At 30.1% G+C, this 72089-nt stretch overlaps 6 protein-coding genes across 6 annotated transcripts in view; 4 read left to right on the top strand and 2 right to left on the bottom strand.

Moving 5' to 3' along the window:
* The window catches only part of LOC108777057 (proteasome assembly chaperone 4), a 1533-nt gene extending 1179 nt beyond the window's left edge, over window positions 1-354 (top strand). Inside the window, exon 2 of the mRNA XM_018543850.1 lies at window positions 1-354. This exon is cut by the window's left edge and continues 556 nt beyond it. The gene's annotated coding sequence lies outside the window, so the exon portion shown is untranslated.
* A 1187-nt stretch (window positions 355-1541) lies between these two features.
* On the top strand, window positions 1542-4883 carry LOC108777053 (MKI67 FHA domain-interacting nucleolar phosphoprotein-like). The gene is made up of 5 exons (XM_018543845.1): window positions 1542-1713; window positions 2259-2465; window positions 3919-4027; window positions 4115-4379; window positions 4585-4883. Exons 1-4 carry the CDS (start codon window positions 1651-1653, stop codon window positions 4357-4359), a joined length of 624 nt encoding a protein of 207 aa, XP_018399347.1. The 5' UTR covers window positions 1542-1650; the 3' UTR covers window positions 4360-4379; window positions 4585-4883.
* Window positions 4868-12267, bottom strand: btn (buttonless). Its single transcript, XM_018543844.1, has 4 exons — window positions 11984-12267; window positions 11238-11542; window positions 6321-6478; window positions 4868-4981 (listed from the first exon to the last, which is right to left on the bottom strand). The coding sequence occupies exons 1-4, from the start codon at window positions 12265-12267 to the stop codon at window positions 4892-4894; spliced, it is 837 nt and encodes a 278-aa protein (XP_018399346.1). The 3' UTR covers window positions 4868-4891.
* A 4112-nt stretch (window positions 12268-16379) lies between these two features.
* Window positions 16380-25386, top strand: LOC108777054 (thyrotropin-releasing hormone-degrading ectoenzyme). Its single transcript, XM_018543846.1, has 15 exons — window positions 16380-16453; window positions 17059-17275; window positions 17841-18182; window positions 18589-18744; window positions 18891-19199; window positions 19454-19640; window positions 20234-20662; window positions 21438-21642; window positions 22014-22267; window positions 23482-23672; window positions 23907-24071; window positions 24356-24520; window positions 24690-24762; window positions 24913-25017; window positions 25324-25386. The coding sequence occupies exons 1-15, from the start codon at window positions 16432-16434 to the stop codon at window positions 25384-25386; spliced, it is 2883 nt and encodes a 960-aa protein (XP_018399348.1). The 5' UTR covers window positions 16380-16431.
* Window positions 25387-27961: 2575 nt separating this feature from the next.
* Window positions 27962-46154, top strand: Kal1 (anosmin-1 Kallmann syndrome 1). Its single transcript, XM_018543843.1, has 9 exons — window positions 27962-28082; window positions 28368-28496; window positions 32250-32374; window positions 41556-41748; window positions 42153-42488; window positions 44060-44256; window positions 44693-44837; window positions 44957-45171; window positions 45918-46154. Exons 1-9 carry the CDS (start codon window positions 27962-27964, stop codon window positions 46152-46154), a joined length of 1698 nt encoding a protein of 565 aa, XP_018399345.1.
* Window positions 46155-67081: 20927 nt separating this feature from the next.
* On the bottom strand, window positions 67082-69173 carry LOC108777049 (putative odorant receptor 92a). Its single transcript, XM_018543842.1, has 5 exons — window positions 68392-69173; window positions 68087-68189; window positions 67893-68000; window positions 67276-67431; window positions 67082-67132 (listed from the first exon to the last, which is right to left on the bottom strand). Exons 1-5 carry the CDS (start codon window positions 69171-69173, stop codon window positions 67082-67084), a joined length of 1200 nt encoding a protein of 399 aa, XP_018399344.1.
* Window positions 69174-72089: the final 2916 nt, after the last annotated feature.

The raw sequence follows: 72089 nt of genomic DNA, 5'->3' as shown, positions 1-72089 counted from the left end.
TGATACGCTCGTACAAAAATAATCCGATAGCATTTACATCGTGCGTACTAAATGTTTAGTACGAATTTGATACGAATATAGTACCTGATACGCGTATCAAGTGCACTATGTAAACCAGGCCTATGTTTAAATGATAGTAAATGTAACAAAAAAATATCCGGAGTAGAGTTGCTACTATACAGCTTCAAGTTTCATAATTTTGTTGTCAAAGTCAGTGATACTATAATTTTAATTGCTAAGTAATAGAGATGAAAAAGATTCTTTGTATCTGTGGATTGGAGATTCCGTTAATGGTATCATAGGAGACATTTTTATGTATCAAGGTGATCAAAATTGATGTTTAATATTTGTCAATTTTAATTATGTAATCGTTTTTATTGCTGAAATAATCGGTTGTAGTAGTTTATGAAATTGTATCTTATACACGTACTTTTAATTTAAATATGTGAGCAGGGTTTTATATTGCATGTACACACACATTTAAATATAATGCATACTTTTCTTTCTTTTCTAACAAGACTAAAATTTATATCATATACTGTATGCATATAAAGTAGTTACAATGTTATTTTGCATACTTTACTGCCGATTTGCAACAATGTTTCGGTTTTTTAGGCACCATTCTTTTAGAAAAGTTTTTAATAAAATTTTGTCATGATAAAATTGTTTCGATTAATTCATTTGAGTATTTTGGCCTTCAAAAACGTTTGTAAAATAATCGATTTTAATAAGAATTCTAAGATATACATATTTGTTGTTAAAAGATTAATCAAATTAAATATGTAAAGTAAAATTAGCATAAAGATTTTTTTAAGTAGACAATTTCAAAATGTATATTGACAATCAGTTGAGAAATAAAATAAATAGTAATTGCAGGCTAAATTGAAATACTATTGTAAAAAATACACGGTTTAATATATTTTCTCGCCTGAAGGCCGCAGCACACACTTTTGCATAACGCATAAAGCATGTGCATAAGGAATTTCATTGGCCCAGCCAGAAACACATAGAAAAACGTAAGGCCATAAGATGTATCAGTAAGGAAATCGTAAAGCGGGGAGCACAGACTTTTGCATAACGCATAAACCATATACATAAAGAATTTGATTGGTCCAATGACTCATGCATAAGAAAATGGACCAATGAAATTCCTTATGCACATGCTTTATGCGTTATGCAAAAGTCTATGCTCCCCGCTTAATATTGGATTCGCTACCGGCTTTGGTCTCTACTGTGATTGACCAAAACGCTTACTTATTACATTTACGGCCTTACGTTTTTGTATGTGCCATGGGCTTAACTCGTGACGCGACGGACGACGCGTGACATGCTCAGTGGAAACGTACCATTAGTTTCAGTGCGAAACTAAGGGCAAGACCAATCATATTAAAGTATTTTACAACAGTACAAAGCTATTTTTTCTGATAACACAGGCAATCATCATAATGGCGCTGTTTCATGCTGACATCCTATTAGCTGCCGGTTTTGTCCACTAGACAGTGTTACCACAATAGAGACTCTAGAGGATTTCTATAGTCCCTCAAAATGATAGTCCTGCGTCCTGTCCTTTTTTGGCTTCTCTCACTTCAGCGTCTTTCTGTGGGAATCGTGCAGCGTGCACGTGTTTAATGTTGTTTTAATGTTGAAAATATGAAGCCGAAAGCAAGTGCCAGTCTCGAGAAAGCTGTGAAAAATGTGAAGCAAGTTTTTAAGGTTCGACATAATTTTCAATAAAATAACTTATTTATTTTATGTTGCTTTATTTGAAAAATATTGAAAGTCTAATGAGCCTTAATCGTTGAGCTTTTTTTCTACTTATTAGAATTAGAATTCTAATAATCAGATGTCATATATGTATATATATACACACACACACACACACGCATATATATATAATATAATAAAAAAAATATTGTATTCACTCGTTTTTTTATATAATATATTATATTTATATATATATATATATAAATCTCAAGAAATGATTGAAAGTACAAAGTCCAATTAGAGGAAACAATCTCAACTCTTTCCTATTTATTTCTTTAATTCCTATTGATGATATTTTGTATTTATATGTTTTATAAGATTTAAATAACCTACATAAAATTATAATAGAGAGAGAGAGAGAGAGAGAGAGAGAGAGAGAGAGAGAGAGATTTATATTACTTGAATAGTACATATACTTACAGTACATATATACTCTTATAGTACATATTACATGAATAGTTTATTATATTTAGCAACAAATGTTCTTTTTGTAGAAACAGAAAGCCGAAACTAAAGCAGCCACGAAAAAGAAAGAAAGTTTAATAAAACTTAAACCTAAACGATTCAAACCAGAGAAGTTCAAAAATAGAGGAATAGTTTATGTCGGACATATTCCTCATGGATTTTATGAAGAACAAATGAAAGACTATTTCAAACAGTTTGGGAATGTAACACGAGTACGAGTAGTAAGATCTAAAAGAGTATGTATATGTCTACAAAATAAATCGTAAATTAGAACAATAAAATGCTAATAATAGGATTGTAGAAGTTAGAACTAGAGTAATACACAAAATACAAAGTCTATTTAACCGACATGAATATTGTATCATAACAATATTAAAATTTTTATTAAGTAACTAAGTGTATTTTGGCTATATATTTTGAGCCATTTTTAGCGAATCTATTAAAATATAATAGTTTATAAATACTGCATATGTTAATAATATATATATTCTTGTAAATATCATGAAAGAAGCAATTAACAATTCATCATAAAATTTCCTCAATATATTTACACAGTCGATTGGTAGAACTGCATGAAGCACACTAACGCATTTCCACTGATCACGAAAAAAACCAAAAGACTTTAACGTCAAGATAATACGCAAGTCGTCTATTAATAATGCAAAAAAAGATTTTCAAGTAGAAACAATATTAACCTTTACAGGGCCGGTATTTTTGCCTTAAAAATTTGAATTTTTTTAATGTAAAATTCATGTATAGGTACATTGAAAGTTTATGTCACGATGAGTCGACCACTACAGTGGCCAGTCCGGTTCGCAACGGGACGGTCAATGTGGAAAATTTTATTTTTTCTTTTTAGTATTCCTAAAGCCCGATCTACAATGTGCTTTTTGTTTCCTGTTTCTTACTGTTTGTCTCTTGTCTTCTTGATTAAAAAGGTAGGAGACAAAAGCCTGATCTACAATGTACTTTTTGTTTTCTGTTTCTTGATCAAAAAAAGGTAAGAGACAAACAGCAAGAAACAGGAAACAAAAAGCACATTATAGAATTAGCGTAAGTGTTTTTGATGTTGCAGAACGCATTTCTGAAATTATATTATCGAAATTTTATGTAGAAATATTTACCTAGATAAATCTAGACACGTCTAGATAAGTCGAATTGAATAACACAGTATTTACACACACACACACACACACACACACACACACACACACATATGAAACGAATAAATAAAATCGGTATGCCTCCTATTGGCGAAAAATGAAATTACTATCAAATTTTTCTTGACAACACATTTTCAATTATATGAAATAATAACTGAATATTTGATAGGCTGCGGTGATTCAAGTTATAGATACTTCTGTTACTGGCCATACTATCTGGTCCTCTAAAGGTTAATAAATGGCTCTCAAATGTTACAATAAAACAATATATATTTTAAATAAAGGCTTCGAGCCATAAATAAACAAGTAATGTTAAAATGTCTAAAATCAATTTATTTTCAAGTAAATTAAATTAAAGATTAGTGATACAAGTATGTTACTGCTGAACAACATCCAAAGTTAAAAAAGACTTTACTTCTATGATCCTATCATTTGCGTTTTATTGTTTCAATTGATAAGAGTTATTATTGTTAATTTTTTAATTATAAACTGCATTATTATAAGTTTTAAAAAAATATATTTTTAGACTGGAAAAAGTTGTGGTTATGGTTATATTGAATTCCTCCACTCACAAGTTGCCGAAATTGCAGCAGATACTATGAACAATTATCTCATGTGCGGCCGATTATTAAAAGGTATTTATTTAAAATTGTATTACTATTAATTAATTGTGTTACTATTAATTAATTGTTTTTCATTATATATAAATATATATTTTCCAGCTACATACATTCCATCTGAGAAGCAACACTCTGGATTTTTCTCAGGCGTAAATTGGTCAGAAGATAAATATCCTAAACTAAAAAATAGAAGACAGACAACTCTAAGTAAAAATCGTCTTCAAAGTGCCAAGGACCATGAGAAATATGTTCAAAGATCACTCAATAATCTTTCAGCATTAGAAAGTAAATTGCAAGTTAAGGGGATTAGCATAAAATTTGAACCCGTCGATGTACCAAAAATGTAACAAACTAAACTGTTAAAAATGTAATTTAGCTCTGGTTTATTTATAATTAAGATTTAATTTGTAATTTGTATTAAAGAAACTTAATGAACAATAGGAATTTATTTTGTGATATAAGGTTCTACAATATCTATAACATTATTATATTAAAATTTTTAATCTTCTGTGAGTAATTTGTATCTATAAAATTATTTTTTCTTTAAAAAAAGAATAATAGTTTCTTAATAGTTTCAGAAACATGATAACTTCTGCATATATCTGCAGATGTATGAGACCTATAGTTTTATGCGTTGATTCCAAATGGTTTATCAGAAGTGATTGGTATGGCAAAGATACTATCGATAATTTATTATTACTTTTTAAGAGATATTGGCTCAAATAAAATTTAATATGTTTTCTGAATAAATATGAATCCTCGGATTTTTGGTACAGAGAGCAAACGCGCAAATTCTTTACGCTACAATTGTCTAAAATATTGTATAAATTATGTACAATTAAACTCTAAATATACTGAATAACGAACTTAAGAAATATGTCACGATACAGTAGTTGCTTCCTGTACGTTCACTGTGCTTCCTTTTGTTCGTTTCCATTTCATACGTCTATTCTGAAACCACACTTTCACCTGTAAATTATATTTAATGTTGAAAAGACAAAAATTGTATTTTCTATTCAATTGTTTATAATCTAATGAAATTAAGTGAAAAAAGGACAAATAAGGAGTCAAGCGCGGTAATCTCGTTACGTGAAAGGAAATACAATTATAACACAAATCTCTTCATTAAATTAAGATACTTATTTTAGCTCATTCTTAAGCCCTCTTCAGAGATACAATAGAAGACAAATTATTACGTAGAAAAAAAAAATAAAAACACTTTTATTATACAATCCAAATGTGGCTATCGGTTGAGCGTATATAGAACTTGGTCAGTTCAAACTGTTATTGAGATCTGATAAACTCAATCTTCCGCAACTCGCCGCCTCGCGTAAAGTAGCCACGGCAGTCTCACGCCATGACGCTACGCTTGGCTTATCACTATACTGTGTCTCCAGAATAAATACATGAAGACTAATTAGTCATAGTGAGCCACCTCGACTTTATTAAAAGAACCTCGATATTGGAAAATTACAGAAGAAAGTTAACAAATTATGACTAAAAATTATCAGATCTGTTTCAATGAAAATTAATGTCGTTTTTTCATTGAAACAGTCTTTCTATCTTTTGACTTTTAATTATTTTTCCAAATCCTTTTTGATTATATACGATATAATTAAAACATTTTTTAAATCAGAATTAAATTTAAAGAAGTATTCTATGTTTTAAGATAAATTCGGCACTGACTGGTCGATAAGTTAAAAACTATAGTTTTTGATTAAATAATTTGTTGCTTAAGTTTGTGATATGGTTGATGGTTGTCGTAGTGAGCTTCCTTTCTTTAATGTGATTTAAATTCTCTCTTTACAATGTTTCTCCATAATTTATCTCTGATAATTTTTAATCATAATTTGTTAATTTTCTTCTATGATTTTCCAATATTGAGGTTTTTTTTTAATAAAGTGGAGATAATTTACTATGACTAATTAGTCCATGAATATATTGTATTTATAATAGTAATTTATATCTCTGAAAAGAACTCAAAAAAGGAACTGAAACAGTTCTCAGATCTCAATAACAGCTGAACTGACCAAGTTCTATATACGCTCAATCGATAGCCACCATTTGGATTGTATAATAAAAGTGCTTTTATTTTTTTTTTACGTAGTAATTTGAGGAGGATTAAAAAATAAGCCGAAAGAAGTAAGCGTCTTAATTTAATAAAGAGATTTGTGTTACAAAAAAATTGTATTTTATTTCGCATAACGATTATACCGCGTTTAACTCCTATTTGTCCTTTTTTTCACTTAATTTTATTTGAACAGTAAGGAGTCCCTGTGAATCAATCTATATTTTGTTTGTAATCTACCTGGCGTTCCGTTAAATCCAATGCTACAGCAATTTCATAGCGGCGCAAACGTGTCAAATAATTACTATGTGCGAACTCGCATTCAAGATGTCGGACCTGTTGCTTTGTAAACGCGGTTCTCTCTTTCCGCGGTTTATCGCTTGTTCTCTTTGTTGTTTCTACAATCACACAATAAAACAAGTAAGCAATGCATTTTTTAGATTTGCAAATTCTTTTAATTCTACACTTGATTATATTGGTAGTTTAATACTTTCTACTGAAGGAAAAAATATATTTTCAATTTTAGTTTCGTTATATACATCTATTACATATCTCTCTATTATATTTTATTGTTCAGAAAATATACTCACCTACAAGAAAATTGATATACTAAAAATATAGGAAAAATTTAGCAAAATTTAAATAATCATAGCTTGGTAAATAATGAAGATAAAAATACAAATTAAGTTCGAAGTGTCTACTTTAAGAATATTTAAACAAAAATTGAACTGGGCCGTTATTTTCGAAATACAATGATAGAGTGAGAAGATTAAAAAAATTGATAATTACATGCAGGTTCGAAATTGCGACGATATATAGTATGAATCAAACATCGCATCTTACTAATAGGACAAAATGCACATGAAAGTACGAAATTTTATCTTTAAAATGCTTCCTTGCGGAGTTATTGATAAAATCATTTTTTGTAAAATTATTCCAAATTCAAAATATCGCTATTATTAGCATAGAATTTGACTGATTGGAATTTAATTTTATTTGTGCGTGCGTACGTGCATGCGTCTAGCTACGTTTATGTATTAATGGGTATGACCTCCTCTCGTGCACGTATTACCGCATTCATGCGATTAGGCACGTGTGCGCGCGTATACACATTTATACACATGCGCGGAATCAGATTCCTGTTACGTCATGCTATTGATTCTGTATAACGCCAAAAACCGGACACACATGAATATAATATATACATACACGCGCGTAAACACACATGTGCGCACGCACTAACATACACACAAATGAGGTTCAATTTCGATCAGTCAAATTCTATACAGTTTATATTGGAATGAATTACAAACAACTTGATCTAATGATAGTGATGCCTTAAGTTTTAGAATAACTCTGTAAAAAAATGATCATATAAAATTTCGCAAAAAAATCATTTTAAAAATAAAATTCCATACATTTATGTACACTTTGTCCCATTAGGCTGCGACGCGCGACGTCTGGTTCACGCCATATATCATCGCAATTTCGGACCTATAATTATTCATTTTTGCATCTTCTCACTTTATCATCTTTGAAAATTATGGCCCAGTACAATTCTCTTTCAAATATTCTTAAATATCCTTTAAGCTTTATTTTGCATTTTAAAACTTATTTTTTTAAATAAAGTTTAAAAACTTTAAAATTGAAAGTTAAAAACCCCTTTAAATTTTTTTTTAAATTAAAAACTTTAATTTAAATATTAAATATTATATCCATATATGTCGAATAAGAAATTGCCTTTAACGGTCGAGCTGGATCTTAGATGCTATTATAATTCCGTATGAATTTATATACTACGTATATGTAGCCGTTTAAACTGCGCGCCGAACAATTTTTCGGTCTTGAAACGCAACTCTACGAAACTACTGCAATAATATCACGAATTAAATTGTTTTAGTAATTTAACAATTTTTGATGTTCTTTACGCATCTTAAATCGATCTTAATAATGTGAGTGATAAATTATTGCTGCTATTTTTCTTTGAAAAATGGATGGACATGCCAACTTTAGTCTTAAGTCAGCACAGCCACACTGTGGATCGAATCCTTCGACGTAAACGATGAGCAAAAAAAAATCGGATTCTGGATATTCTTAGAGCAAATAATTCTAGAAACATTTTGAGACCAAAATGATCCCGGCAATTGATTGCTTTAATGTACTTTACTCTTGTACGCGATCCAGCACAGCCACACTGTGGGTCGAATTTTTCGACGTAAACGATGAGCAAAATATCGGATTCTGGATATTCTTAGAGCAAATAATTCTAGAAACATTTTGAGACCAAAATGATCCCGGCAATTGATTGCTTTAATGTACTTTACTCTTGTACGCGATCCAGCACAGCCACACTGTGGGTCGAATTTTTCGACGTAAACGATGAGCAAAATATCGGATTCTGGATATTCTTAGAGCAAATAATTCTAGAAACATTTTGAGACCAAAATAATCCCGGCAATTGATTGCTTTAATGTACTTTACTCTTGTACGCGACCCAGCACAGCCACATTGCGGGTCGAATTTCTCTACGTAAACGATGAGCAAAAAATTCGGATTGTGAACATTCTTAGAGCAAATAATTCTAGAAACATTTTGAGATCAAAATGATCCCGTCAATTAATTGCTTTAATGTACTTTACTCTTGTACGCGAATCAGCACAACTACACTGTGGGTCGAATTTTTCGACATAAACATTGAATAAAAAAATAAGCTAAATATAAAAATGGTAGAATTAATGTGGCGATCGAAAACAATAATGAAATTCTAAAGGTTTTCAAATTTCAGGGAAATTTTGTATTAGTAGGAATTAGAGGAGTTGTTGATTTCAAAACAAGTTTCAAAGAAACATAATTCATAATATTTAAAAAGAGCATAAAATGGACCATCGCGCGCGTAGCGCGCGCAAGGAATGTGCTAGTAAATTAAAAAAGCCAATTTAAAAGACTACATACGTAGTATATAAATTTACACGGAATTATAATAATAGCACCTAAAATCCAGCTTGACCGTTAAATTTTAAGTTTAAAGTTTTTAACGGTCAAGCTGGATTTTAGGTGCTATTTCATTTTGGTAAATTTTTTCTAAAAATTTTCAGTGTGCTGTTTCGTGTGTGCGTGCATGCGCGTGTGCACGCATGTCGGTGTATCAATTTGACAAAAAGTCTATATAGTAATATATTATAGATATATAATTTTGAAGAAAAATAAGAGTTTGTATAATAGTCACACATAGGATAATAATAAAAATTTTTACGATTCTTATATCATATAAAGCCACTGATAAGATAAATGTACCGATTAGTGAATAGTTAGTGGATCAAATTCATTGGATAAAATGATACAAAATTTTAAATATTTAGTTTTTAATATATATATATATATATATTATTATTAAAAAGCTTCATATTTGAACTGTTTTATCAGTTTATCTAACAATTAATTTATGTCCGCACTAACTGTAGATAATTTTATCTTATATTTGCTTGATTTTCAGTATCATATTTTCAACATATATGTACGATCAAGTGAAATTAAAAAGAAACGAAACTCCAGACAACATCTCTTTTAGATGCTATCGATGCGAGCTCTTCTTCTTCTACCTCTTCTGCCCGCATTAGAAGAGAACGGTCCAGTTTCATCCCAAGTGGTGACATAACGCGCTCATCATCCGGCTCGATCTTTTTGCCGCATGGTTTTCCGCAGCAAGATTTCGCGGCTCGTCGGCGACTTTTTGTCGTCGGCGTCTGATGAAAATAGCCGCGTGCACGATGCATCAGTACGCGTTGCACCGATGCACGTTCCCGCTTGCGAAATCCGCTTTTGCTAGAAGTGCGTGGTTTCTACCGCAATGCAACACGTGATCGCCGAGAGAGCAGGAAACTTTCCTTCTCTCTTTCGCTCTCTTGAAACCCTTAACTTTGCTTCCGTGCCGCTATCTCGACTCTAATTGCTAGCTGACGTCAAACGTGAAATCTCTCATAGTTCATAGCTCGCATCGATGGCCACACTATCAGAGTAATACGAGAGTAACACCGAACAAAGTAGCAGAAGCTAATATTTTGATGCTACTAATTTGTAAATTCGAAACAAGTTATAATGTATATTGATATTCATATAATGAAAGCAAGATTTACTATAATATGAACTGTATACTGTATTTATATAGTAATATGTAAATTAAAATGACCGTTTTCTTTTGTATTAAACATTTTAATTATTTTATTATACATAAAAGTAATTGTTAGAGAAATCTCTAAATAAATAAATATTGTATTGTAAATTTAGGCGGTATGTGAAGTAAAACCGTTTAAAGTAATGAATTTGATTGCTAAATCTTTATTTTATTAGGATTCTGTATCGATTTTGAGTTTTATTTATTTAGAAGTATTTACAATACTTCTATTAATTTTTATTATTTAGTAATGTTAATGCAGTATAGATGTTAGATTTCTTATAGAAAAAGGAATACACTGATTTTAATTTTAATTAATTTTAGTTTTATTGTTGATTTCTCTCTCGTATTTGTTATATTCACAATTTATATTAAAATCCAACGAACAAATTTATTTGCTATTCAAATTTAGAATACTATATCAGTGTAACAGCGAGAGTGATACATGACATTTATTATTCAAGATGTATACCAGCAGTTAGACATTCGATAAACATTTAGATTATACTGGGCCTGTTATAGCCGCATTGGCGACACAGAAGACATAAAACTTCTAACTGTATTGTCAATGATTTACGTTGGAAATCTGTCGAAGCTATATGATTCGAAAGATTTCAATCTAATGTATTACACACAGCTGTGCACAGCTATTAATATTCGTATAACAATTAATTATTCCTTAATTATTGCTTCAAAATAATTTAAATTGAATTAAAACTGACAAGTTACAATCAACAAGTTATTTTCCAACAATTTATAACTGATTTTTACTTGAATATAGTAGGATTTTTTTACAGAATTTTAAAAATATAATAATTTTATAATCTAGTGTACCTTACGTATATGTACTATACGTATATACATATATGTACACGTGTGTGTGTGTGTGTGTGTGTGTGTCAGAGTGAATGAGTGTGTGTGTGCATAATACAGATTTTATTTTACAAAATACAATTTTTCGGATATATAAGGAAATAACACATTACCTCGTTCTCGTTGGTGCGAGCGTGTATTTCCTCCAAATAACGAATTCGCATGATCCTCATTACGTTGCGAATTCTGCCAAGATTGGAACTTGTTCTCATACTCGTGGTCTATATTTTGCAAATGAGGCATTTCCCAAGTACGAAACATTGTTCCCGTGTTTGTCGTAGTCGTGACATTTCGATCTTGATTATTCTCGTATAACAAATTTTCAGATTTGCTCAAAAGCTTCTCGTCTTCCTTTCCATTTAACTGTTCGATTATCAGATGACAATCTGTTGTGTCTTGCTGAGAATATTGCTCCCATCTTATAAAAATTAAATTATATAATATACATTTATATAAGATATATATATTGCAATAGTAATTACACGATCTTACGATACAAGAAATCATAAATTTTATTGTTTGAATTATTATTCAAAATTATTATTATTTGAGAAAAAATAATAAATTATAATAGAAAAATTTATTAATTACAGTAATTAATTATTACAAGATATATATGATTTTAGATACCTATTAGCTATATTTGTTTTTTATGAATATTTGTCTTAATGCAAAATATAACATTTTCATAAATGTGATAATAGATGAATATTGCAGTTTAAACACTGTTTTAATAAAGCAACTAAAGTATACTGTGCTTCTTAAAGAATTATCTTTAAAGTATTTTAAAATATCACTTTGAAAATAAATAAAGTTCTTAAATATTAAATAAATAAGGTATCAAGTGTGCAAGTTTTACCTGCACGTGCGATAATTTTGATTGCTGTCGGTGCTTTGAAGAAAATTGACGACGTAAGGCGGCGAGATCAAACAAGTGGTTTCGTCGGTTGCAATATCGAATCCACCGCAAGGATTCGACGGGTTGCTCCAAGACCACCTGTGATACCATTGGGTCTCACAACCTGTTGCTCTCGCGTTCTGTCCTTCTATATGAAGAGACGATGGTGTGGGCGGTGTTGGTGGAAATTCGAAATTATCGGATGTCCGATGGCTGTACGCAATCGTGTTTTTTGACCACGACATAGTAACGAATAAAGATTTTGACAGTTTTAACGTGTCAGTATACGAATTCTTTGCGTACAAATATCTTTACAAAGAATTGACAAAGAAAAGTTAGCGAGAATATAACAATTATAGAATTTTAAAATAATCAACAATCAATCCGCAATAAATCCGCAATAATTTTTCGATTATATTATTTATTTAACGATTATGTTATTCATTTAACGTTTGTTTTGTTCTCTTATTTGATTTCTAAAAGTATATATTCGAAAAAACAGTGAAAGGATATACAAGATCCTAATTGCAACACACACTTATATCTGTTTAGAGAAAAAAAGTCTTTTCATCGAACACTGTAAATTCTATAAAGAAATAAAACATTTAATTACAATAACTTTTTATATCTTTTTGCATGTATTTTCTCGCTACGGCCTTATATTTATTTTCTTGATTACGTATAATGTGTTCAGAAGTTGGGTTAAAATATTGTACCAGGTAGTAACGTTAAATTAAATCAGTGAACAGATATATATTGTATAATATCGATTAACATCACTAATTTTGTTAATAGGCAAGCACACGTTCACCGTAGAATCACTTCGCGCGTGGATGGATGCGAATTGCGTTGGTGCCTACTCGGAAATGTCATACGAGCACATGTGACGGCGCCGTCATAGGGCAGCGAGAATGTCATAGAGAACATCGAGAACGTTGGAGAAGAGTCGTAGGAGTAGGGCCACGGAAGCTCTGTAATGTTCTTCTATGTTTCCCTCAGCTTTATGGCCAATCCCTGAGCGTGAATCGTTTCTCGCAGCCAAAGTGATTGGTCAGTGCTCGCGAAAGAATTCGAAATGATGACACACGAAGCGGTAGCTGAGTTTTTGCTCTGAACTTTACATTTGTCGGGAATTAAGAGTATTTTTATAAGACGCACGCGAAGTGCTGTTTTTGCCAATTGTTTTATCCGCGTATCGATAAATATTCAGTTCCGTGTTTCCATAAACTTTAGACGAAACAAGTAATAGCCACAATTAAAAATATATTTTAGATAATTGGAATGGAGTCTAAAATTTATTTTAATCATGTAAATCTACTTCAAAAATTAAAATATATATTTCAAAGTATGTTTTGGTATCTTTTATCAACAAGGCTTAGAACGCTTGCACGGAATGCAATAGATTCGGGTTCAATTCCTAGCCGAGGTAATATTTTTTGCAATAGAAATTAATTATTTACAGATTTTAATATGTCATTCAACATATTATTAAGATTGATTTACGATGCGCAAAGAGCATCAAAAATTGTTTAATTGTTAGTCAATTTAACTTGTGATATTACTGCGGTAATTTAGTAGAATTTGCGTTTCAAGTCTAAAAAAAATTCGACGCGTAATTAAAAAAATACTACATACTAGTATATAAATTCATATGCAATTTATATATTAGAAGCACTCAAGATCCAACCGTCACGGCCTGTTCTTATCGGTTTTTCATTGGTATATATATTAATTTGCATTTTTATCAAAGTTTAAATGTTCTTCATTATTTTAATAAATATATACATTTGTGTTTTCATATGTTTCATCTAGTACGATCGTCCAAAAGTAGTCCAGGTTTTTCCCTCATTTTGTAATACGATACTAACTTCCGACTATATGAGACAAGTGTGTTATTAGAAAGGAAGAAATCATTCGTTTCGGTTGTCACGGATGTCAAAAATGTTTAAATTAAAAAAAATTTAATAAAAAGAAGGAAATTAAATATTGTAAAATAAACTAAATATAAATCGATTAGCATAAACATTTTTATTGATTAATTGTATGAGATTTCAAGAAAATTTAATTGCAAATTTAATTCTTTCAAAATATTTTGAAAGTAAATACGAATCTCTCTCTCAAATTTATATTACAATTTATTAATTTATTATATTGTATATAAAATACTACTTTTTATTTTTACTTTTCTAATATTCTTATTTAAATTTGAATAATTTTTTGTTAACTTATAAAATAACTTGCAAATATTAGTTTGTTAATATATATTTTTAGTTTTTTAACAAGAAAAAAACAATATTGATAAAATTATATATGTTAAAATAATATACAAATAAAATAAACTATTCTATATTTAACTTAAATATTATAATTGCAATAATCACACGTGCGCGCGCGCACACACACACACACACACACACACACACACACACATATGTATATTTAAGAGAAAAATGCAGAGAAAAGAAATGAAGTTGTTTTCTTTATCGAGCCGATTCATTCACGAATTCGTTGTTGGTGTTTCATTGAGTATGACTATTACTCCGTCAACGAGGAGTCAATCTCGGTAGAGACCCACCTAAGAAAATATAAGAGTGGAGAAAGGAAAGAGGGAAGGAGCGAAAAGAGACGGTCGTGTAAGAGTGAGAAAATGGGTGTACAGGGCACCGGCCGGATTCTCTATCCGGTGTGTTTCGAAGGGTCGACTCCTTCTTGAGGGTCACGCGTTTCCATTAGTCATCGGCATTGTTTGGCTTCCTTTCTCGGATGCTTGCACTCTCTCTTTCTGAATGCGGCTCACACACGTACGATGCCGACAGAGATGCGACAAGAGGCCTGCACCACGTACCTCGTCGAAGTACTCGGCTATCGCCACAGGAACCGAGATTCCCTGAAACATGAGATACTCCTAACCGAGAAGCGGTGCCAAGCGGTCTGCGAGAATGGGAACGCCCGCTTGGAAATGCATTTCCTGAATTTCGTCTTGCAGCTAGTCTCTCCAAAGTCTTCCGTATCAGATAAAAATTGACACATGTTCAATTTAATTTGCAAAGTCCGCATAACGTTAAAGATCAATAAGTATTGTTTTTAGATTAATTTTGGTTTCTTTGAATTAACGATATAAAACTTTAATTTTATTTAATGACTCTTTAATTTAAAAATAGAAATTAAAAGATATAAGTTCTATTTTCTCACGAGTATTATTTTTCAAGAAAGATGCTTAAAAATAGACAATATCTCATAAATTAAAGCCTTTTTTTTTCGTGAAATCAAGTTCTCCAAGTTTGGTGGGACGTAACAAGAAAAAAAGTAAAATCTCATAATGAACACTTGTTGCTGGTTCTCAGTCGAGTCTTCACTTCAAATATAAATCCATGAATGTATGTGTCTGGCTTTCTCATCAGCAGCCAAACGGGGATTCTCATGCAACTAATTCAAAAGTTAGCGACACTAATGCCGACGCATTTACGGGCTATAGTCGCAGCACATTAAGTATACATTAGACACCCACGTGTCTGTCGCAATTATCCAATCAGTCTACTGAACGAATTAACTGCCTGTTAACGATATATATAAATTATATCATCAATAATTATAATATTAAATAATTCATGAAAAACACAAAGCCGTTTTATAAATTGCGAAGAATCACAAGGTACGATAATTTAAGGAAGCTTACATTTCGTTTAGTCAAAATTTTTGTCAATCCACGGGGCTAAATCTGATATAAATAACAAAAAACTTAAAATGTGTATACTTGAGATGATATAGTAATTGTTGTATGTTTTTTGAACTTTGAGAGTAAATATCATTCTAGAATCTAGAAGATTGAAAATTGAGTCACGCCTTTTCAAGATTGCGGCTTAAGTTTCACTGTTTAAAGAGTGAGATTTCTCTCCAAAGAATTTTAGAGAGATAATTAAACGTTCACATTACCTTTAAATTTATGATAGTCTGCTCGTATTTTAGAACCAGCAAATTATTTTCTAATACCAGCCAATTCTGTTTTGTTGTGTCTGTAATGATTAATGGGCGAAACGTCCCTGAACCTCTTTTTTGACTATTTACTGGAAGTCTATAAATTATAAACGCTAAATGACGGCGCTGCTAGTATACATATATTTTTGAAGACGCGTTGCATAACGAGACGCGCACTCGTCAAGTCGTCACGACGGTCTGCGAAAAAATTCCAGGCAAATAGCGATCAACAGTAAATGTCGGAGTAAAGTACAGAGGAGGGAAATGACGTACAAGTGGCTCTCGGTGTATTTTTGGCGGGCGTGTCTGGCCGAACCACAAACCCTTGACGTGTTTTCTGCTTTTCGGACGCAGTAGCAGCTAGTTATCCGTCGGTGGCGATGTTCGTTCGATTGCTAGATCCTGCGGGAGTTTAGTATCCCTTGCCGACAAGTATGGAGGACAATCCAACGCAAGGTAAAAGCAACATTTCATCGAAAGAAAAATTTATTAAAAATTGTATTTGAAATTTATAGACGTGCAATACAAAAAAATGAATCTTTTGAAAGTTTCTCAAAACGGTATTTTCATAAAAATCGCAGCATATTATCTTTTTTTTTTGCAAAAATAAAATCAGTTCTCTGGTGAAAAAATTTATCCAAATGTGTCGGAAATTCTCCGAAATGTAGTCAAAATGTATCCTGAATCTTTTCGAAAATTGTCGAAATGTATTACAATACAAATTATTCGAATAAAGTTACAGACAAAATGAGACTTCTCCCGTTAAATTTTAGTAATGCTATCTGAATTTGCCATTTATTATATATTTTTTAGATGAACTCTGACAAATTTTCCTACCAAACACAGACTAATTAAAAAAATACTGTGTATCATTAATTTTAATCAATGTATGGCAACAAACGTACATCATGTACGAGATATTATAGAATTAAAATTTGATAGCTACGACATTTATTTTTACTTTACTTATATATACTTATTTTGTTGAACAATTATAAACAAAATAAATAATTAGATAAATAAACAAAATTTTATAAACTATATATGGAAACATGCTGCAGAAATTCCGGCTTACGTTAGACATCGTGGATGGCAAGTGAGAACTCGAATCGTGGTGGTGATACTCATCTTCGTCGGGTCAATGATCATTTATTGGTTCGTTAGTTCGAGCATGGAAAATCGGCGGGATGGTAGACATAGGGGGTCGACCGGTGGGAAGTCTCGTAAAGTGGCCTATTTGGAGAGGTTGTCTGATCAAGTCTTACCATTAGAATACACGTAAGCACAGCGATCAACATATCTCCGATATTCTTTTCAATTATTGATTACTCAAACGTTAGAAGTAATGGAAAAGATGTTTTATTCGCTACAATCTTTGACTTCTTTCTCAAATTTTAAAAGATTTTTTTAAAGACTTATCTAATATTAAAGTTATTATAACAGAGGAAGGAAGTTATTTTAATGTTGTATACATGATATTTAGATAAAAGCGCGTTTTTTTTTTAATTTAAAGTTGAGATAATATATTATATAGATTTACTAATACAAATTAGCTATTTAATACAGATTTTCACTGTGTTAGTTATAATTGATGTTGACTTTTCTGTTAGCATTGCATATCTATCATTAGTGATTGACATTACAGATTTGAACTAAAATATAATATTTGCAGCGCACTTAATCTTACTTCCTTCACTTGGCAAACAACGACTAAAATTAATATTAGTAATAGAATACGAGATATTTGTATTTAAAGTAAATAAAATAATGCAAATAGACATTGATATTTATTACGCTTTTTTTTTTTAATGTTATGTTATAATTTTTTCTCTCTTCACTGCAGTTTGAAAATACTGCCCATATTAGAAGAAAATAATTTCACGATGATCGGTGATGCACAGATCCAGTTTTATTCCAAAGTACCGACTAAACATATACGACTTCACGCCCGTAAGCTCTTTATACAAGACATTAGCGTGAAGGAATATCGTTCGCCGAACGCATCAAAGTTAACGAGCACGTACGTTGTAATGGATGAGGAGGATTTTATCGACGTGTTTCTTCTACATGTATTGATAGCGGAAGAAATTTACATTTTACATATAAAATATACGATCCCGTTACATCAAAAACCAAAAGGATTTTTCAGGAGCGCGCACATTGACTATGATACAAACGAAACCAGGTATTGCGATTTGATACAAAAGTGTGATGTCTACTTTAATTTATTAATTAAATTCACACTAAATTATTTAAGCATTAAAGATCTAGTTTGACAGTTTAAGGTTTCCATTTCCTAGTTGCTGAATATTCACATTAAATTTTAAAAGATACTTTGTTTAGGGCCGCGATTGATCTATCTTCAGGTAAACTATGTATGTGATGATTTTTCTAATAAATAAATAAAAGAGTAAAAGAATAAGAAATTTAGAGAGTAAAAGAGTAACAGAATGAACACCAAAGTTCATTGAAAAGAACAATCTAGCTTTAATACTATTAATTTATTAGTTTCCAAAATTTTTATTTTATAATATTTTATATATTTAACGTATATATCTACATGTTTTGCGAAAGCAGACATTTCTTTCCAGATGGATAGCGGTATCAAACTTCTCCCCAGATTACGCTCGAACAGCTTACCCATGCTTCGACGAGCCGTGGATCAAGGCGCCATTTCGCATCTCGATTGGCAGAAAATCTAACATGCGATCGCATTCGAACTCAATGCGCAATTTCACCGAGGAAATGTAAAAGAGAACGATTCAGTTACAATTGTAACATACATACGCATCGTTTATTGTATCCCCTGATCGCCGCAAAGTTTTATTCGTGTAATCGCAACGTTTAATTAAAGAATAATCCGAATTTTTAATTCAGTCTCCCTTTTCTTCAGATATGGCATGCCAGGATATGTTTGGGACCATTACGAGAAAACTTTTCAGATGCCCACTTACGTGGTTGCTTTTATGGTCACCGATTTTTCAAGTTACAACGTTGCCGTCACCGATCGACCATCGCATACGATCTTTTTCAGGAAAGAGGTCGCGAACGATACAAGATACATAGGCGATCTGATATCAAAAGTTCTTCGTGTAATGCAGAATCTTACTGGATTTTATTACGAATTAAATAAACTAGATGTGATCGTAGTTCCTGAATTAGAATATGCCGCGATGGAAAACTGGGGTCTCTTAACGTTTCGGTAAACAAATTATTTTTCTGTAATATTCAACTTTATTTAAATTTTTTGTAAAAAGTTTTAAAGTGTAAAAATATCATACACATATATTCTCTTCAAGTATAATTTACATTTGCAGAATTTTCCTAAAGAAGAATTTGTGATTTTGATTGCTTTGGAATGTTAAATTTTTTTCGTACAAACTAATTAACAGAATTTTTTTTATTACAATTCAGATTAGAAGTTATAGTACTAATGAGTTATACTGATACTTTTAGAGAAGACATTATCCTTATAAAGAAAGATGACAGTATTACTGAGTCTAAAAAGATAATGGCTTATAGTATCGCGGCACACGAAGTCGCTCATCAATGGTTCGGTAATTTGGTAACGCCAAAATGGTGGGATGAAGTGTGGTTAAAAGAAGGATTCGCCTCATTTTTCGGATTCCTAGCATTAAACGCAGTAAAGTGGATGTCAATTTTCTAAATAGTGTGTTAATTAAAAATTACCTGAAAAAGTATTATATATATACATATGAATATATTTTATATATTATATATAATTATATATATCATTTTTATATACATATAATTATATGTATATAATTATGTATACAACTGAAACATTTTGTACATATGAAATATTTTTCCTGAGCAATTATAATATAATAAATTTAGTATTTAAATATTATAATATAATCACTTTATGTAATAATATTCAGACTTTTATTATTTTCGAGCAATCTTTTAAATAAAATAATTTTTTTCTTAAAACAATTGAATTTTAGACAATATTTTAATATTATAATGCAAATATTAATTTTTAAGTAAACGTTATGTTGAATTTTGTAAAGTTATAAAAAATTAAACAAAAAATCGATAATTGATATTTTGATTTTCAATTATTTTTTAATAATTAATTAATAGTATTTTTCTATTTCATTTTTTAATCATGTTTTAATAATTTTATGAGAATTAATGTTATTGTTACCTATACATAGTTATAGTGTTATAATGTTTAACCGATGGCAATGATTAACTCGCTTGATCTTCCAGCTCGAGCCTGCATTTTGGGACCTGCAGGTCCATTTCCTGATCGAGTGTCACGTTGTGTTTGACAGCGACGCTGACGAAGCGGCACACCCGTTACATATTGATCTGAAGAAAGTGAGCAGGCTCACCGGCGTCTTCGATTTGACATCATACGTCAAGGGTAATTGCGTGACGCGCATGATCTATCATTTTCTGGGCGAGCGAATCTTCCTCTCGTCTGTGCGTCACTACATGCACACATATCACTATCGCAACGCCGATCAGGAGGATCTCTGGAGCGCTTTTCAAATGGAGATCGATGGAGCGAACGGGCTACCGGCTTCCCCAGAGCTCCGCATGAAGGACGTAATGCGAACTTGGACATATCAGGCTGGTCTCCCTGTCCTGCACGTCCAACAGAATCGAGAAACCGGTGCGATCGAGCTTACGCAGGTGCGCCTCTCTTTATCGCAGATCGATCTCCAGGCGCATTTCTTCATCTTGTTTCGTCGACGACAAATTATTTATCGATGGAATGCATTTACGACGATATTAATAATCGTTATTCTCTTAACGTAACGAGAAAAAAGGAAGTTGTGTGGTTAAATTATACACGACGATTAAATTATACAGAATGCCTCAATTTCCTCTGATTAATCTGGAATCAATTTTTTTTTGTCAAAAATTTGATGGGTTCCATATTTAACCGTGACTTCTCAATTTTTCAAATTACTGAAACTTTATATTTAAAAAACGTATGTTAATTCAAATATTATTTTATACATCAAATTCGGCATACATATATATTACAAATTTTTTTATTGCCAATTTATTTTAAATATAAGTTGCTGACACATTAATCATTTTTATAATAATTTGTCTGCATATAATCAATATTTTCTTCCACCTTTACTTTACTATATATACTTTATATGTTATGCGTATTACATTGTAAAATTATAATACTTTATAAAAATTAATGAGAGAGAGAGAGAGAGAGAGAGAGAGGGAGAGAGGGAGAGAGAGAGAGGGAGAGAATATAACATTATATTCTCTAAATAGATATCTTTTACGAATAAAACTACAATTTATATAATCCTCATTATGATACTATAATAAAGCTATTACATTACAAAGATAAATTAAATAAAGAAGTAAAATATAATTATGAAATATCTATAATGGACATCGATAAAAATTGCTTGATTATGCGATGTTTGTGTTTCAGGATCGATTTTATCATTATGGCCTAAATAGTACGAACGAAGAGTTATGGCACGTCCCGTTGACGTGGACAACCGAAAATGAACAGCAATTTGGTAATACCCTGCCGAAGGCATGGATGGTCAAGAAACGCATGAAAATTAACGACACTGCTTTGAGCCGGGCGACTTCCAACAACCAGTGGATTCTGTTCAATATCAATCAAACGGGTAATATTACTGTCGAAACATACGCCGATCAATTAAGAAGATAACAAAGTAATATTTTTACCGTCAATAACTGGTGTCGATCAATTTGGAAATAAACTTGAGCCACTTCATAAATTCATAAAGAATGCGTTTCACATATAGGGTGTCCAAAAATCGCCACATAACTATACCGCAAATCGTGGATAATAAAAGTTTTGTAGTTATCAAGAATAGTGTCGTTTATCGTAACGTTAAGCGAGAAAGACTAATAATTTATAAATTATATCACATATTTTTTCGAAGACTGTTGCGTGTGTCTCTGAACTCTGACCTCTAAACTTATATATGAAACTATTATTAATAATTTATCTCTATTATCCTGTTATTTACAGCGTTATATCGTGTCAACTACGATGTAGAAAACTGGAAACTGTTGACAAAATCTTTCCAAATTCTACCGGAAATAACTAAAGTTCAAGTGCTAACCGATTTATCTGCGATGACTAATGCCGGATTGCTTGATAAAAAGATTATGTGGAACATTTTTGAGAAAATGGAAGCAGAAAGTGGAACAATATTATGGACATCCGCGTTGCGTTTATTAACTACCATTCAAAATCGTCTTTGGGACTCAAATTTGTTCAAGGTAATATTCGAAGTTATCAAGATGATATTTGAAGCTATACGTCTACGCACAATATTCAAGCAATAAAGTATAATTGTTTTAATTATCAACATCGACCATTTCTTCGCGATAGCATAAAGAGATGATCGTACACAAATAAAGCGGTGAAATGTTAACGGTATATTTGCTACATTCTAGTTGCGACTTTGTCAAGTTCACTCGTCTTTCTAAGTAGATTTGCACGAGATTGCAAAGGCGAGCACATTTCTTTTTATTATTAATTTATACGGTCGCGGCGTGATAAGATATGCGAGATATAATCGACGCCGCCTCGCGCGATCTAAATCGTCCGCTATGCAGTTCTGGCTTATGTCGTTATTACGCGCAGTTAAGGCTTAAGTATGGCATTATAAAGCGTATGATTATCCCTGGGACAGATATATAAGTGATCATCGGCCCATCGGCCGTCGTTACGATTCGACGTTCTCAATTAGGTCGGAGGACTCAATCATTATTTGCACCGAAATACGAGGCACGTAACATTTAATTAAGCACTCGCGCCGACCAATGTTGCCGTAACAGTTCCCTTTTCACAGAAGCCATTATTGTAAAAATATACGAGAGAAGAGGCCTCACCGTGAGTTGAGAGGCGGGCCCCATGGTTTCTTCAGGCACTCCACGTCCGTAAACCTAACGTGCCAAATTAAATAAATACGTTGCGGCATATCTCTGCGTTTTAATCCACCCGGTTTATTGCTCGTAAATTCTGGATAAATGGAATTACTTACTCTTATTTCTTGCGCGAATCAACCGCAGATCTCTATAATGTTACGATAAATATCGTTGCCGGTTACTTTACCTTCTTCTTCGCAACTTCTCAAGAACACTTTGATGTTTTTAAAGATGAAACAGAATCTTGAAACGGGAGAGTGAGATATTGGCTTGATACGGTATAGATAGTTTTTTTTTTTTAAGAAAACGAGATACAATGTAAAAAGAAAATTAAAAAAGAAAAACAGTTTTTAATTATACCATTTTAGTTTTACAATTTCTTTGAAAAATTGAATTATCAGAGCTTTTTTTTACATTATAAATATTTTTAATGTATATTAAAAAGAAACGTGTAGCCATAAATAATTTTACATTTAAAAATCTTGAACTTAATATAAACATTCTTTATTCTTTCTCTTTTTATCTAAACAAAAAACCAATTAAATTAAATTAATTTCTTTTAGTTTGTTATGTGCAAGTTTATAAATAAAGTGTACAGCAAGATCGCACCGACGGTGATTTATAAGGATCCCACGCTGTGGACAGAATTCGAAATTAACTTAATGAAATCGGCATGTTCTGTAGACTATCAAGCATGTTTAATGGCGGTCCTTGACTTTGATCGAAAAATGTTACAAAACGAATCATCGAACTCGTACGTATTCAGCAAAGTAAAAATTGCAAATATTTGTACATTTAGGCAAATACAAAATGTATTTACCTATTTTTGAGATTTGTTAATCATAAGAATATGAAACATATTAATATTAATTAAAAATTATAAAATTACATTTAATATTAATTGAGATATGAATAATTGCCTTTACTGTTTAAATTAATCATTGTACTAACACTGTTATGATAGCAGTAAAACTATCTGTTGAACTAGTTTACCGCAAGAATTTCGTAGCTGGGCGTATTGCACACTCATGAAAGTCACCACGGAGGAACAATGGCTGGCATTCCTGAAAAGATACAACGAATCAACGGTACATGATAAGAAAAGCCTCGCCTTTGCATTGGGATGTCATGCTAACGTGAGTCTGTTGCAAAGGTACTCGATACATTCTAAATCTCATGATAGAATAAAGTTACTTACATTGAAATTCTTAACAGACAAATGCGAGATAAAAAGTCTAAGTATTCATTTAAATATTATTTTGAATTATAATTATTTAAAATATGTTTGTGATAAGGCTCAATAAATTTAAAAATAATGAAAAAGAAAAAGGGCCATGAGCCAAAAAATTTTTGGCTCGTGGCTCTTTTTCTTTTTTATTATAATTATTTAAATGTATATTACAATTTTTTACTGCATATTATAATAATTACTTCCAGATATTTGTCCACAATATATTCACAAAAGAATGTAACGTCTGAATATGTAGAAATAGCTCTACGGTCCATTGCATCAAATCCATACGGATATCACGTTGCAATACAATTCATAACTCAACATTGGAATGAATTTAACACGAACACAATAGAAGGAAATAATGATTAGTAAGTTAAATAAAGTTTATAACTGGCAAGAAAATAACTCTTTTAACAATTTATAAATTGTTAAAAAAGTAATTATAAAAAAATTTAATAAATTATTTATTTACTTTTTTGTATTGTACGATCGTCTGATTATTATTATCTGACTACATTTTCATTGCTGTACTTCCAGTGGAAATATTACTTTGATTAGTGTATTATATGCCTTTTCGAAAAATATTCGTCAAAAAGAAGACATGGAATGGGTAAGAAAATTATACAAATATGAAACTTAACAAGGATCGGAAAGAGAACGATACCTTTCTCTGAAAACCTATATACGTATATGTATACACTTTATAGCTGTGAAGTGTCGAATCATTATATAATGATCGCGTTTCTTTTTTTCTCTGTAGCTACTACAACTGAAAGGCAAGAGCGAGAAGTATGACACCGTGGTCGCGAAGGTTATTAATGAAGTTGAGACCAATGTCGCGTGGTATAAAAACGAGAAAAACGAGGTAATTACCAAGCTTACTTCCTCAAAAAGTGAAATGGATTTTGCACTTGGAAAATGTTTAACTATAAAATTATTTTCGTATTAAAATTTGCACATTTTTGCATAATTGTACTTTTCTTGATTAATAATTATAACTTAATAGCATCCAACATATAATTTGTATTAATTTTATCTAATTAAAGAAAAAGAATAAGATACTATAAAATGTATCCATTCGTTTTGTAGCTTTTAATGTTGTCAGTTTAAAAAAAAATATATATATATTTGCAGTTTGTTAAGATTTAATTTTCCAATCTTTTATCTACAGACGTTGAAGATATTACAAGAAATTTCTGTGAAACATGCCGAAACAATAGATTGTAAAAAATAAAGTTGAATGATGAATAAATACTGTTAAAGATTTATTCAAATCAATGCAACAGTGCGATTATTCAACATAAACTAAACAATTACAAATAATTGTAGTACAATTAGTTTGTACAGATTTTGATGTCGTGACACTGCAATCAAAATTTAATATTTTACTACATTAGTTTCTATTTATTGATAAAAAATAATTTTACAAAAAATGTATATTTTTTATAGTGTGTCAGATAAAGAAAATTTCTAAAGAAATATATGCTGCTAATTTGCTCTCTTCCCTCTCCAGTGCAAAATAAAGTATTATATACATCGATTCTCTACTAAAATTTTTGTAATATTAGTCCAATTTAAAAAAAAAAATATTTTAAATTTAAAGTTGTGAAAAATAAAGTCATGAAAAACAGAAAATTATTCCAAATCATTACTACTTAAAAATTGGGAAAAGTCTCAAGATTATCAGAGCCTATATGTTCTAATTAATGGTTAAGAAAAACTTTCATTTTAACTTTCTCTATTCGAAAAATTATTTATTGAATATGGAGCTAAGATTAATGATAATTTTTTGATTGAAAAAGTCAGCATTTGAAGATATCGCATCATCATCGATACTAACAATAAGTTATATTAACGCGAACGCTGCGATGACATCAAAGTATTGTCAGCATCCCTCGAGGGGTACGAGGGAGCTGCAAGAAGTTCTTGCCGCGAAAGTAACGGTGGTACCTTGGTTTTAACCGGACAGTAACGAGCCGGGTTTTCATGTGGTCGGAGAATGTTGCTAAGTAAGGGATTGATTCACGGGCAGTTATAATACCGCCAAACCGAAGAGCCCTAATAGATTCAGGTCAATGCTACTACCGTTCTTCGAAGTCGTTTATTATGTAGGAAGAGCGGGCCCCGTTCTCATGCCACACAGGTCGCCAGTAACCTGTAGGTGCAGCGGACTTCGTGTCGAGAGGATTCGTTGCAACACCCGAAACCCAAAGTCAAGATAGAAGGACCCTCTAAGAGGACCTTTTCCTTTGCATGGTACCTTCTTTTATTCTGCATACGTTGCGATGCAGTTTGAAATAAAATAAACTTTAATTAGATTTCGCTCGTTTTTTGCAATGCAAAATATAAAGAAAAAACGGTCTAAATTGAGCGTATAATAAGATTTTTTTATAAAATGAATTTCTAGTTTACAATGTTGATACTACATAAAAATAAAAAGTATATTTAAAAAAATGTAAAATAATATAAACAAATATAAAAAAATATCGAACGTTTCGGAACTCACACGGATTCTTCTTCAGCGATTCTTATAGATGTTACAAAGTCATAGAGATGAAAGCATAATCTTATGGTCTAAGCGACATGGCGTGGTACAATTTGTTCGAAGAAATTGATTCTCCTGTTTTTATGTGAATATGAAAATTATGTGATAAAATGTATGAAAATAGGAGCATCTTTACGTATTCGTCTGATTCTGTTGCAAAATAAACTTTATTCATGTTTACACACACACATGCGCGCGCGTGTATGTGTGTGTATATCCTATACGTGTACTTAATGATATGTTATAATTAGGAAAGTACATATACTTAGAATCATTAAACTAACGATTAGACTAATGTGGCTAAATCACAGATACTGTTGTTTTTTTTAATAAAAAATAATAAATCTTGTTATTTTTTGTTATCGTAATAAATTTAATTTTTTATATATAATATAATTATTGATGACTTTATAATGACTGTTTAAAAATTACTTTACGAGTTGGAAATGCCAATAGTTATATATTAATAATTAAAATTATAGCAATTTGCTAAGGGAAGTTGATTGGTAACTTTCTCACGCCTGAATAGTTACCCTTTGGGTAAAAGAATCTCACGCTAAGTTGTTTTGACCGGCACAGTTATGAGTGGTGTTCAACTCCATTTTTGAAGAATGTTTCTAGTATAGGTCACGTAAGATGTTAAACATCGATCAGGTTATGGATTAACGTGAACGTACAGTGCGTTTGTATGTATACAAACAATAAAAAAAATGTCGACATCATTTTTGCACGTATAAAATATAAAATATAAGTAAAATTAATATATATATATTTAATACACATTAAAATTCGTTTGCGGTAATAAGAGAATGCTCAAAAAATACAATTCAACTCTCTTTCAAATATTTTTTTTAATTTTTAATATACATATAATATGTAGATTACACATACTGCGAAAAATTATTGTACACAATATTAAAATAAATGATATAAATAAATATATTCCTATACATTTTTATTAAATAAGAAATATATTTAAAATAAAAAAGACCATATATAAAGTCCTTTTTCACAGTTAACACGTAAAGCTAGAAGAAAGCATGGTTAGAAGATTAAAGAAGAAACCCTCTTCTCTTGAAAAAGGGAGGTCAAAGAGCGCTACTGTGTCTTTAAATGCGTTAGGGACTCGTAAAAGAAAGAAAGAAAGGAATAGGAAGGAAGTTCTCGCCGCCGCGTCGATTCGGCGAACGGATTCCCTGCGCGTGTGCTCCTTGCTTGAGCGCGAGCCAGGACCCTTCCTGAAGTTAATGATTCGGTCATTGCGATGGGTGGCGGTGGTGGTGGAGAGTGGTGGAAACGAAGTAGTGTGGGCCCGGCGTATAGAGTAGGAGAAGACTGCATCAGGAGGGCAAGAGCAGGAGAGGAGGATCGGACTGCACAGGAAAGTAAGCCTGATCCCAGTTCGAACGGTTCGGTTCGGTCTTACGGGTTTAGTCTTGAACGGTGGATTGTTACCGTAGCTGATCGGGAGGATCGGGATAGATACTTGAGGGTTAGATATCCAACACACCGCAGCTATTATCCTAACAAGCGAGCGGATTGGCACCATGCACCACCATTCACGTCTCCTCTAAGAAAGGCGACGTCGCGTTACACGGTCACTAAAAAGCGCACTGATTATTCCTTCCGGTCTTCCGAGGACCATTGATTGTTTATATATTCGAGAGAAGGAATAGGAGTTGAGGGTAGACTACTCCCGGAAGAGACCATCAGCAATTCGATGCCGCACGCTGGCAATCCGATGTCAGCTATAACCGCAAAGAGAAGGCGGACGCAACAACTACCAGTCACCCTCAAAAGTACGTATGGGGGGATGTGGGGTTGTAAATTGAAGAGTATGCCAGGCATATTTACAGCAGCGTTCGACCAAGGATAGAAATAGAAATCATTTTGTATACATTATTGTTTGCGATGATTTTGCATCAATATGTTATTAATTTGAATTACATACTTTGCTCTAATTTTATTAAAAGATATTTATAATCAAACGTTTAAATATTAACCAATAATACTTGATCCTTTGGATTGAATCTTTTATTTTATAATTGAAATGTTATTTTTATTGTTGTATTATCAATTAAATGTAACGTTAAAACACTACGTACAAATATCTTGCAAATTATGAGCAATTGAAGACAGGCGAATAAAGGCCTTATAAAAATTTTTGTTCTGATATGTAACATTTTTTAATTAGGAATATATATTATAATATAAAACATAATATACATAAGATATTTTGCACAAGATTAAAGTGGATTGACAAGAATCATTTGAACGCTTAATCTTGTCGAAGTACCGTTTTAATTGAAAGATTCTCGATAGTATAATATTTTGAGTATTCCATTTATTATGTAAAAATTAGAAATTAGTAATTAAAAAGCAAAATTGTAAATTAAAATTGTTATTAAAAAGTACTTTTTATCGAAAATAAAACTATTAATTTAATTAAATCTAACTTCTCGAATTTAAAAAATTTATATAGAAAAATATATAGTGTAGTAATACAATCAGTGATTCAAGATCGTAGTCAGCAGTTCTTTGAAAGAAATCGAGTATATTGGAAGTTAAAGTTATATTTTACAAATATGTCACTTATTCACTAAAATGCATTTACTTAATTATGTTATTCAATTACCATTATCATTATAACTCGTAATCATGCTTTCCATGCGAGACATTTTTCAAAGAAACTTTTGTAAATGTAAAAATAACATCGATCGATGGATTAGTCTCTTCATGTGAAAAATGCCCTCAAATCAAATCCAATTTTAAGTACGTCACATTGTTGAGTTCGATAAAAGATCATTTTACATCAAATTTTAACCTCCTAAACATGTAGTAGTAATGATAAAAAACATCAATTTCAATTTTTTATTTTCATTTTTCCACCGTCTGAATTAAAAATTCTGAACAAAATTTGACCAATAATTTATAAATAAGTATGCAAATATTAAAACTTTTTTCTAGATAAATATATATTCTTATAATGCGTTTTCTTTTCAATATATAAAAATATGTTCAATAATTAAATACAAATATTTCTTTCAAATAAATATAATAAAAATAATATAAAACTCGTTTTATTAACTCATTTACCGTGTTGACATTTACAAAAGACAGTAAGACTAATATTTCTTTTTCTTCTCCGAGTATCAAATGATATGTGAATTCCGAAATGATGCACTTTCGCGAAAAACATCGAGATAAGCATAAAGAGTAAGCAGGAAATCTTGATTGAATCATTATACTGAAAAATATTATAAATTCAGATGATATTAAGAATACATGAGTTTCTGTACAAGTTTCTTTTTTAATTATTCGTACGATGCATACATCTAAAAGTAAATTAAAAAAAAATTTAATCAAATTAATAATAAAAATAAGTTACTATATCGATCAACGAAATATCAATTTAACAAATGTGTATTGTTTGTCATGCTGAAGTGTATCTCTAGTTCGATTGATGTTCTAAAAAAGTATGAATAAACAAAAAAATTGTGAAAAAAGCAGGTGTATTTTCTTTTACTTTTTTCTATATTCTTCTGTATCTATTTTCTCATCTTTGGAATTAAATATAACAGTTTATAATAATTATTAACTTAAAAGAAGAGAATGTATGCGTTCCATATGTATATGTATAAGAGGAACGCATAAAATATGAATATTTAGTATTAAATAAATTGATATATTTATTTAACTTATTTAATTTCTTCTCTTATGATTAAAATATTAACGTTAAATCAATTTTAGCTCGAATTTAAGATTTTTAGCTTTTGTAGATTATATTATGATAATAAATTTTTCTTTTATCAAGTAAGACAGTCTATAATGGTAATTAATTATGAAAAGTGGGAGTATATACATTCACACTGGAATGAAGCATAAGCGCTCGAGCACCTTCGAAAGATCCGCGTTAATTAACGGGCCAGGATCAGGCCATTAAACGTGTGAATTGACAGCGGGCAAAAAATTAAGAAGTCGTTATGTTTCCGTTCAACTGTCGTTAGTAATTGTTTCTCTGCTCGTATTCCTCTTACAATTAGAAAGACGAACACGTCTTTTTCGTTAAAACTGTTGTGAGCGGATATTGAAGTCACCGACAGGCGCGATTTTTTTTTAATGATGGATGTCATAACATGAGTCCAACGTATATTAAGATCATAGTGTTAATTGAGGCAAACTAGAAAAATTACTGAAATAAGAGATGAAATATTATAAATTACAATCGCAAATGTACAAATATTAAGCTTTTTTTGTAATTCTTCCATTATAACAGTGTAATAGTAACGATAATAATAAAATAATATATAAAATAATTCAAAAACAATATAATATATAAAATAATATGAAAATAATAATAATGAGGCAATAAAATATAATTAATATATCATTCTTAAAATTAATTTTAATTAGTAATAGCAATAAGAAGGGCTACGAGCCAAAACAATTTAGTTCAATAAGACAATGGATTATTTATATACAAACGTTTCGACCTATTGGGTCATTATCAATGTTAAATAAAAACTTAAAAAACATAATGATTCAATCGGTGTCAAAACGTTTGTATTGTTTTATTAACTTGTTTTAGTTCATATAATCCTCCTTATTGTCATTACTAATTTTATTATTGTTGAGCCATAATTATTTTTTACTAATTTTAATAGTAAAATTATTTATAATAAGAATAAAAAATTGTTTAATGTTTCTCTTATCTCTTTTCATAGATTCTCAAATGTCTAATGATATTCGTGCAAAAGTCCCAACTTTACAGTCTTTATTTCTCATCCGTACAAGCGTGATCGATCACGATGCCCGTGCATCTTCACTTTATCCCCATGACTCTCGCAATCTCCGTCGTATCATTCCGGTCTTACGCGAACGGCGAAAAAGCGGATTGCGATTGCCTGCTACCTTCTTGTTGACAAGCCCCAATCGGAATTCTGAGGAAGCGCGTGGGATCAGACGCAGGTAGCGTATGTCTTGTGATCGTAATCGAACCGAGTGAACGAACGAACGAGTACTCGACCGCATGAATCGTACTTTTGTTACAATGAAGAAACAATCTCTCGGGGAGCGGGCGACAGCAGTCAGCTCGTTCGCCCGGTCCGAAGTAAAAAAAGGATGAATTCCTAAGATGGACTAAATGGTGCTCGGAGAGCTATCCCAGCGGGTAGCATACTAAGCGTACATACGTATCGCGCTTCCTCGGAATTACCGTCGTGGGAGGTAATTTTTGCCAATAGTAAGACGGGATGCGAACGCGCGGCGTGAGTAAAGGGCAAAGTGCCGTTAAGTATCCAATTCTTTGAGATTTATTTGGTTTTACTGAAAAAATTGTGTGTCGTGAAATGTTCATTATTATTACATAACGTTGATTTGATGGGAGCATTTTCGTATCCTTTTATTCTGCCTAAAGTCACTTGGACGCGTACCACCCAGAGTATATCGACTTCAAAGTCACACATTTGCGTATTATAGATAAAGGAAAAAATAAGTCTCATAAAATTCCGCCCGCTGGATGCGGAAGAGTTAATAAAACGATATCTGCGCAGAATGGTGGCCGTGGTGGTTGCTGCTACCAGGATGTTTGGCATCATGGACGCGATATGTCGAGGAGTACGACTCCATTAGAGTGGCCAGGTGCGACGCTCGGTGCGGGGAGAATTATCCCGACGAGGTACGTAGAATGAGGATACGTTATGTACAAGCGAGATTATCTTAACTGTATCGCCATTAATATCTGTAATATTATTATCAACGATATGGTAATCTTATGTGTATGGTAGTATTTCATTTCAACTAACACTGTTATGTAATTCTATATACTGTATTATATTGTATTGGGTTGGAACAAAATTTTGTAGCGCTACTTCATTTGTCTACATGTTTTTTTTTTAATTGACAAATACTGTTTGAAGTTTCGGCTTTAAAAATCTGTTTCTCTAATTATTGTATTATACGACAATTTTTAACAAAATTATGAGCAATTAAAATCAAATTGCTTGTTTTTTACTTAATTTGTGATAACGCAGTAACTATAAATCTTAGGAACATTTTTAAAAACTTATATTGTAGAAAAAATTTCAAGCTTGCAAGCCAGAAAGTCGAAAGTTTTTCCAAGTTTTTTAAAGCGCGTAACAGGTCCATAAAGTGTGAAGAATTTTGTGTCTTCTAGTTTTTTCTATATATAAAAACAATGGAACTCATAGAAACTCAAAAGACAATGATTTTAAGCTTTAAAACACACACTCTTATTAAATTTAAATTTGATTTATTTTTAACAAAGTTACAGCTTGAATTTTGAAGTTTGTATAGCATTATCAACTTTTGTTCCAATCCAATTACTGTGGAGATTTCAATATAAATTATTAACATATATGCAAAGTGTAATCGAGGTTTTTTTTCTATGTTGGATTATATTGAACGTTAAAATACGTTATTTGATAAACATTTGGAAAACATAAAAATTAATATTTCAGTTTGGTAGCATTAATGACAGGGTAAAATATTAGCACATTGCACAAACACAATCATTATTCTCAACAAGTCCGATCGTTGTTGGCGCTTATGGCATCGACCTGCGCGTTGCAATCAGGCGGAATAATCGCTTCGATTAATCAACGCGCTACATTGTACGCCGCTGTCCGAGTGGAGATCGATTTTAATTTCGATGGCCGATTCGACACTCGATAGCGTCGCTAAATAAACTGGTTCCCGCAACGCTTTGTCGCCTTCTTAAGAATCGCAGACGCGGTCGTCGATGATTCATCCAGGGCTTGTCCAGGTTTTGCGGGTTCTCGCTTGCGTGTAATTAGTTATGCGAGTCCGAGCGTCCCTGAGTCCGCGCCCACTTGAATCTCATCGTCACGCTCGACGATTTATGAGGCACGCCGTGCCACCGGCCTCGGAAGATGCTAATTCGGCAGTCAACAACGGCCAATCGATAACATTGTATTTGGGTCATCTGCCCAAAGAAACTTGCCATACCGTATAAAACGGACGTTTCTCGACAAGTTCTTTATCAGTATAGAAAATATAATTTCATTGGCCTTACAACCGTCTTGAGGCTCGAATCTCATTAAAAGCTTCTATAATAGTTAATATTAAAATTATCTTCATTTATAGAGGAAGATGTGTCTTGATTGCTGCATTAAACTCAATCTACAATTACATAAGGATAGTTGTTATAGTTGTAAGAATTGACCACAATCAAATATTTTTCTCTAAAGATAAACGACCAAGTGACTGGATATGTATTTTATATGTCCGAACGTTTACACAAAACTTTATTTGTTTATATTATTATTAATTTCAAATGCTTTTTTAAATATAATATTATGTTACAATTTTTAATTGTAATCTTTAAATAACAATTAAATTTTTATGATATCGTGTGTATTAAAAAAACATGATGAGATTAATAATAATTGTCTAAGTATCTGGACACAAGTATATATTCCGTCAGAAGAGCGTATACCTTATTATTTCACTGTGATTGATAAATTCTTACAACTACGCTACGCAATTGTAGGTTCGAACTTGAATTGACGCTTTGATATCTCTAACAGCACCTTACGAGTTTAAAATTATATATTTGTGTATCACAAATGAAGATAAAGTATATTCACGGGTAGCGAAAGTGAAAGATTTTTAATTAAAGTTAAGTGTGAAAGGTCACGCGATAACGTTACGACAAGAGGCAGCATCCATCGACTTGGCAGTATAATTCCACAGTCCGAACTCGGGCTTTATTGCTAATATTTTTTGCCGACGTGTATACACGTGTCATTACAGCAAACGGCCCCGAAATGATTCCGGAGAGTTGTTGATGGGGTGGAGGCGGTTGCGAGAGGACAAGGTGAGATAGTGGACGAGGAGGAATGACGAAGAGACAGCTCCCAAGCTCTGACTGGCGGTTAGCAATAAAGTTCCGAAGTAATGGCCTATAAAAGAGTTGCGCCGCGCGCAACTCACTATAAGTCCAGATGCGCACCTATGGCGTACTAGAAATGTATCTTCCGACATTATCGAAAACAGGTTCTTATCCTGAAGCACCGACGATCAATCTTCCTGATGGCACTCACGCGCTCTCGCGCGGTGCGTCAATCTTCGGGAACTTCGCGAAGTGTAAGCGATCGACGAAGCTTCCCGTTTCCGGCATCAATAGCGCAAATAAGGCGGCAATCCTTGGCGGCGAAATTAATTTCTATTGATGCTGCGTGGATATACCTGGTGCTAAAAATTAAATGGAAATAGTGAAACGTAATAATAAAAAAAGATTTAATTAAAGAACTAGGTAAGTCCATAATTCGTATGTTATTAGATCAGTACAAAAATTTGTGCCCGATTTATTATTCAAAATTAATACATAATAAATCAGGCAAACTTTTGCGCTGATCTAATACATTGACTTTATGTACATCTACGAATTATGGATTCACTTTTTACTTTTGTACTCGTCTCTTCAATTAAAATATAATTTATCTCAACATACAATTATATTATGTATTGAGATAAAGATTAATAAATTATTTTTGTGATTCCAATTCGTTTGGAAAAAGTAAAGAGTGCAATATTCAAAATATAAATAGAAACCGTGTTTATAGTCATTACTTTTTTCTAGTTATTTATGAAATTCTATACTTTCTATTCTATTTAATTAGTATTTTTAATTTAATTTAAAGATAGTTCCCTAATTATAATGTTAATTTGCACTCTCGTTTCCGTGAAATGTCACCCATTAGTTTACGTGTTGTTTATAATTATTTATAGTGTGTGAAATGCAAAGCATTCATGAAGTATTTACAACGCATTATTTTGGTCAAGATATTTTATGCACGTTCCATTGGAATTTATAACGTTATTTTTTATACAATTCCATTATGTAATTTCCACATTCTTTTAATAGATATTTATTATTGCTTTAACTAACTGGCGTAATTGCGGTTCGATCAAGAACCCATTGTCTTACTGAATGCTAATAACTTATTATTTAACAGTAAATATATAGAAGAATACAAAAATAAACATTTAGTAATTATCATTAATTAAACTTAGTCAATACAGTCAAATTGGAATTCCGCTGGTGACTTTTTATGCTCGTGTTATAAAAATATAGAAAAGATCATGAAAAAATGTAATTGTCTACTATTATAATTAACTTCATTAGCATATTTAACTGTCACTGCGAAACTTCATTTTGAAAATAACGTTTAATGAGCAGAATTGAATTTTTCAATATCAAAGAGGCGGCGTCCTTTATAATGTTGATGCAAAAAAGATAAACCTGCGCTATGACAATCGACTTCGTTAGCGCGATCGTTATATCGCGCGGGGAACTCTACTGGAAATTCGCCGATCAAATGCAAGTTCCACGCGCGGCGTCGTTTTGATTGTTAATTATTGGTGTCATTGCGGGGGAAAGAATAAGTGCGAAGAAACGAAGTACAAGAGAAAGAAGATGAAGCGAAAAGAAAACGACGCTGGTGAATCGCCAATGGGCAATATAATTTTCTTAACGACGGCGATCGGCGGCCGGCCAATTCTCGCGATGAACTTCGATGGAAGCCTCGGCTATATCGATCTTAATGAATACTTCAAACTGCGATCTTCGCGAAGTCTTTAATTGGGATAGTCCACCGATGCGAGAAAGATCGGGAGGAAGAGAGAAGAAAAGAAAGCGGGTCCGCGGGGGAGGTGGAGGAAGATGGAGCAAGGATCGGCGTGCATGATTTTTCAGTATTGCCGATCGACACTATCGGCGATCTTCGCGGCGGACTACATTAGTCTCCTGCCATACCCTAATCTTCGCGATCACTTCACGACGGCCGCGCGCTCCAATCTTCGTGAAGAAACTCTCGACTGGAACAGATCGGCCCCTGCGCGCCTTCGGCACGATCGACAAAGAAGGCGATGCAAAGAGGGACAGAAGAGCGAGATCTGGTGAACTTCGTTAGCCTTCTTGTACATCTTTGATCCGCGTGATCGCTTCGGATATCATTCTACAATCTCGACGCGCATCGGCAAAGTTAATTCTTCGACCGTGACGACGCTTCATCAGATCGCGCACCTTGGATCGCTCTTTTCACCCTTTTACGTCCCGAGGGCGTTTGCATCACTCGCGATGCAAGTACCGCGAAAGCGACAATCGTTCATTTATGTCTCATGATGCACGTCGAAAAAACTGTATCAGAGAAAATTAGATCAGAATATTCTAAAAATCGATGAAAACAGGCCGCAAAATATTCTAATCTTTTCAATCAAATATTTTTTTCTACATTATTACAAACATTTCGTGATATCTTTTGTTAATAAACTTTTTACAACTTTATTATTATTAAAATTATTTATTTCATAAATGTAGATATGTTTATTAAAACTTTTGTCACATGAAAGTATACGTGTCTATAAATAGTATGAAATCTATTATAGTAAAATTAAAAATCTGTTTTTAAAACAATCTTCACGCTCTCAGCTGTTAATTAATAATAATAGATTTAACGATTTAAGTTACTTTTATTACAATTAAATTATTATATGAAGTTTACATATAACTACACGTATCTCTCTCTATAATTTAAAAATATTAAATTATAAAATAAAACTTTATTGTGGATCTCTTGAATTATTGAGTCAGTAAATAACAAAACATTGATTAATAACAATATTATTGTAACTGAACAAAGTTGAAATAATATTGTAAAATAATATTGATTTTATTTTATTAATTTAGCTAGAAATTATGTAAAATAAAATATCCTTGTAATAAGCAATGTCTTATTTTATAACAACGGTATTTATTGCGTAACAGTCTAGAAGTAATAATAGTACTCCTTTCCTATACTCTTGATAATATCTCATATTGCTAAGTCATACAGTTGCTACTCTGCTATCTGTAGAGAATAGAATTCCAGCCAATGACAAATAGTGCCTGTAAGTTGAATCTTTATGAAATGTTATATAGATTCGTATCTCTTATATATCTTTTTTCAGATTACTTATTAATTTATAATACACGTGTATTTTTCGTATTTCTATTTTCGTATTTCTAATTTTAGATATTATATACTATTAATTTATATAATTAAAAAATGAAATTCTGCAGAAACACAAGAATTTTAGGTTAAAAAATTATTAATTTATATAATTAAAAAATGAAATTCTGCAGAAACACAAGAATTTTAGATTAAAAAATTATTATGTACTATATCCACAGAGATGATGTCAGAATATAAGAAAAATATAATAAAATTATACAATTATGTAATTATATATGTATACTATTACATACGTCTAATAACACATCAAAAAATAACTTGATAATAAATAGAAATCAACTCCGATAATCTTACATACCGAGATTCGATATATAATATTCCCGTTTGACTTGCAACAAATCTTAACTGACAACGGAACGCGGAAGTCAAGCCACCAATCGTTTTTGTATTTTTGTGGAAAATGTAGTCAGGAGAGAAATAGAGAGAGAGAAGGAGATAGGGAGAGGAATCAGAAAGAAATGTTACGTGCATATTGAATATATAAGTATAGGGTGGGGGATCCACTTTTAACTTGAAAACCTTCAATATTTTATTTATTTTTGACCATACGAAAAAATGTTTTAGATAAAATCGAAAAAATCTGTTTTATGGGAAACGTGTTTTGATTATGTTTTTTATCCTAGATCGAGAAGTACCGATAATCACTCTCACCGTTTTAGATGTAATTATATGATTTTTTTATAAATAATATTATTCCTCTATATCTAATTATTCTATATATAAAAGTGTTGGAATATATCGAGAAAAATCTATAATTTCTCGTAAATTATTATTCATTTTTTAATAATTCTATTTTAATGCATTATTATGCATTTTACAATTAATGCACTTACATAATTTTTTTAACAAGCAACAGTTTCTTCTGTAGAAAATAAAAAGATACTATGTCGTAATCTGATTGTTTTTGAATATACGGTTCTGCTCTGTGGAGTAACAATACGGATCATATCGGGCGGTGTCCGAAAAATCTCTGAATTCCCTAAGAAAGGGAGCTGGCATAATAAAGGAGTAATGCGATACGTATGATTTCGCTAACAATATATATTGATCGTGGCGCTACTGACGATGCAACTCTCGCATTGCAAACTTCATTAGCTGCATGGTCAACGGCCCCCGGGCAATCACCGTCGACGACTTCGTTCGGTGCCGTGCCACGGGTTTGCTTCGCTCGACGTATTCGCTTCCCTCTGTAAAAAGTAGGCCAATAAGTAAGCGAACCAGTTTCCCCGACCATTCGAATGACATATGTCGCGGTCGTAACAGCGCGACAACAAGTAAACGTTCCCAAGAATGTTCCTGGATCTCCTCCGGGAAGAATCCGCGATTTGTCATTTCGTAAATCTTATCAGAATTCATCGCAAAGGTTGCCAGCTATATCCACGTATTAGGTTGATTTCTAGAATATTTCTGATATTAACATCGATTTAATATTTTCTATAATTATATTTTTATAAGAAAGTAGTTTTTTCCCGTTTTTTTTATTAAGTAATTACGCAATCTTTTATAAATTTTAAATAGCACTTTATAAATGTTAAACACATTTTCATATAGCCTTTCTATCTTTGAACCTTTTCTTTATTTTTTCATTCATAATATTTCTCATATATGATTCCTCATTTTATCTTGAAAATCTTTGAGACATCAATACAAAGGAAATTATTAATGTACGCAATTTATTTTGCGATTTACACATCACACATTCTTGATAATTATTAAAAATTAATATTTAATACGTCCATCTTGTCATATATATTAAAATATTGAATTTCTAAAAGAATATTTAAATATTAAATCTTATAAAAGAACACACTTTTAAAAGAATCTTTGTAAAGTAAAAGCTTATAACGACGAATTATGTCGTTGCTGATAACATTGTGCGTTCAATGTATCTAAATATATATGATATTTTAAGCGTTTATCTAATATATTTACGCTATTGTTTTGTATAATTTTTGTATAAATCAGCTGGATAAAAAAATAGGTTATTTGTATTTATACAATACTACTTTTTAGAAAAAGTCTTTTACGTGCTATTAACGTTTACTCTTTTTATAGTGTTTATTATAAAAATATACATATATACTCGTGATTTAGAGTAAGAAATATGATGTAAAAAGTCACACATGATTTTTATAATTATTTAAAATAATTATCTATAAAAATGTTTTAGTTATATGTCATACTTGATATGCAACAAAAATCGTACTACCATAAGTAGCAGCTTCATCAAGACCGTTTGTTTGTAGCGAGAATAACCGTATTTTCTTCCAGTGATTCTTTATGGCCTATCTAGTCACACGCACGTGTCACTATAGGAGACTATAAACCAACCAACATCCGGCATAGATCTATGAAGGAAACATACCGCGTTACAATTATAAACGGACGACTCGCGATTCTTCCTTTTACGCGGCACATTTATTTTAATGCAGACATTGGTGAAACACCTCATCTCGAAATTTGATACATAAGATACAATATACTTATTTTAATGAGACTTTGAAAATTTCTCTTCAGTTGCTATTAAGCTTAACGACACATACTTTGTAAACATCATGTTACGCTTGTAATCATATGTCTTACAACGTCGCCGACGTTTATCTTAAATGTTGCATTTTTCGGTCGATTTCGCCGGACCTGCTTTCTCGCGTCTACATTGTACGAAAATGATGACGGCATAAACACAGCAACGCGCGTTACTCGAATGCGTATTGGGTTGAAATATATACACATATGAAGGGGTATCTTCGTCCTGATGATCAGCAATACACCCCAAGGCTCGTTTAAAGGATCTGGACTCGCATTTTGTATTTGAACGAAATCGAGGAGCTGCATAACTATGCAGCGAGAATTGGCTTCCACGAAAATGGCAGGGAAGTTCTCAATCGCGGTAGAACTTAACATCGGCAGCGATTTGTTATATTTTTATTTGTTCTTTTTACGTGACGATTGACCGTATTTTTTTTCGGTACCGACGGGATTGGATGGAGAACAGATCGAAAGCATTTCAATTAAGATGAAGTTCGAACCGGCCTTGATAAACCCGCCTCGTTGAAAGAATGGTAAAGAAATAACTTCGTATATGAGACGCTGGACGAAAAAGCAATATAAGTCAACAAAAATAAAATATAATAAACTTTACAGTTATATATAAGGAACTTTTTACGAAATCTTACAAAACCTTAATTAATGTATTTAAGTTCGTGATCTATTTTTAATGCATTTATTTCGTGATAGAATTATAATAATATCAATATACGGATTTTATTAACAGTCTCAGATATTAGAGTAGTAATAATTATAATAAATTTTTCAATCACGTTTGATTAGTAATTCTTTGAAAGAAGTCTTTGTTAAATTGTATGAAGATGCTTGCATGATACTGCATACAGTGTTCAGTCATGTCAAAACATTAAGATAGAAATCGCAGCAGTGATTTTTTTCTTACATTGTAAATGTTTTTGCATCATGCTATCAATTTTCGATACACGCAAATTATATTTTTATTAATGGATGATGATGACGATAAAAACGCCATCATGTAGCGCAAAACTTGGACTATATTAAACTATTTCGAAACGAATACTAATTATATAGATGTGTGTGAGAGAGAGAGAGTGTGTATCCTTAAATAGATAGTTTTTTTAATGAAATTTTTATAATTTATGTGTATTACATATGCATTGATACATTTCTTAGTGATAAGATGTCAAGAAAAAAAAGTCAGATGTAGGAGAAAGTTAGAAATTAATATGTTTATAGCTGAATCCTTTCTCATCATATTTTGTCATGATGCTGTAGTGCGTGGAAAATTGCTTGGCGTCGAATTACACAAAACCTGGTTATTGTCCCGAAAGAATGTCCATGACGCCCTTCGAAGCCGCTTGCTTGATCGCCTGCATTGATGACTCCCGCTGTCCGGATTTGGCGAAGTGTTGCTCCCACGATTGCGGCATCACATGCATGCATCCCATCGGTTTGGACAGTCGAAACGGTGAGTGTGGCAGTTGTTATTTTGTGAGCCATACATTTATTTCATTTGTGTCTATATCATGCAGACTAGCAATTTTGTTAATTGTAAAAGCGAGTTATAAAGATAAAGACTTCGAAAACCAAGTTTTAGAAATGTAAGCAGATATTAGGACCTGATTCCTTATTCAATTTTTAAAAGAACTTTGTTCTGTTCGATTTGTAATTTAAAAATAAATTACAATGATATTTAACGTTATAAATATGTAGAAAATGAAATGTGATGCTTCGTTGTTCTAATTATATAAAAATCGATTCTTGAGAGAGAATCGATTCTTAAAGAGAAAATCCGCAAATGTATAAAGAGCTTGCTAATCCTATTGTAAGACTACTTACTTATTGTGAATAACGATTTCTAATTTAAATTAGATTTGCCAGCTATACCCGAGAATCTACAGATACAACAGCAAAAGAGAAATCTAGTACTTCTGACGTGGCGCAATAGCAGATCAGGTATCAGTAACATGTCCGCCAACTTCAGTGACAGGGATGTGCGGTATCTAGTCGAAGAGCGTCATTTGGTCGGCCCTAGGTACATAGAATCCAGATTGAGCTCCTGGACTGTATGTCATGTGTCGATGAAACCACACGCGACCCTTCGAGGTAGGCTGAAAACAGGACACTGGTATCAGTTTCGTGTTGCGGCTGTCAATGGAAATGGATCACGGGGATATTCACAACTTTCCAGACCTTTTAAAACGAAAGGTGAGTATATGTATATACAAATAACATAAAAGCAAATCTTAGTAGTTTATTAATGATTATTGTTCCGATTGAGAGTCATTAAAGTTAAAAAAAAAAAGAAAAACATTATGTTTTATATATAGGACACATATATACTATATGTATACATTGTGAAAACTTACCAGTGAAAATAAAATATGTAGTGTCAGATTAAAACTTGCAAGTGTAGCAAGTTTTATATTCTTACATTCAGTGGATATTATCATCGACAAAAAAGTACATTTCCATCATCGATGGTCCAAACCAATGTCAGTCTTCGTAAAACATTTAAGTCCGTCATTCCTGCATTCTAAATTGACACGAGAAAACAACAATTTAAGGTTGTTGTAGAAGGCTAAAATGAGAGTGAAAGAGAGCGAGAGAGAAAGAGAGTCATTATCGTTAATTGTCCGAACTTGTGGAACAACTCGTCTCACGCGAGGTCGAACGTACGTAATGTTCCACAGAAGAAAATTTACCTGCGTGTTCGTGTTTGAGAACTGTTTGTTTGTTGACTCGGAATTCGGGCTATTAACCTGCAGTGAAAAGTTTCAGAGTCGCGTTAATCTCTTGCGCAAATCGCTACGGTAAGTATTGCTTAATGTTGACCTTTCGCACGCAAATTAAGCTTCACCAGAGTGAAGGCCAATGGCTAACACGAAAATAAACATATCTCCCACCGAAAGATCGCGAGTATGACAAAAGTGGTCAGTTATGAATACAAATATTATAATATAAGCAGCAAAAACTAAATTATAATGTCAAGTATTGAGACGTTATATTAAAAATAAATAAATCATAATGTCAAGTATTATCTTAAATGAGTCTCAAATGAGTCTGGATCGTTAATATATTTTTATATAAACTTTCTACCTTCATCACGATCATGCCAAACGGGTTTAGTTAAAAAAAAAAGAATAATTAATATAATGAACGGTTCACGCATCAACGGATCATGTAAAACCGGATTAAGTATTCCAGTCGTTCCTAAGCAGATAAAAAATCAGCTAGAAATCACATCTGTGCACGGTTATCATTTTGAATCACCCGAAACGAGATGATTCATTTTACTACTTCATTTAACTTCGATACCTTCATTTACAAAAAAGTACACCATTTTGTATTCGTGTGAATAGAAGAATAGTTTTTATATAGTATACTTATGATCTGATTATTCTATAATTTATGAAACAAATTTATTAAATACATATTGCTTATAAATTCTACAATTTGATAAAAAAAATATTTTTAATATTATTAAAAAATTGATAAAAAATCACGTGTTAATTCAGGAAAATTTCTGCATATTGTATGTATGGTATATATATTGTATATTGTATATATGTATAAAATATGTTTTATATAATATATTTAAAACATATAAACAACAAATATGTTTATCGATCAAATTACAACAATCGTTCATTACAGCGTGAAATTATTTTCTTCATTATATTCAATATAGAACATATACGCGAAGCATGTAGTTTCATTATATAATTAGCATTGCATTGTGAAGAAGCAATGATCTTACGGCGTCTCCTCGGTTGCAGAACCACGGAACCCAAAGGAACCTCAGAACTTGACTTTGTCTAACGCTCGGCTCGTCGGTGGAAAGCTGCGTATTAATTTACGATGGATTAAACCAGCATCGGACGTGCCGATATCGTTTTACAAAGTGTTTTGGAGCAGATTTATTCACGGACCAACAAATGATTCTATTCTCGTCTATCATAAGACGATTCTTAAAGTAAGTTCACTTCATTATCGTTGGCAGATTTCTCAAAATTTAATTTTCATTTGCACAACAAAATGGAAAAGAAATTAAATTAATTCTATTTTAAATAATTAAATGTAAACGTATAATTTTAAAACAGGTGTTATTCGGATATGTACTCGGATTATTTGGAATTACAAAAAATAAAATTAGGACATATATCTACATAAATTGAGATTTATTGTACTTTAAATATTAATTTTAAATTGGTCAATTTTTATATTCATAAATAACATAAAATTTAAATACGATAATTAATTATGATTAATCTATTATTAATTATTAATTAATATTATTCATTAAGAATAATTTTTAGTCTAATTCTGAATACTCAGAATTTTTTGCCGATAATTTTTCTATCCGAATGGACGTTTTTAGCGTAATCGAGTTTCCTGTGCTTACTTTCCAGGATAAGACCTGTTATGAATTGAAGAATTTGGAACTCAAGTGCCAGTACTTCCTTCAGGTGCAGGCAGTGGCGATGTACGGCGGTCGGCGTCTTACTTCGCGCAAAGCGTCCAAGGTCTTCAATAGCACCGATTATATGGCGTACGGTAAGGTACCAAACTGGCTCGATCCTCGATAGTGATAGCTCATCAATCCTTCCCTCAGTCTCCCTTCCAAGTCCAGTGTAATCGGGATAACCAACGAAAGCAGTGACCTTTCATTGAAGCCGACGTCGGGAGACGTTCTCGCAGGTGCGAGCGAACGCAGGCTGGTCTTCATGTGCGTCGCATGAATTGCCATTGTGGAGAAGTCAAGGCGCGTCTAGTTTGGCCGACAAGCAGCGACACTAGCATGTATAATGTCACTTGGCAAGAAGAGTCCTGTTCACGAAAGAAAAGCCCGGAACATCGCCGAAAATCCACTTCTTGGAAAGTGATTCAGGTATGCTGATTTCGAATTCCTTTGTCGTTGTGCTTTCTCAAATAACAATCATTACTGTGATTGATAAATTTTCGTAAATTAAAAATATATATCTATATATAGAATATATATATCTTGATGTAAAAAAAAGTATCGAATTTAATTGTATAATTACATAACAACAATTACTTATAATAGGAAAATGTGATGAGATAATTTATACATAAAAATGTCGTTTTAAAAGAAATATTTAAAAATTTCAGTTTCTAATATTGCATCTGTTTTAATTGTTAATAGAATTATCATTGTAACACTGTGTAAAAAATAAGAATATTATAAATATTTTTTTAAATAGTATCTATTAAATATTTTTGTTATCTTAATTATTACATCAATTATTTCATAGTTTCTTAGACTTTAAAACTATAATGTGATATAAACTATAATATATGTTTAAAAAAGTTTAACGGTGCTCATTACATCGTGCAATTAAGAACTGTACGAAACAGTTTTTAACAAAATAATTTCAATATGTAAAACATTTCAAATTGTTGTATCAAACACCTAATTTTTATTTTTATTTGAAATATTATAAAAATTTTTTAATAATTACTATGTTCTTTTTCTCAGATCTAAAATCCCATTATTTAAAAAAAAAATTTATAAGAAAAAATTTTGGTAATTAACACTTATAACAAATGAAAACAAAAAATGAGAAATAAGTTTCTCATATATCTCATTCTTATTCATTGTACGATTAATTTCAGACATCACACTATGATTTACGACAACTTCGAAACGACTGTATGTACAGTGCAAATGTACAAAACATATTAAAAAATGGCGAAAATATCGGTCATGGTACTAGTATAGAGTTCTTCGCAACGGGATGCCGAGACGATCAGAAGCGGCGGAAGTATTTGCGGAGAAAAACACTACGATGCAAAACAAAATCATCCAGATCTACAAAGCAGTTTTCGGGTTTATTTGTGATAAATAAATAAAAATAAATGTCAATTTTGGGTTTATTTGAACGTATACGCGAAGCAAACAAATTGTAATCTGTAATTGTAATAATTATATATACATATATACACATATATGAATATAATTATTACAGTTATTAATAAAATTATTAATTATTAAAATTATATATATTAATAATATTTTTCATAATTTATGAATATTACTCTAGCACCTTATAATTCAATTGTGCTTTGTGTAGAACGGTTACATAAATTGTATTCGATAATGCAATATTGCAACAATTTTTTAATATCAAAACATATAAAATAATTTTTCAAAAAAAGCATGAAGTTTTCTTTACATAAAATTTTTTCACAATGAAGACTATAAAAACGTAATTTTAGATTTTTTTATGTACATGAATGTTCTACATTTAATATTATCATGAATGTTTAATTTTAAAAAGAAAATAATTTGTTTATATGTCTATTTGATGTTGAAAATGTGTAATTTTAGCAATGCTTACTTAAAAATTTTATGTTATTGTGGGAATGAAAATATATGATCATAAAACAGTGATTAATTCAAAAGTTTGATTCGCTTTTGCATTTCAAAATGCGCTCCCAAATTAGATGATTTTATTTCGTCAAAATAAACTATTGCAATAAATATAATAAAGTACTGCAGCGAAAGGTTTTAAAATAGTTAACTTGTTTATATTACTAAAAATTTTACTGATCTTGAGTTTTGACTCCTTTAACTGATTTTTTTCATATTTTGCTTCGATGGAGTTAAAGTAGTTGGGTTCTGTTATCGAACATAGAATTTATTTTGCAAACAAATGGACGGTCGGATTAACACAATGAAATTATAAAGTAGTTTGTTACGTTGCATTTCTATTAATAAATATATGAAATAGCAAAAAACTTAATGCTCCTGAGTAGTGTCATTTTAATCGTATTGAATTGTGATATCATATGCGAGAAATGACACGGTGATTTTTCTTGAATAGCATTTCTCGCTTATGACGTTACGATTTAATATAACTGAGATGAGTCTTAAAGACAAATGTATGTAGATATAAGATTATTCACTTATGTAAAAGCGTTGTTTATAAATGATAAAGGATACTCGGAATATATATAGATTTATCAGAAGATAAATATAGTCATATAAATACATTTCGCAAAACATAAATTGTGAACTCCCACCATATATCACATATTTATTAACAATAAATATATTTACTCTTTTATAGACAATATAAGAAATTTTGTAAATGTAGTTTATAAATATGTTTTTTCTAAATTTACTATAATCTATAATTTTTTGTTTTTACAGGGCAAATTGATGAAATATTTATTCTTTATTACCTAACTATATAAATAATATATTGTAAAGCAATTTATATTTTTATGCATCACAAATAAATTTTTATAAAAATTAAAATTGTTTAATTTGGCTCTTATATTAAATTTATATATATATATAACCATTAAAAGAGAAATTTTAATTCTCTTCTATTCCGCAATTGTTTCATGATACAACTCTATTAATATCAACATCTATTAATTTAGGATACGCTATGTTAATAAATATCTTTTATACACTTAGTATCTTCTATACAACAATTTTTGTGTGACTATATTTATCATAACAAAAGATTAAAGTTATTTAGATATATAAGATGCTTTGTACATACATTAATTTAACAAAAGATTTTAATAACATTCGCATGAAAAAGTTTATTTTAAACACACTACACGCCGTTATTATTGTAATCGATCTTTTTTATCTTTCTCTATGTTGTTTGTATATAAAATATCCACTAATTAAATTTACATTTCAATATGGTTACTAATCATTATTTCCTCATATTTTCTTTTTTCTGAAATAAAAAATTATGAATTTTACTTTACAGAATAAAGTTTTGTACATATAATATTTAAGATGTTTACCAGTATATTTTTTATTATATTTTTTAATAATTCTTAAATTAAAATAGCACTTGACTATATTGATAAAATATTATTAATAAAATTTTTAATAATATTGAAAAAATGTTTAATTATATCGTTGCATCGAATTTGCAATTGATATTACTTCTCATCAATTAAATTGGACTCAATTTAAGAATACTACAGTTAATATAAAGATTTTTCACGAACCTTTGCAATAGGTACTCGTTCTGTACTGTGCTGTTAAAACGTTCGCGCGGTCGACCGCTTAGTTGTGTCGCTCCTGCCTACGCGAATTTCATGCTCTGTAATTGGTTATTCAAATGCTCACTGTTTGAAAACTTGATGCCACAACATTTTGCTATTAACATTTTCAACTCATTTCTTTATGAGGAATATACGTGCCGACTCCTGCGGGTGAACTGAATCACCCTGTATATCAATGACGTTTGTGTCTTCGTAATTATTGATAATTATTTTATAATTATTGCTTAGAGTGGTAGATTAACTAATTATCATAATTCAGCATATGTTTCTTGTTAAACGATAAATGTGTATACTCCTCTATAATGTGTAGAAAATAAAGAGGTTTTTATAAATAAATGTTACAATGACGGTTTATTGCAGCAATGATTATATTATCTTTATATTTTTTTAATAAGTTTTTTATAGTGTACATAAAAATATGATATATCCGATTTTGTCCTGTCGTAGTGCGAAGACACTACGACGCCTGTTGATAGATTTTGTTCTAATTTGCATTGCATTATGTAGAAGCAGTTCTTTACTATAAAGAAGCAGAAATTCAACGAATTTACCGAATTTAAAAAAATATTGTGTAAAGCACGTTAATCGCAAAATATATATTAATTTATGATATATTAAACTATTAGGGGGTTGCATTAAAAGCCGCTGTTTGTTCACGTTTAGATGGCTCTAGCTGCGTATGCTGTGGTCAGAAATATCTATAATTTATCTCATTTGAAAGTGTGCACAATTCTTTTTGCAAATAATTCAATGATTCAATTATCATTCACTATATACTAATGGCTGATGAGCGGTGGAATCTGTGAAATAGTTGAAAGGGAGCAGTAGGCAATGAATTTGTAGGCAAACGAGATCCTCCCGTACAATAAAAAAATTTTCTAAATATAAGTAATATTTATTTTGGAATAATATTAATTATAAGTAAACATTTTCTTATATTGCAAATAAATATTTTCTTTCGTTTGAATAAATATTGATACAAAGAAATATTTACTATATTAATATTTTTAACAAAATATCACTAACAAGTAAACTTCTTTTTAGTGTACATTTATTCCATGAATATATATATATATATATTATATGTACACATAAATCGCTAAAAAATTTAATCTGCAACGCCATTTATAATTTCTATGTTTTTATTATTTTTTAATAATATCTTAATGAAACTATATTATAATAATTGCACATATTTCTTACATAACTTTACTAATTTTAATTAAATTATTCAAAATTTTATTACCATTAATTTGAAAAATAAGTATGACTTCAGAAAAATGCCGCATTTAAAAGTAACCTACTACAAATACTTTTAATGTTACTCATGTACCCGTAAGAGTAGAAGAGCAATCGTATACGATTGATTTAAAATCTAAAAAAATCATTAGAAAAAATTTAAAACAAATAATTTTTAAATAATACCTTTACTTGTGAAAATATAAAAAATACTCGTACTGCCATAAATGAGGGTAGCGACAAATTAAACTTGTCGCACGTTGAGAGCTTGCATTCTAAATTGTTACCTAATATCATCAACATAAATATACGTTTTACAGATGGTCCAAACTGATACCACTTTTCATGAAATGCTTTATTTGTCATTTGTCGACTCTAAATTAAACATATAATAATAGTAAAGATTTAAATCAATTTATGTTTAACAATAATTTGCTTGAATGATGTATTTTATGTATTAAGTATACATTTCTTTTATTTACCTCTTTATAAGATTTTTTTAAATTAAATTACAACTTACCGCGTCTAGTAATTGTTGAACGCAAGAACACAACAGGTAAAATTGAACTATTGAGCCACACGCGTACATAATAATCGAAAGAGCTTCCGGAATAGTCGTCGAAGATACCTTAGAAAAAAAATACAAAAATATTATTTAATATAAAACTTATATGTATACCTGTATACTATACAGGTGTGTGTGTGTATATACAGGGTGTCTCGTTACCACTGCACCGTACAGTACTTTTACAGTATATTCAAGATTTTTATAGCATATTCTAGAGGTAAAGTAAAAATAAAAATTCTAATACAAAAATGTAGAGGCTGCAATAATTTTTTCAATTATAGACTAAAAAGTCAATAGTCAAAGTCTAAAATTATATTTTGCTTTTATAATTTCTATTATTATTTCTGGATTCTTTGAAACATTCTAACAATAAAACAAAAATCTAAATTTAATATAAAAGCCCAAATTTAAATCCTTTGGACTACTACGTATGGAGCGTAGTTGAAAGGGTCAGTAACAAATCTCGGCATTCTAATGTGACGTCATTAAGGACTGCTATTGAGGCAGCATTCGTCGGCCTGGACAGCGCTACATTACAGCGTGCGTGCGAACGCTTTAAACCGAGAATAGAGGCCGTCATTCAAACTAATGGGGGATATATTGAATAATTATGCTCTATAGGGATCCCCCAAATGTCACGTAAAAAGATTTTTTGTAATATTTAATTTTTCATTAAAAACATTTTGTTTAAAGAAATTGTTCAATTTGTCCAGATTTTGGTGACGCACCCTGTACATGTTAATGAAGTTTTGACAGTTAAATTCCGAACATCTTGTATATCACGGTCAGCCAGACTTATCAGAGGAGCATATACGTGTTCCTCATGAGAAACTGAATAAAAAATGTTAATAGCAAAATAGTGTGGCGGGAGGTGCGCGGCCGACCAGCTTATGTCAGTTTAGTTCGCTCTACCTGTCCACGAAATCTGTTAGATGAATTTTGAGACACCCTGTATATAATATATATAAACAAACCAATAGCTATAATGCATTTATAATACATGTATTAACTGTAAATATATAGTAATTAATATTATAATAATTAACATATTTGTTACTTACTGTACTCAGCATGATACCAATGAAGCAAAATCTTAAAACATTGTTCACATAGATCATACTGAAGTTCAAAGACAATAATTTCTTTAACATAGACGATAAGCTAAAATTAAATGCGTGTACAAATAAGATATTATAAAATATTTATTAATTGGATGTCCCAAAATGCTCGAAGGTCCCCGGCATACTGAGAAAAATGTCTCGGAAGAAACTAATACAATATTATAGACTTAATTCTTGTACATTGACTCGCTGTTAAATATTAATATAATTGAGACAATTGTTGCAAAATGTCTAACCGTCGAAATTCGGTTTCTTATTGTACAAAGCATTAATAGTATTATTATTAATAATTTTATTAATATAGTTTTATCGATTTTGATATGTTTATTTTAATAATGATAATATTTTTCTACAAATAGAATTTTCTTACAAATATATAAAAATAAATGAATAAAATAAAATAAAATAAAAATAAAAATAAAACAAATAAATAAATATTATGAACTTATCAAAATAGTTCCACAGAATCTACCGGGGAAAAGACCCACGAGCATTTTGGGACACTCTATATATTAGAATTTATTTAAAGTACTCGTATATATAAATTTTACAAATCGCTAAAATCTTTTTTCCTTATATTGTATCAACCTACGAGATTTCATAAATAATGAAAAGTTTTTCAACTTATTATAAATATCGATCAAAATCATTATATTTAATTATAAATATAACTATTTTAAGTATATGACACAATAACAACAATAATAATAACACGATTAAATGTAGATCTGCATATTACAGAAGTTTTCTTTTTTAGATTTTTAAAAATAAAAATTAAAAAAAAAACTTCTGTTATTTTTGGGTTCCAAATTTCTTCAATAATTATATTATCGATGTATTTATATATAATATGTACAAGATTTTTTTTTTTAGGCAACAAATTTTGTTAAAATTTTCTTGACTACTTACTGAACAACATCTCTGTGATGTCGACATAATGCTATCATTTCTTTTTTTACCCATTGATCTATTTCAGAGCAGTATTTCTGATGAGATTCATCGAACTTACTTAGCAAATTTCCGTCTCGAAATATTACCGCGAGTTTTATGGCAATATATCGATACTGCGCCGTTATCAGTAGCACAAGATGTATCATATAAACGTCTATCCCGACTTTCTTTATAAAAACATACATGTTACCGAATAATATGAAAATGCTGCCCAATAGGAAGACATTAAGTGAAAAGGGTTGCTTGGAGAAGACTGCTGGTATTCTATAATCCTCGTAAAAAAAAGAAATCTGTTTAAAAATCAATAGAAACGTTACGCAATTCCATACGAAGACACCCAACCAGCCAGACAGCCAGTAAAACTTAAGTGGATTCTCCATAGGCTTCAGAGTCGTTGTCACAATATTCTTCATAGTCTCGTCCGAAAAACGCAGAATATCGTTTAATTTTTGGATCACTTGATTCACCAGCTGCCTGCGTGAGTAAATCCGCGCGGCCATAAAAAACATCTCTATGGTAGTTACGCAGAGAACTGTACCGTCTTTTAGAGCTTTCTCTCGTGGCACCAAAATCAGTCCGGGAATTAATACAATTATTTGAATTATTTCAATCAGCCATGTCAAGGCACTGTATATCTTCCACGTTATCGGAAATCGCGAATCACCTGGCCTTAATGGCAACAAGTTACCCGAGAATGCATTTAAGCGAACGTTCAGGAGATTTACGGTTTCAAAATCCATATCTTTGGTATATATTCTTCTCTTCGTTATAATTGGAGAATGGACTTCTTTTAATATTTGTAATATCTGGATAGTTTACTTACCTCGATGCTATACTACATATTGCATATTAAATATACAGAGTCAACATAAATGCTATTTATTCTATTTTATATGATCATCACAAAAACTATTTTTCGATTCAGACCGATACCTCCTATACGTCGCTCTATTATTATGTTTTAAAAGCCGCTTTTAACTGATCGTAGGTCCACAGTCACACACATTCATTATTTCTCTTTAATTACTTTTCCCTACTCGGATACCAGTAGTATATTTTACGTTAGCATACAAAGGCAGAAGACATTCTACTACTTCTAATCGCAATTATAAGCACGTGGACAAAAGCAAACATCAATAATATCGATAATAAAAATTTAGAGATAGCCTTTTATTATTGTAGGCAAATGTAGAAATTCATGACTAAATGTCGCTATAATATAGGACAATTTATAGTATTGTGCCCTTTTCATTATGTTTATTGTGAAGATGTGAACGGCTATTAAACTTCCTTCTAATTATCATTACTTTGAAAGTACGATTATCTTATAGTACTTCGTCAACAACATGGTAAGGTATCGAAGATCCTGTCCAAACGCGAACTACTTTGTAGACTTGAGTTTACAGATTAATCCAGTTTAATATATCTCTCTCTCTCTCTCTCTCTCTCTACGAAACATTATCATAAAACTTAAAAGTTTTAAAGGAGGCTTATCCACAAATTGATTATTCAAATTACAAGCTGATACTTCAGGTTTGTCCTCCTCAATTTTTATTTTTTGATAGAAAATCATCATTAATTTAAAATCATAACGAGCTGTAAATTCTGAGTCTACGAGCAATTTCCTATTTTTAATTTTAAGAGATGAGCGGACTGAGTAAACGTTTATTCAGCCCTTCTCTCTCATCTTTGAATTAAGATTCCTGCTAATCGGAAAAAACAAAACAGTTTTTTTGCAGGATTTGAAAGCTCATAATTAGCTCTTAATTCTCAGCTACGCAGTTTTTTATTTCGTCATGGAAAGAGAAAATAGCTAGTTAGGAGTGGACGAGGCTATATCCTCGGCCGGGCGCTTCTCTTGACATGCTGTCATTAGTATACAGTCACAACAATTAATATTTAAACTATTTACAAAATGACATTTTATTGTTAAACCAGTTATATGTGAATCTGTTTATAAGTGATGCTTTTTATTTTGCTTTCGCTATTGTCGCAAATATTTCTTATTTTTGCATTACATGTCGGACGATCTATATAGTCATCAACACCGATTAATATCTTGTTAATTAGTTTTCACTTTTCATTGGTTTTCCATCCGGACGAGACCCATTGGCATAATTATGATCGAACTTCACTAAGTAAGTTCGTTTGATCTATAAATTATATACTGGAATCGTTTGTCCACTGTCATAAAGAAGTTATAAACAAACGTTTTATGTGGAATGCCTTACGTACGAATACAAAAAATCGAGGGGCATGTCACTCTCAAGTCAAAGCGAGTCATATTAACATTAGCAAATGATTGCAATCGATTTCAAACGTTATAATGATGAAGCGCCAGATTACGACTCGCATCGACTTCCGTTGACTCGCATTCTTTATTTTTAGTGGTTCTGTTGATACGTTATTCATACGATTTCATGTACGTCATTAATATTTGCATTTGATTCTATTATAATTTATAACGTTACTAACGTTAAAAATTGTTGACTCGCGAGTGACATACTACTCGAAAAAGATATATAAGATTTCATGATAATAAATAATAATTTATACTGTAATTATCCAATAATCATACTTGTAATTATCAATAATGTTATAAAGTGAATTTATCTTATAATATATTATGCATTCTAAAAACGTTGTTTTTTTTTTAATATCATAAAATCCAAAAAATAATTATGTATTATAATATATTCTGACATGACTTGCCGTCAATCTTCCATGATTTCATCTTCGTATGTCATAGACTGATTCTTATTCTTTATAATGTAAGCTGCTATTTTTGTTTAATCGCTACTCAATGTTCTGTTAATGATACATTTATAGAAATATTAACAAAGAGATAGAGAGAGAGACAGGAAAGAGGAGATAGCATTATAAAATACCTTTTTAGTAATAATTTTTATTAAAAGAAAATTTATACTGTTGTTTTAATTAAGATATGAGATGTTACTATAAAATTTAAGGTTTTTTATTGTTATAGGTAAAAATCATTATATATATATATATATATATAATTTCTCATTTCTCTATTACAGTGAAATTTTATACTACATTTATCTTAATACTTGCACAATGTTTACATTTTCATTCAATTACCAAGTTTAATACATTATGACATATAGTAATATTATTTTTACTGAAACAAAGATAACGTACTTTAAGATAATAGAAGTTAGTTTCACAAACCAATATTAACCTTTACATTTCATTTATATTATAAAAAGTATATTTACTGTATGTAAAATCTGCACAAAACAACTCATCTATCAATTAGTTTTTAATAATAAAAGCGCAATTGAATACGACTGATTTAGAATCTAAAATATTTATTAAAAAGTTTCTAATATATATATATTTTAGAATGTCTTAAAGTATAAATAGAATATTAAATATATTAACGATATATGGAAAGAAAATTTAAAACTCACCATCATAAATGAAGACAGAGACAGATTGTATTTTTCAAATGTTGACAGTTTAATTTCTAAATTATTAGCCATTATCAAAAACATAAATGTATGTTTTATATTCTTTCCATATTGGTACCATTTTTCATGAAATGCATAGTCCGTTATATTAACACTCTTGATTAGGAATGGAAAAGAAGAGATAATAATATATTTTTATTAATTATAAACCTTTCTTAGTTCAATCCTTCTTTGTACATAATGTACACATATAAAAATGTGGATTGCAACAAAGCCTACCGCATCTAATAGTTGTTGCATACAAGAACATATTATGTAGAGCTGCACTATTCCACCTATTCCGTACATAGTAACCGAGCATCCTTCCCATAAAGTTTGTGATGGTATCTAAAGTTTTTCCAGTAAAGATATATCCGTAAGATAGGTACTGACTAATAAAATGTAATAATAATATCTATAATACTTTTGAGATGATAATGCTTTCACGGATACTTTCTTTAGAGATGATAAAGAGTTTGCGAGTTATCGCTGTGTTATGATTCATTGCTAATGTCAACGTTTTATGAATCTTACCATTCTCTTTATCAGACCGAGAAGTTCACTGATAACAGGTATTGATAATCCACAAATTCTTTGGCATCTCTGAAGAAAGTATCTTCTAAAGCAATAATAATATTATAATCTCTTTAGATTTATAAGTAAAATATTCTCTCTCTCTCTCTCTCTCTCTCTCTCTCTCTCTCTCTCTCTCTCTCTCTCTTTGACAGTATTTAGTATTAGAGATTATTACTCACTGAAATTACCATAATGGAAATGCAACAGAACCGAAAAATGCTTATTAGATATATTAAACTGATGTTTGGAGACAGTAATTTTCTTAACATTAACATTAATCTAAAACAAAAATTATCACAGAATTATAATAAGATGTTATATATTAAAAAATAAAATAAGAATAATTATTGTTATTAAGTTAATTAAGACAATAAATTTAAATTACGTATTGTGATACAATATTTTAAAAGATCTTGAACACACACATGTAGAATTTCGTAACAATTGCAATTATATATTTAATTAAAGTATCAAACATTATAAGTCTATGTCATATCGAATCAAATAGTATTGAACACTATAAATAAATTCAATTTGTTAAAAGGCTTTGGTACTCGTAACTTTTTTCGAAAATTAAAAAATCCATCTTACTGGATAACTGTATTATGATGCTGACATAAAATTTTTATTTCTTTTTCTGCATAATCATCTTTATTAAAATGACACTTCGCCGTATCGAACTTCCTATGATCATTTTGAAGCAATTTATCTTGAAATATCGTCGATAGTTTTAATGCAATGTATTTATATTGTGCCGTTATTAGTAGTAGCAGATTTATTATATAGCTATCCGCACCAACTTTTTTTGTAAAAATATATGCGCTGCTGATCATTGCAATAACATTTCCAACCACAAATATACTAGTTGTGAATGGCTCTTTGGTATAAACAACTGGCATTTTATAATCTACATAGAAAAAGGAATTTTTTCGAAACACCAACATAAACGGTTCACTACTCCATATTATTATGGAAATCACACCTGCTGACCAGTAAAATTTAAGAGGAATCTCCATCGACTTTATAGTCTCTGTCACTATATTTCTCATCATTTTGTCCTCCACTCTCAGAATATCATTAAATTTCTGAATTAACTGTTGCACTAGTCCTCTATATTTGCAAATTCGTATAATTGTACAAATAACTTCCATACCAACCACAATACCGATTACGCCATCTTTCAGAGCTTTCTTTTTCGGTACAAAAAGACACCCAGGAATTAACACACATGTTTGAAGTATTTCGAGCAACCATATCAGAGTGCTGTACATTTTCCAAAATATTGGAAATGACGAATTGTCAGCGGTCATTGGTAACAAGTTGCCCGACACCATGTTCAGCCGATAATTTAGAGAATTCACATTTTGGAAATCCATGCTTTACTGTTTTTGTAGTATATCGTTCTTGATGGAGAACTAAAAAAATAGAAGATTTACAACGAGAAAGAATCGAATGAAAGTTTAACAGGACGATTCTACTTATTTATAATTTAATTTACATTACACATTTAATTTGAAATATTAATAATAAAAATTTGCTTTACATTTTAAAACTGTTTATATACATTACATATGAAATATATACAATAATAGATTTTAATTAATTGTCTGTAATTACGTCAGTAATTTAATAGAGGAAAATCGCTGGTAGTGACATAGGTCTCCTAAAGAGACACACCTTTATTCATTAAAAATTATTGCACTTTATTGATAATATGTGTATTAAGATAAGGAGATGTCGGAGCTACTTGTATTACCGATAAAACTAGACGTTTTCGTTCCTGTCCAATTTCTCCATAATATAATAGTTTCACAGAATAAAAGTTTCTTTTTTAAAATTAAAATATACATGCTAAGCGCTGGTGTATTTTGTGGTCAAAGCTGAAAAAAATAACAGATTTCTGTATCTAATTTATCTCACAATCAGTATAGCGATCAATGCTAAATCTAGAAATGGATAAAGAAATCTGTCATTTTTTTATTTTTTCCAGCTTTTAACACGAAGTACACTGACATTCAATACATTATAGTATGAATATTTTAATTGTGAAAAAGAAACTTTTATTTTGTGAAACTACATATTATGAAGAAATTGGACAGGAACGAAAACATCAAAAATGCTAGTTTTATCTATAATGCAGACGGCTTCAGCATCCCCCTTTAATATTGATAAAAACATAACTTGTTTAAATAAAAGAAGTAAAAATTCATAATTTTTACTTTATATGTATTTGTTGCTTGTTTCTAGACACACATTGCGTAATTTAAATAACAATGACAATATCATTAATATTACGTTTTATGTTTGCAACTTCCTAAATCAATTTTATATATTTACATTTTTTTTTATATTTTCATGATATGTATACAACTAAATAATATATACGTACATAGTTCTAAATATAAAATAGGGGTTCAGTGTAAATCGACACACCTCCCTGTAAGAGAAGCCATAAGCTAACTAATAATCTTCATTATCTTGCATTGTAGTATTGTAGTGTCAATAGTGCTATCGGAGCTGAAGGTAATTTTATATTTTCGAGAAAACACGAAAAAGAAAAACTATCGCGTTACGTGTTTGCTTCTTGCAGAACAGCATAAGGTATATGCATGTATGTATATAAATAAAAAAAATATTTTATATCAAAGTGAAATTCTAGAAAAGTTTATATACATTCAATTACAGGTATTTTGTATAAATTACCTCTGTGAAAGAAAAAGAATATATATGACATTATTGTCTATCGGGATAAGAGACTTGTAGCGTCTCAGAGTTTTTGAACATGGCCGGAGACGCTACCGCGTCTCCTGATAGTTTGGAGGCTATTTTGTCAAAAACACATTTTTGTTTATCTTATGAAAAAACAATTATTGCAAAATTGTAAACAGTATTATAAAAACTATTATATAATTTAATAATTATATTTATATTTCTAAAGTTTTATTTTTAGCTTTTGTTTAAGAAATACTATCTAAAAACAAACGTACGTCAGTATCATCGATGATCTTCCTCTTGTAAGAAATCTTGATGTATTTAAATCAATAATGTTTGCGTGATATTTCTTTATAATATACTTATCATCTATTAGTAAGGGTTATTGAAAAAGTCTATAGGACTTCATACCTATAGAACTTCATAAATCAATTGCGTGAGGGAAATCAATAGTGTAAAGAAAAAGAAGAAAATGTGTCTCCACATATGTATTTACCTTTGTTCGCTCGCGTTCCTTTCTGCGTCTAGAAGACAATGTATGACTTTTCTACCAGGATTAAAAGCTGCTCTCTCAAAATTTGAGCAATTTATTATTCTTCTTGATATTCTGCTTTCTGTTAACTTCTGTAAATATATCATAGTCTTGTGATGATAAGTAATGATTTCTCCCCACGACAATGTCCAAGTTCTACAGTAATTATTACCTATATTTTACAAATTACTTGGTACATTATAACTTAGAAAGTATTCTCTTGTACTTATACTATTATCATAGGGAATGAGATAGTTCACAAAGAATTGGTATAATTCCACAGGGTTTATTTCTTCATTAAACACAAAGCTAAAAGCAACCGTAAAATTCCTTGTAATTAACACTAGACTATAAAGTGGTCAGTATCTTATTGCTGATTGTTGATCTTTACTGCGTTATCTAGAAAAGTCCAGAAAAGTCGTAGTTTCTGACGGTAAGTTACTCGTATGTCATTAACAAAAAATTGTAACACATCTAATGAATTAATTTAAAGTGTTAAAGAAATTAATTGATTTCGGCAAATATATGTGTTATATAACATGGTAATATATTTATTAAATATCATTAAAGATGTAAAGTATTTGATATTATAAGTTTAAAATTTTTCATATGTTTGGAATTGTCATAAAGTAAAAATATAAATCGCATTACACTTTAGGGATTTGCATATTACCATATATTTTTACTTTTTGTTGCTATTTAAATTTATCTTTTTGCTATATCATATAAATACATTTTATTCAATAATAATGATGCAGATATATGATATTAACATATGTACAGCGTATCTATAAAATCCCACCCAGACTCTATACTTTGTAAAAAAGTTTTAGACGTGAAAAAATGTTTTATACAAAAGTTGTAGGACATATGATAAAAATATATAGTTGATGTGATCTTAATGTTAGATCAATGTAATCAGTGATTTCTTTTTTACGGAATCCTTTATTTTTTATTGCATATTCTTGCAACTTATCTCGAGAACTAATTTGTTTATATCTTTGTTTTTAAATCACAGAAATTATTACTATTTTTAAAAAATGGAAATTTATGTTTTTTTTTTGTTCAAAATATAATTCCCATTATTATTATACATATAAATAAATTAACATCGAAACATTGAAAAAAAATCAATAGCTTAATAAGATACTTTATGTTTATTTTATTGTAGCATATTTTAAATTATGCAATATCTTATAAACTATTAATTTTTTAAATAAATATATCTTAATATACCTTTGTACACTTTAATTTATTCTAAATTCTACAATATAAGAATACAATATTTTTAACTAATATTACTTATAATCAAATTTAAACATTAATTTTTCGATTTACAAGTATAATAATAAATATATTTATTAATTCCTATTTGATGAGTAATTGTATCTGTATTTTAATAAAGTGAAGTTCATAAATTTTAATAAAAGTTAAACAATTTTCTACTTCTATAACGTTACTATATTTTAGCAACATACAGTATGTTATTACCTTCGCCATTTCTTAGTTCATTCTTAAAATCAAAAGAAAGATAGAATACGATTGATTCAGAACCTAAAAGATATTTGAAAATTATATCAAATTATCTCTTTTACTTTTAAAACCTTGACTAACAAAAAATTATTAATGTGATTATATAATAACACATATTAATCATACACATATTAATCATATATCTTACCGACATGAATGAAGGCAAGGATAAATTAAATCTTTCATATAACGACAGTTTAATATCTATATTATTGCTAATTATTATCATTAAGAATATACGTTGGATGGACAAACTGAATTGATACCAGTTTTCGTGAAATGCTTTATCCGTTATCTCTGAACTCTAAACAAAATAATACATTTTATAATTTATATTTATAATATTATATATATTGATAATATGCTCATTTTCATGTTTATAAATTGTATATAACTGTAAGTTTAATTCATATTTATTATATTAATAAAATATTTTTAACGCTGCTAATCAAACATGTTTAACAAGATTAACAGTTGAATTATTAGCGTAAAGATATTACAAGTCACTTTGAAATATTTTCTACAATCAAAAAATTATTAATGAATTTATATTACAATGGTAATCAATACGTGTTATAACAACTTACTGCTTCTGATAATTTTTGGAAAGAAGCACACAATATGTAGAACTGCGATATTGTACCGCATGCGTATATAAATACCATAAATCCTTCTATGAAAGACACCGGTATCTGAGGTTTGATAAACATTGCTGCTATAACTAATAGTAATTTGAAATCATTTAATAATATTAGAGATTTACTATTTAATGTTTAATAATATTTTTTGTTATTTACATGTAATAATAATCATGCACCTCAAAGAAAATATTTTACTAATAAGCGGAAAATTCTTCATATTTCTTCTAAGCAAGAAATTTTATGTGAAACAAATACGACAGCATTTATAACATGTATTTATTTATAAAAAAGTAGATGCACAAACTATTATAAATAGTAAGTTCTTCTACAGAATTCCATTAATTTGAATAGCTTCTTGAAATAGAAAGATATGCTGAGAGGTATAAGTACGCGCAAGAAAAACTCCATTGTATAAAAAGGAGTATTCGAATTGAATTGAAAAATCTCCTGGAGATTTTAAAATTATTTTAGAGTGTACTTTCTGGGTTTTAAAAAGCCTATTTTCTGTTCATTTTGAAATGTGATTACACTGCTTTGAGTAGCATTGAAATGTGCTTAAATAGAATTTTTCGCTTCTATAGTATTTTATTTTATATTTACCGCGTTTATATTATTATCCCATTAAGTATTTAAAAAATACATATATGCCTAGGTCTAAATGTGTCAGAGAGAGAGGTAAAATAATTAAATTTGAGTAGTGTGCATATTTATGTGAACACTTGAAAAAAGTTCTTCGTGCGTACTCAAATTTCTGTAAGTAGCTACTCGTGTTTATGATTAGCTTGCGGTAATATAAACACTTTCAAATGCGTTACGGACTTGTTTGTGTATGCTAAAGCAGGTGAACCTTAATAGCAGGTGAAACTAAATGAAAATGACATAGAAGCTTCAACAAGTACTTTGATACTGGCTTTGTGAGAGAATTAGTAATTTGATAGAAAACATATGGTAAAGTTTAAAGAAATTTCAATTGATAAGAGAAGTGCTATTGTAACTTTACAAAGGTCAGTCATATAGGATTATCGCAAAAAAGTGAAAATGTCGTTGAAGGGTGTCCAAACTACCATAGCGCGCTACAAGATATTCGGTAATCTGGTTGACCGTACTCGCTTATGACGCCCAAAAGTAAGTCACTTCTCAAGAGGATCAGTTTATGATGGATACAAACAAGCGAAATAGACGACTAATTGCATCGGAAATCTTGTACTTTAACCGCGAAAAGCAGAACATTTCTTTTGAATGTGCGAATGCATTTGTAAAGTAATTGATTCAATTATTACTCACTTTAACTATCATGATACCAAGAAAGCAAAATCGAAACACATTATTCACGTATATTAAGAAGATATTTAGAGATAGCAATTTCTTCAACATTAACATTGTACTGAAATAGAATGTATCTATATCAATAACATTATAATATAACTGAAAATATTAATATAATACAATTTTTTGTAGTGTATTACAAAATTCCATATTATACGTTACTTACATATGACATCCAAATTTCTTCATTAATTTGCAATTTTTCTAAACAATTTTAAAAAACTGCACTTACTGTATAATTGTATTGTGTTGTTGACATAAGCTTTTTAACTCCGTTTTTAAGGAGAAATGTACTCTAAAATTATTTTCTGAGAAACTGCTGCTATCTTGTTGATGATTACTATTTTGAAATAGTAACACAAGTCTAGAAGTAATGTATTGATATTGCGAAGATACCAATAATATCAAATGTGTTGTATAAACATCCACGCTGACTTTCTTTAAAAAAATGTATACATTGCTGATTGCTGCTATCACGCTACCCAATAAGAAAATATTAATAGAGAATGGCTCCTTGGAATAAACGGCTGGTGATCTAAAATCTACGTAGTAGAAAGTATTCTTTTCAAATACCAACGAAAACGATGAGCAAAACCAGAAAAGAACCGCAAATGTGCCACACATAAGGTATAATTTAAATGGAGTCTTCATGGGTTTCAAATTCATTATTACAATATTCTTTATATTTTCGTCTTCGATGTTTAAAATTTTATTTATTTTTCGTATAATTTGTTGTAGCAGTGTTGATCGTGTTATATGTATTCGCACTACTATCAAACCTGATTCTAATGTGGTGATGAGGGCAACTACTCCATCGTTTAATGATTTCTCTTTCGGTACCACAAAGAAGGAAACTATCAATGTGACTGTGTAAATCAATTCTAATAACCATACGACAGCACTGTATATCTTCCATAATATTGGAAATGATGAATTGTGGGTCATCGGTAACAAATTGCCCGAAAGCAGATTTAATCGAGCGTTGAAGGAATTTAAGCTTTGGAAATCCATGAGAACTTAGTATTGTTTTTTATAACGAACAGAAATTGTTCTGTAAAGTAAAAAACATAATACAAGATTTCAAATCGTCTATTCTATATCTTTCGCATATATACATATGCATTTTTATTGCGTCCATGCAATATATAAAATTACTATTCACTAAATCGTAATATCGCATAGTATTCACATAGTATTTGTACAATGTTGCAATAACATTGTAATAAACTACTTTGCATAAAGGTCTGAATATACAATAAATTGCTGCAATATTATATTATAATAATGCATCGTAATATCTCAGTAATATGTTCATAATATTAAATTGAAAGTTGTGATGTTACTGCAATATTACAAACTGTGTATGGATATATAGATGAGTGTTTCCTTCAAAACTATATATCATAAAAACATATACAATTCTTAGTAAATATGTTACACTCTACCTCTGTTTCACATTTCTGTTAATGCGTTGCGTTTTTCCAGAAGAATAAAATATTTCTGTTGATATTTGAAAGTTATTAGTAAAGCTTAATATCCTTACTAACCTCTGCCTCTTATCGATATATATTATTCTCCTCTTTGTGACAGTATACATAAAGTATAGACACGTATTCCTTTTCTTATAATAATTGAAATTGAGTGTATCTTCCTTTGTGGACATAGTATCGATAATAACGAAGTAATTTAATTAGCTGAAATTAGAAAGATGCCATCCGCTACATATAAAGGAATTTATAAATGCATGTCGCGACAGTGTATATAGAAGAAATGTATTTTAATGTCACTGTGCAGCGATCAGCCACAGCGACTGGAAGGTTATTGGTATGTAAATATCAGTACGCTATAAAGTAATAATTATCTTATAGTATACTGTGTTTAATCTAAGAATATTTGCCTGTTCTTAGGAACATTTTACATTCGTTTTTTTAATCTAAAAATGTTGCAGTCCTTACTGATCTACACAAGAAGTCTACATGACGTACATAAACATGAAGTTATTTGCACTACACGCGTAGAGTATAGTCTGCGCAAAATTTAACAATTCCCATCTTATTCCATATATTGTAAGTTGATCCTTAATGTAAATTGTTATTGTAAATTATATTATTTTACTATTACTTTTATCGTTTTTATTATTATATATTTTTAATATTCCGTTAATAATAAATTTTTAGAAATGTTAAAGAAAAGCATTTATACTTTTCTTTTATCATTAAAATATTATATACAAATCTACATTGAACTACTTAATGATTTCATCTCTTCATATGTTATATAAGATAATACTAATGTAAGTTGCTACTTTCGTTTAATCACATTTTCATAATCTAAGAAAAAGAATTAAAACGTGTCTTCTTTTATTAAAGATTTTCATTGATTGAAAATATTTACCGAAAATATATCTATTGCATATTAAAATACAAGATATGAGAATATTATAAATTTTACATCCTATATTGTTATAAATAATTAAAATCGTTATTTCTACATTCAGTTCTCTATTACTGTAACATTTATTTTTTATACTATTTTATTCGCTTACTGCTTCAATTTTTGTTTAATCACAAAGCTTAATATTTTATTACAGACTACTTAAGATAATTAGATGATTATAAGATGTAATATCAAAAGATAAAATAAGAATCATTATTATATTAGCAATTAATGTAATAAACTTAAATTACATAATCCAATAAAATATATTTTAAAAGACCACGTATGTAGAACTCAATAACAATTTATAACTCAATTTTGCATCGAAATAAATACTGAGCATTATAAAAAAAATTCAAGTTAATAAAAGCTACATGATATTTGTAACTTTTTTCAAAAATTATAAAGAATCCAACTTACTGGATGACTGTATTATGATACCGACAATAATTTTTATATCTTTTTCTGTGTAATCGTCTTGATTAAGATAATATCTGTCACTGTACTTCTCATCATCTTGTCCTTTACACTCAAACCATCATTCAATTCTTGAATTAACTGTTACACTAGTCCTCTATAGTTGCAAAATCGTATAATTGTACAAATAACTTCCAAAACAATACCGATTTCATTACAATATCGATTATACCATTTTTTATGGCTTTCTTTTTCGGTACAAAAAGACATCCAGGGATTAACACACATGTTTCAAGAAGTTTTGTAGCGACTATATCAGAGTGCTGTATATTTTTCAAAGTATTGGAAACAATGAATTATCAGCGGTCATTGGTAACAAGTTGCCCGACACCATGTACAGCCGATAATTTAGAGAATTCACATTTTGGAAATCCATGCTTTGATGTTTCGTTGTATATATCGTCCTTGATGGAGAGAAAAGAAAAATAAAATATTTACAACGAAAAAATCAAATAAAAGTTTAAGAGGACGCGATTCTATCTATTTCTAATTTAATTTACATTACACATTTAATTTTAAATATTAATGAAAAATTTGCTTGACATTTTAGAACTGTTTATATACATACATATGAAATATATGCAATAATAGATTTTAGCGTATTGTCTGCAATTACGTTAGTAATTTAATAGAGGAAAATAGTTGGTGACATTGGTCTTTTAAAGAGACACTTCTTTATTTCTTAGAAATTATTGCACTTTATTAATAGTACGTATATTAAAGAGATGCTGAAGCTGCCAGTATTACCAATAAAACTAGCGTTTTTGACGTTCCTGTTCAACTTTGTAGTAGTTCCATGGAATAAAAATTTCTTTTCCACGATTAAAATATACATGCTAATGTATTGAGCGCTGGTGTATTTCGTGTTCAAAGCTATTTAGAATATAAAATTACAGATTTCTTTATCTCAGTATGGCAGGAATCTATAATTTTTTGTCTTTTTCCAGCTTTTAATATGAAATACACTAACGCTCAATAAATTAGCATGAATATTTTAAGCACGTATAAAAAAATACGTATCTTTTACTTTGATGTAGACTGTAACATACACAAAACTTATTAAAATCAGAGTATAACACTTGGATAGGTTTACTTTGAGAAAATACAAAATATTTGTGCTAAAATATTTACAATAAACGGAAAACATACTTGTTTTTATTTCATTTTTAGAAACAAAAGTGCGAACGAGTATGACTGATTCAAGATCTATAAGAAATAGACAACTTATAATATTAATACTTATATATATACATATATATACTGCAATATAACTTCTACAAGAGCAAAGAAAATTATTTACAAAAATGATATAATTATATATGCAATATAAGCAGTACATTAAGTCTTACCGTCATGAATGAAGGCAGAGATAGACTAAATCTTTCAGAGATTGACAGTTTGCACTCTAAATTATTAGTTATTATCATCATCCTGAGCATATCTTTTAATGATGGTCCAAATTGATACCATTTCTCATGAAATGCGTTATCTGTTATTCCTACACTCTAAATTTTAGAGAAAGATGACAATACATAGAAGCGATTTTATTCAATATATAATTAATATTTAATAATTTATATATAATTATTTATGCAGATATTGTATTCAAAATTTTCAAATACTTTTATGTAGTATACAGAAATACAAATAAAGTTATATATTTTAAATTTTTACACAGATTATAGATTGTTTAAAGAATTAAGCATAAGGGGGGAGAACACAATTATTAATTAGAAACAGACAACTTTGTTTTATTTTATAAATATTATTTATATGTTTACGTAATTTATGTATTTCTTAATAATAATTCGTTCTCATAATCCTTTTATATATAATACCGTAATTTAAAACTTCTTAAAAATATGTTATATTATACCTATTATTACGGAATAAAATAAAGGTACGTACATTACAAGATAGAAAGAATTGTAATAAAAATACTAATAAATATTAAAGTAAAGCTTACCGCATCCAGTAATTGATTAAGGCATGAGCATAAAATATAAAGTTGCACTAAGCCACCGGATATATACATAATTATCATAATTCCTTCTACAGGAGTCTTTGCTAATACCTATTTCGATAACGTTATCATTAGTATCATTTTTAATTATCTAAAAACCATTTTTAGTATTATTGCTATTGTCAAATCTTACTCACTGCACTTATCAGCATAATATCGAGAAAGCAGAAAAGAAAAACATTAGTCAAATACATTAGACTCATATTCAAAGAAAGTAATTTTTTTAGCATTAGCGTTATTCTGAAAGAGAACACATAAAGTGACATAAAGAAACATGTTCAGTTAAGAGTAATATATAAATTAAAGTATTATTAAAATATAATTACTTTTATTTTAAATTAAAGAATATTCTTAAGAGACGAATAACAATAATACGAAAAAATAATATATGATGAAATATTAAACTAATTGTAAAACAGGCAAAAGCTCACCAATTACTTACTGAACCACAGTGTTGTGATGTCGACATAACGCCTTCATCTTCATCAGAACCGCCAATGAATCTACAGTAGAATATTCCTTTACAAATTTATTATGCTGATCTTGTGGAATATTTTCTCGAAATATTGTTGTGAGCTTCACAGCAATATAACGATATTGTGCCGTTACCAGCAACACAAGATTTATCATATAAACATCCAAGGCAACTTTCTTTATAAACATATACACGCTGGCAATAGTTGCAATGCAGTTTCCCAATAGAAACATTTCCATCGAGAATGGTTGTTTTGAAAGAACTATTGGTAGTCTGTAATCCTCATAGAGAAAATAGTTTTTTTCGAAGATCACCGTGAAAGACATGCAGCACCACACTAATATAGATCCAGTCCCAGCAATGCAATAAAATTTGAGCGGAATCTCTACCGGCTTCAAGGTGGACCTCACGATGATCTTCAATGTGTTATCCTCAGAGCACAGAATTTCATTTAGTTTTTGAATTAATTGAGTTACAAGGACTCTGTACATATACATTTGCTTTAATAAAAAAAATACTTCTATGGTGACCACTAAGCCAACCGTTGCATCCTGCAAAGCCTTATTTCTTGGCACGATCAAGATTCCAGCAATTACTGCGGTAGTTTGAATCGTTTCGATTAACCATATGACAGCACTGTATATCCTCCACGCTGCAGGAAACAGAGAATCGTCGCTAGTCATTGGTAACAAGTTGCCTGAGAACCTGTTTAATTTAACATTTAATGGATTTACATTTTGAAAGTCCATATTTTAGTAAATGATCTTTCCTGATTAATGGAATATTGTATAAAATATATAGCTTGTTTTCGAATTCTCTTTCTTCTCTTTGTTCATAAAATACATTAAATAATGTCTTATTCTGAAGTTGATTTGTCTCCTATACTAGTTAAGAAATAATTTAATTAGTTATAGCTGGATGTTAGCGCTAATCCTTTCAGTCTTTAATATAAGTAATCATGTTTAAATTGTGTACTGAATTTAAATGTATACCCAGGTATATATTTGTATTTACCTTTTATTGACATTTTTATTATCGCTCACATTCTATTCTTCTCTTTGGAAATATATACGGAACTTTACAATCACTATTGAAAGTTGATAGCAACCAATCGTCAGTTTTGAATATCTTGTTCCCCATGAATTTCTATTTCTTTGTAGTTTGCACTATACATGCATTGTCATTGGGGGGACGTATCATTTTCATTTACCATGATTATAAATGTTTATTCTATGATGACAGATTAGAAATGTGGTAAATAAATTATTATCAACAAAAAGCTTTTGTAAAGAAATAGAGAAGCTTGTAATCGTCTCGACAAATTTATGATTGTCACGATATGATCATTTTATTTGTACAGGTTGACCGTGACTACAAGTTACTTTATAATTATCCTGGGAGCAGCGATTATCTTATGGTACTTTAATACTTCAGGGGTACTTTATCGCAAAGCAAGAAGTAGAAAAACCAGTATATGATACTAGTCTAGTATACTCTTCTTGAGACAGCAATTGAGTATTGATTTATATGTACTGTGAACATGCTAATATCATTTTATAAATTGCAAAAGGAAATATATTTATTTACCAATAAAATAACAATTAAAGTGAGTATTTCTATTACAAATACATATAGTTTAAAAAAATTACAAAACTACAATTATTTTAAATTAATTACTTTTAATTCTTTTGCATTTTTTAATGTGTGTTAGTACATATAAAAGGATTTAATTTTCAAAGTTTTAAAAAAATTTTGACTTAATTTATTAAAAATTTGGCCTTTATAAACTTTACGTCTTGTTGTATATTCATATAATACCGTCTTAATAAATTGTTCATTATTGTTAAATCTCTTTATTTATTATTTAATATTAAAAAAATTTTAATATGAAAATTATTATATCATTAATATATTTTGTAATAAATTTTGCAAAAGGATTATATGTATTACGAACACATTACAATATATCAGTAATATTATACATATACATATAATACTATAATTGATAACATAATATATGTTATTGTCAAAATATTGTGTTAAACATTTTTTTATTTTTAGTGTATTGTAATAACGCTTGTTTGTACATTTCACTTTCACTGTTAATCCTAATTATAAATACATACTAATTATTTTTACGAATTAAAATGTTATAATGAATGTATTAAATTTTATCTACATAGTTTATTACTATTAATAGTTATAATTTGCTACATATTTATCTATAAATTTACTACAATTTGCTTACAATTAATTTAACTTCTTTTAATTAATTTTAAAAGTAAAAATAACAGAGAAAGATATAACATGCGTATAACAGACGAAACTCAATAGATATCACTTTAAATATGTGTAAGTACATGTTATGACTGTACGTTCTCTGAATTATCATTCAAAATATACATACAAAATAAAAATAGTACATTGTATTATATTAAATGCATCGAGATATAATACAGCACAACAACGGATATTACGCTGGCTGCTCCATATATCTTGAACGTATCATAACTGGTTTCAGAACTGATTTTATAATATTTTGCATGACGTCATCTTGCAGGATGTTATTTATCTTCTCGATCACTCGAATTATCACCTTTTTATGCACGTAAAGACATGTGCCATCATGTTCACTTCTACGGTAACCACGATGGCGACAGTGCCGTTTTTTAAACTTTTCTCTCGATTAGAATAAGCCCAAAAACTAATGCCATTGTATAAACAATTTCGATTAATAATGCAATGGCAATATATGCGCCAGGATATCGGAAATTGTAAATTATCGGACATTGATAATAGATTGCCTGAAAGTACATTTGCTTTATTATTCAGTGGATTTACATTTCTGAAGTTCATGCTTTTGATTTTGTTTTCTTGATGAATCAAAGTTATTTTGATATCGTAATCTGTAAAAATTGATGGGTCTACACTAATTCTGGTTTTATCTTTCACTGTCTTTTTTTTTTACTAATATAAATGCTCGAGTCTTCTATTAGCATTTCAAAACTGCATCGAGATGACCGTCTATTCTCAGAATCTGCAGCATTTTTATAGAATGATTCTATTGTCCAGTTTTTAATAATATGTTATATACTATAAACGGTAATATTCTGTAATTATTAACCATCCTTCTGTGATCATTGTGTAGATATAATGGAACTTAATTAATATCGTCGACAATATACAATACCTTTGGGTGACTATTTGGAATAGCCCCGTCTTTTATTGCGAAAAGATATTGGAATTAATAAGTGTCATGATACTAAGAAAGATGGTAAATATAAAATGATTTCTTACGTTTATTACAGGAATAAGGAGGATCACGTCACTGGTTTTCCTATAGCTACACATGCCTTTGAAAAGCGATGATTATCTTATGGTATTATGTATTAATTGCGTGCAAACGTATGTCGCAGAGTTGCCAGTAGTAAAGGGATCGTAGTGCTAATGCTATTCTATGCGTTCTTCAATAGATGGAAAACTGCAACTGTTTGGTTTACAGTAAATTAAAACAGAATGTGCTAATTCTCATCGTGCTTGAGGTGAGTTTTTTTAATTTAGATAGAAAACTATATATTATATTACACTATTCTCCATTAACTTTTTCTTTTACACGCTAAAATATATATATATAACATTATAATGATTTGATTTTATCAAAGAGA

The sequence above is a fragment of the Cyphomyrmex costatus genome, unplaced genomic scaffold (assembly GCF_001594065.2).
Source record: "Cyphomyrmex costatus isolate MS0001 unplaced genomic scaffold, Ccosl1.0 scaffold40, whole genome shotgun sequence".
NCBI lineage: Eukaryota > Metazoa > Arthropoda > Insecta > Hymenoptera > Formicidae > Cyphomyrmex > Cyphomyrmex costatus.
Note: the sequence above shows the minus strand (reverse complement) of the source record. Positions and strands in the feature narration are given on the sequence as shown.

Excerpts from the sequence above, each read along its gene's own strand:
- LOC108777054 (XM_018543846.1), top strand. The coding sequence starts at position 16,432 with ATGGAGGACAATCCAACGCAAG. Across the intron at positions 20,663-21,437 it reads GTGCGATCGAGCTTACGCAG|GATCGATTTTATCATTATGG; the intron begins GTGCGCCTCTCT and ends TTTGTGTTTCAG. Across the intron at positions 24,521-24,689 it reads ATAGAAGGAAATAATGATTA|TGGAAATATTACTTTGATTA; the intron begins GTAAGTTAAATA and ends CTGTACTTCCAG.
- btn (XM_018543844.1), bottom strand. The coding sequence starts at position 12,267 with ATGTCGTGGTCAAAAAACACGATTGCGTACAGCCATCGGACATCCGAT. Across the intron at positions 6,479-11,237 it reads CTCGCACCAACGAGAACGAG|AAACAACAAAGAGAACAAGC; the intron begins GTAATGTGTTAT and ends GTGTGATTGTAG. Across the intron at positions 4,982-6,320 it reads TGGATTTAACGGAACGCCAG|GTGAAAGTGTGGTTTCAGAA; the intron begins GTAGATTACAAA and ends TATAATTTACAG.
- Kal1 (XM_018543843.1), top strand. The coding sequence starts at position 27,962 with ATGGGTGGCGGTGGTGGTGGAGAGTGGTGGAAACGAAGTAGTGTGGGC. Across the intron at positions 44,257-44,692 it reads ATCATAAGACGATTCTTAAA|GATAAGACCTGTTATGAATT; the intron begins GTAAGTTCACTT and ends CTTACTTTCCAG. Across the intron at positions 45,172-45,917 it reads CTTCTTGGAAAGTGATTCAG|ACATCACACTATGATTTACG; the intron begins GTATGCTGATTT and ends GATTAATTTCAG.
- LOC108777049 (XM_018543842.1), bottom strand. The coding sequence starts at position 69,173 with ATGGACTTTCAAAATGTAAATCCATTAAATGTTAAATTAAACAGGTTC. Across the intron at positions 67,432-67,892 it reads TTAATCAATTACTGGATGCG|AGTGTAGGAATAACAGATAA; the intron begins GTAAGCTTTACT and ends TCTAAAATTTAG. Across the intron at positions 67,133-67,275 it reads CTCTGCCTTCATTCATGACG|ATCTTGAATCAGTCATACTC; the intron begins GTAAGACTTAAT and ends TATTTCTTATAG.
- LOC108777053 (XM_018543845.1), top strand. The coding sequence starts at position 1,651 with ATGAAGCCGAAAGCAAGTGCCAGTCTCGAGAAAGCTGTGAAAAATGTG. Across the intron at positions 1,714-2,258 it reads ATGTGAAGCAAGTTTTTAAG|AAACAGAAAGCCGAAACTAA; the intron begins GTTCGACATAAT and ends TTCTTTTTGTAG. Across the intron at positions 2,466-3,918 it reads GAGTAGTAAGATCTAAAAGA|ACTGGAAAAAGTTGTGGTTA; the intron begins GTATGTATATGT and ends ATATATTTTTAG.